Genomic DNA, 71,334 nt, shown 5'->3' with positions numbered 1-71,334 from the left:
TGACACACCATAGGAAGTGTGTAAGTATCTGATCAGCACGGCAACATGGAGACTGTCACCTGGTACTGTGGGTGATGAAATCATGATCCATGGGGAAAGATGGGCAAACTCTGTAGAGTATAAAGCTGATCGATCAGCCGTGCTCATGGTCAAGAGCGGCTTGGACTTCCTCTTGATTAGTTGGGAGTAGGGTTCTGGTATGGATGGGTAGCCTGGTAATGGGATTACCTGGTGAGTTTGGTAGCCAGATATGGAATATCTGGTGAGTTTGATAGTTGGATGGAATCCGATGAGCTGTTCCTCTTGTTTAAGTTGTGTCTCCATACTTAGTAAATATGATGCTTGTTTCTTGGAGCTATAAGTTAAGGTTGCTTAGTGCAGTAAATCAGTGTCTAACCTTTTCTTGACTTAAGCCCTTATGCCATACTTTCCTACACTTACGGAGTACGATATGTACTCACACTTGCTTTTTTCAATAATAAACTTTGCTCAGTTGGAGGAGACTACTTGGAGATCAAGGAAGCTGAAGGCTATAATGAAGATGGAGCGTCCTATGTTGCGTTGCCACCAGTCTATTGCATGTGGTGTGCCTAGAGAATCCATAGGAGTCCTATTGTATTCTTCCGCCGCTGTCTTGTAAACTCTAGTAATTATTTTAATAAAGTTGTTTTGTTCGATATAGAACTGTATATCACTGATTAATGCGCCGCATGTATGATGAAACTAATCCTGGCATACACGTGGAATGCACCTAGTTATTCTTTTGAAAAACCGAGTGTGACATTCGAGCAGCTGACACCCATCTTCACCTGGAAAGAAAAAAAGCAGCGTGAGTATGAATGTACTCGTAAGACTTAATCAATAGTGGGTACACATAATGACCTAACTCCAAGGAGAATGCATTTGTGGATGCGTAGCAAGGAATTGGCCATAAAGGTTAAATGAATTTGTAATGCAAAAGCGATTTCAACGCAAGTGTGAGCAACTACAACCTAGCAACTGTACCCTCCTATACTGAGATTATCATCATAACATGTCTATAACTTGGAACATCTCAACTCATCAACCACCATCTGTATCCACTTCCCATCATACCCTCACAACCACATTCGGAACTCTACGATTGATGCAAATTGATAGAAGCGTGCTCATGACCGAGAGCATGACAATTCAAATTGATTTTACACCTTGCAGGGAGTCCTTCATTACCCACATGACTTGAGGACTATACGACTTGCGTGACCATACAGGTCCACACAAGGGGTAGTCATGTCAACCTTTCCCAAATAAACCCCAACTGTTTGAACTTGTGCCTCAACAAGCAGCGGTCATCTAGAACTACTCCCAGAGTAAACTAGATACCTCTTCCAAGCATATTATGCCGACAACACCTGAGACTAGCATGCCAAAAGATCACAGCTACCTAAGGTATTCGGCTCATCTGTCCCATATACGGATACGTGGTAAGTAAAAACAAGTGCTAAAGATAACTACAATAACGGACGGTGCTTAATCGATTCAAGCGAGCTTATAGCATCCGAGACTCTTTTCTCGAGTCATCCCTGTTGCCTGCCCAAATCTTAGCTCATCCTCACTAACTTACACCGTCTTTCACCATCATTATCTTTATGATATAAAGTAAGCCCTAAGCTCGCGAACGATAGCCGAAGCACCGCTCGACTTCTACCGAGGACCTAAGCCATGCTAAGCATCACACATTCTTTTTAAGTTAGATCATTATATGATATGAACAACCCAGGTTATAAAGGATCAAACGATAAACAATATCAAGAAAGAGTAATGCAACAAATATGATCTAACCTAAAACCCGACATAAGACTCATTGACATGCAAACATACATAAAATATAACTTATCCATTGACATAATATATGATCCAAAGTAATAAGATGAAAATGCTTAGATGCTTGCCTTATTGATCAGCTTCACAAGCAAGGTAAACAACTTCTGCATCACCCTCGATCACGCCCGTATTACTCTCCGGTCCTTTGTTCACTAAGAAGAACGTATGCAATGATGAGTATGAAAGAGATGTTATAAAAATGCTACAAAATTCTAATAGGGATGCGGTACTGGGCAATGAACATAATGCAGCAAGAAACACTCGAATTGAAGCACATATGCTCATGGTATAAATAATTTATTTAAGGGCTATCCAAAAAGGACTGTGAATAAACTAGATATCAAGATTAAATGAACTTCAATAATTTAAACAACACTTCCAAACCAAAATATATTTTTTCTAGATAGCACTAATCAAAACATGAATTGTCCAAGTGGTTTCATAATTTTAGGACATGTAATTAATTAATTGTGATTTAATTAAGCTAAAATACAATTAATTAATTAATTATCAAAAAGTATTTTCTTGAGTTCTAACATTTTTAAAATCGATGGCGAACTCCACTTCTCGGTCAGGTGGCATTCCAGGCAACTCTTTTAGTAATATGTCCAGGTACTCACACATCATGGAACTGTTAGCAAGATCTATGGGGATGGCACCCTCCATTGCATAGAGACGTGGACCACTCTCGTCAAGACCTAGAGTAACCCGATCATTAGAGGAACTTGCAAGGGAGATAGACCTTGGTGCACACTTGATAACCGCATCGTTCTTGATTAACCAATTCATTCCTAAAATGACATCCAAGCATGTCGAGTCAATCACGATCAAGCTGGCTTGAAAAGTGACTCCATTCATGAGAATTCATGCATTCCTACAATATCCTTCAAGAATATCTTCCCACCAGGTGTTGTTATGAGATTGGGAGTGTACATGGCTTGAATGGCAAAGGCATGGGTCATGGCACAACTCCGCTTGATAAAGGAATGAGAAGCCCCAGAATTAAAGAGTACCATCACTGGGTGAGAGTTGACGGAAAGCCTGCTTAAGAGCACACCACTCTCCTCTTGAGCTTCCTTAACGGTGATGATATCGATATTTCCATGCTTCAAGGCTGAAATCTTTTGTTATCCTTGAGGTGGTAGTGGATTTGAGGTATTGCCCACACCATCTTGTTTTGGATAATGACAACACTTGGCAAGGTGCCCAACTTGACCGCAATTGAAGCATGGACGCCCTTTTTCATGATCTGAGCTGCTTCTCTGATGCTTCATAACTTCTTGGAATTGCTCTTGAAAAGGAGAAGAACAGGCCAAATATATGGATTATGGAGGCACCATAGTCAGCACATTAGACAGAAGCGATGGTTCTGAGCATGGGCATTGCTCACCGCTGTCTTCAAAAAACTATGTATCCCTCTTGTGTTTCTTCTCATCTTAATATTTCTTCATTTTGTAGTCCACCATGATCGACTTGCTCACCATCATGTTGAAATCATTGAATCTATGGGTGGATAGCTTCACTTGCATCTTTGTAGAATGCCTGTCCATATAGTACTCTTGTCTATGCGTGTCGGTGGAGACATATTCAGGTGCATATTAAGCCAAATAGTTGAATTCCTGCACATATCTATTACAGACTTATCCCCTTGCTTTATGTTAAGGAACTCCTGCTTCTTGATATCCCTCACACCCTTAGGGATGTAGAAAGCACAAAAAGCTAAGTGGAACTCCGCCCAAGTGATAAGGTGGTCAGGGGCTTGTATGGCGAGATAGCTTTTCTACCATGCCCTGGCTACACCTTGAAGTTGATGGGTGGCATATCAGACCTTGTCGTGGTCCTCACACTCCGTGAGAGCGAGCTTCTGTTCGATGGTGCGAAGCCAATCATCAGCGTCACTAAGATCCTCAGCACGAGTGAAGATAAGAGGCTGAGTGCAAAGAAACTCAAAGAAGCCTCCACGAAGGTCAGCTCCACTTCCAACGTGGTGAGCCGTGTTTTGAGAAATAACCTTGAGAATGTCCAACATCTCTATCATTTGTGATGGTGGGGGTGGCCCTCCATCACGGGTATTCAAACCCTTCAGATTGTCCTTATCAGCACCACTGCAGGTTCTCATCCTGTCGTCAATCCCAAAATTAGTGACGACAAGATCTTGACAAGGGAGATAATGAGTAGGAATTTAGGGTGACAAGGAACGAATATATCAACATGAATGTGGTCGGGCTCCTCAAAACCCATGATATGTAAATGCGTGCAATATGAGACATAGGGAAATGAATATACGATCTCTATCTACACGTTTCTTTCTTGAGTTCATCACTCCCCAACAAGCATCATGGTCACAATTATCACATGCATTCATATATATTGACCCACCAATCATAACCCTTCGCGCGAGAAAGAAAAAGTGTTTTGCATGAACGGTGCTTGTGCAACTCGCCGCACAAACGCTGTTTCATATGTTGAAACCAACAATACATTACACTTAGGGGCAATAATAGAGCTAGATACGTTATATATCTCATGAACAAAAAGCTACGCCCTAACCTTGCGTTACCTAAGCTCGAATAACTTTAGCTCACAAGCCCAATGCCTAAACAAGCACGTAGGAAAACTTCAGCGTAGAAGACCTGCTACTCACACATCTCCATCGCGTATCCTCTTTGTCGAAAGCTCCTGTCATTGCACCGTTAGCTTTCTCTCACATTCTTGCTTTATTTTGTGCGAAAAGCATCGGAACTACTAGTGTTTCCAATTCGCCTTTAACCCATGAGAGAATAAGGTGAGTTATAGAACAAATTGAGTCACATTAACAAGCATAAGACACGAGGGAGCTCTAAGAAAAGGTACAAAATAAAAGGATCACATCCTTAGAGCATGAAATTAAATGTTAATGAGTTTCATTAGTGAAGTTGGAATATTTTATTTAGAACCACCATACTACCCCATCCTACGATCAACCATGCTCTGATACCATGCTGTGAGAACCCGTTCAAATTAAATTCAAGATAATCATTAGGACAATCATTTTAATAAGATGAGAGCTAGCCCGCATTCGTCTCTTGATGCGCCACGTGCTAACCCACATCTCACCACAACGATCATAGCCACAAATGATTAAAGTGAATCTAACTCCGACCGTCCCGGTATATGTGCTCTGGTAACTCCTAGGAGAGCTATTACCCACACATACCTTTACAACATGAATATCATAACATCAAGTTAAATAAGATTACAAGTGATTACAAGTTAATTACAAGTTGAATGAAATAACAAGGATAAATGTTTTATAGCGTAAACATATATACATAAATTGTGGTGGAAGAAAAACATCTAGAAATAAAATGAAGGCTGGTGGCACTATTTGCACATAAGGCAACCGACTGGGGTTAGTAGTATAGCGACTACTCGCCACCACACCGCTCCTTATGGGATTCGAGCAGCCGGCACCCATCTTCACCTAGAAAGAAAATAAGTAGCGTCAGTATGAAGGTACTCGCAAGACTTAATCCATAGTGAGTACATATAATAACCTGACTTCAAGGAGAATGCATTTGTGGATGTGTAGCAAGGAATCAACCATAAAGGTTAAATGAATTTGTAATGCAAAAGCAATTTCAACTCAATTGTGAGCAACTACAACCTAGCAACTGTACCCTCCTATATTGAAATCATCAACATAACATGTCTGTAACTTGGAACATCTCAACTCATCAACCACCATCTCTATCCACTTCCCATCATACCATCACAACTACATTTGAAACTCTATGATTGATGCAAATAGACAGAAACATACTCATGATCGAGAGCGCGGCAATTCGAATTGAGTTTACACCCTGAAGGGGGTACTCCATTACCCACATGACTTGAGGACCATACGGCTTGCGTAACCATATAGGTCCACACAAGGGGATACTTATATCAACCTTTCCCAAATAAGTCCCAACCGTTTGAACAAGCGCCTCGGCATGCGAGGGTCATCTAGAACTACTCCCAGAGCAAAATAGATACCTCCAAACCTATTATGCCAATAACACCCAAGACTAGCATGCCAAAAGATCATAGCTACATAAGGTATTCGACTCATCCATCCCATATATGGATACATGATAAGTACGGAGAAGTGCTAAAGCTAACTACAACAACAGACGATGCTTAATTGATTCAAGTGGGCCTATAGCATCCGAGACTCACTTCTCGAGCCATCTCTATTGCCCGCTCTAATCTTGGCTCATACTCACTAACTTACACCAACCTCCATCATCATTATTTTTGTGATATAAAGTAAGTCCTAAGCTCGCAAACGATGATCGAACCACCACTCGACTTCTACCAAGGACCTAAGTCATGCTAAGCATAAAATATTCTTGTTAAGTTAGACCATTATATAACATGAACAACTCAGTTTACAAAGGATCAAATGATAAATAATGTCTATGGAGGGTAATGCAACAAATATGATCTAATCCAAAACCCGACATAAGACTTATTGACATGCAAACATACATAAAGCATAACTTATCAATTGACACAATATATGGTACAAAATAATGGGATAAAAATACTTAGATGCTTTCCTTGTTGATCAGCTTCACAAGCAAGGGAAACAACTTTTGGATCGCCCTCGATCACGCCCGCGTTACCCTCCGGTCCTTCGTTTACTAAGAAGAACGCATACAATGATGAGCATAAAAGAGATGCTATGAAAATGATACAAAATTTTAATATGAATGTAGTACTAGGTAATGAACATAATACAACAAGAAACACTCGAATTGAAGCATATACGCTCATGGTATAAATGATTTATTTAAGGGCTATCAAAAAGGACCGTGACTAAACTAGATATCAAGATTAAATGAACTTTAACAATTTAAATAGCACTTTCATACCAAAGTATATTTTTCCTAGATAGCGCTGATCAAAACATGAATTGTCCAAGTGGTTTCATAATTTTAGGACATGTAATTAATTAACCGTGATTTAATTAAGCTAAAATATAATTAATTAATTAATTATCAAAAAGTATTTTCTTGAGTTCTAACATTTTTAACATGTATTTATGCTCATACGAAGCTAACTCAATTGGTTTCATGATTTTTGGAGTTTGTATGAATTAATAACTCAATTGGTTTCATGATTTTTGGAGTTTGTATGAATTAATTATGAAATTTACAAGCTATTAGCAAAGTAAATAAAAAAGAAAAATACATGATAAACAGTATAATCCGGATGCTCTGGGTTGAACTCGAACCCTCTGGGTTCCGGAGTCTCCCGATGAACTTCCGAGTGGGGGTCCTCAGGTATTTTTTTGTTAGGATCACCCGGAACCTCTAGGTTGAACTCGGACCCTCTGGGTTTCGGAGTCTCTGGGTGAACCTCTGGGTGGGGGTCCTTGGGTTTTTTGTTTGTTTGTTAGGATCACCTGGAACCTTCAGGTTGTGACCCAAAATCTTTGAGTTCCTGCAGAATACATGTTTTACGATATTTTTTTGACCGATTCAACTTGCATGTCTATCTAAATTGAGGATAAGCATGTTTGGCACTAATGCATGGATTCTAGACATAATTTACTCACTCCACAAGCTCAAATCACTAGTTCTAACTACTTCAAAACTCCTCATACCAGCTCCATTTCATCAAGAACGAAATGGTGCTTCGTAACCTCGCAAGCACAACTCCAAGACCTATCCAAAAACAAACTAAAAGGTGCATCCTCACCAAGAGATCCTAGGAGACTTACTCCACATCCTTTTAGAGGTTGGTGACCTTCGGTTAGGGAAGAAATTGGAGGAAGAAGGGCTTGGAGAAGAGGTACAAGCTTGCTGAAAATTTCAGACCAAAGAGGGTGACAAAATTGGATTGCAAATCCTTCAAAACGTCAGGCTGCGATTGAATCTAGGATGGATGGGGAGCTAGGGATGAGGGGAAAATAATGGTAACACATGCACAACTTGCTTTTTGCTCCTTGGGTGGGATTTTGGGGAAGAAATGAGAGAGCTTGAGAGAGTGAGAGATGACTGTTGTTGTCTTTCTCCTTGGTTGGTTGAGAGAGCAAGAGAGTAATAGTGAGAGGCGTGGGGAGAGGGAGAAAGGAGTGGGGCTGCTGCAGCCAAAAGAGAGATAGTGAGGCAGTGGGATCGGCCAACTCATGTGGGCCCACTTGCTCGAGACAAGATGATTTTCAGCTGCAAAATATTTTCATTCTCTCCTCATTCCACTATCCCAAAATGAGGTGCTCTAGTGCTCCAAAATTTCTATGATTTTTTGTGCCGTGTTTACAAATGAGATGAACCAAATTAAAAAATGGATTCAATCACAACGCTTACGTGGAACTAAAACAAAAGAGTAAAATTCTAATGCCAGGTATTTTCAGAACACTTCGTAAAAGTTAAGCTGCTAAAAGTATTTAAAAAGCACTTAGCAAATAAATATAATGCTCATGTTGCATGATTATGCTTAATGACATGATTATAGTTTTTGGACGTGACAAATCGACAGTGATAAGGGGAATCACTGCTGATAGTGATACCTAGCCGCCTCATCACTGTCGACTTAAGCCACCGACTGAACAGTGATGCCCAGCCGCCTCATCACTATTAACTTAAGTCACCGACCGACTATGGCTGAACATCATTACCGGCTGTTGGGATGAGCCAACAGTGATATGTACAGTATAAAATAGTAGCCCTCCGCTAAGCCCAAGCACATCACCGTTCCCGATGACCTTCGTCGCACTCATAGACGCATCACCACTTCTGAGCCCTCTCCGTCCAATTGCATTGCTCAGTGAGCTTCGTAGTGCCATAGCAATTCTTTTGCGCATGCTAGTTCGATTGTAGCCCGTCGTTGACCCAGTGCTCCGCCGGTCGCCACCGTAAGCTCGCCTACCTCACCGACAAACTTCAGGTCGTGAGCTGCCTTTGTCCAAGCCAAACACACGGTGAGCTTCACTGTTGTCCAGAGAACCTTGCCGCACCCTTCCCTTCCACTCTCTCCCTCTATAGCGCGCCACCACCGTCGGCCTAGCTCCGTCGTCCTCCATGGTCATCATCGGCCGTGCTTGCCGCCGTCGACCCCTCAAACATGTTCACCACAGCGCGTTGAGTATTTTGGTACCCCTCCCTAGCCAAACTCCGCCACCGTTCACTGCCGGCAACCGGTCAAAGTTAGAAGATATAGAAAATGCCAAAAGGAATATTAGTTCTATTGATAAATCGACTGAAATAATCTATAATTTGTAGAAAAATATCTAGAGCTCAGAAAATATGAAAACCAAGTTTGTTAGTTTTGTTTTTTCATGATCTACATGATAAAAATATATTCAAGCATGAAATGTCCACTGAAATACCTCTATTTCATTAAATATGTTGTAACTTGTTATCCCTAATTAAATCTTCAGATATCCAAAATTGGTCAATCCAACTTTCTTAATATTATTTTGCCATGCTCTATATAGGAAAAATATATTTCAAGCATGAAATGCTTGTTTAGCACTAATTCTTTGTTAATCTTAATTAAGCCTTTTAAATTTGATTAATTTCTACATAAATTATAAAAATCATAAAATGTGAAACTAATTTTTTTAGTTTTCTCTATATATACCTTACACAGTAAAAATAACTTTGGTCATATTGAGTACTTTCCTCATGTGAGTTTGTTTGAACTACCTTATATAATTTTGGGTTTAAAAACAGCAAGCATATAATTTGGTTTATTAAGTGGGCAAATGAACTCCAATTCTTGTGATTATTCCTCTACTGCATTCATAATCTCATGCACTACATCTCTACCATATTTCATGTCATTTGGATCACATCTCATGACATTTCCTTCATTCTTATTTTTGATGCACTTTATCGCTCTTTAGAGAACGATGTCGCGGAGTGTCATGAGATTGATCCTAAGGGTGAATGTAGTGTTTAATTTTTATAAGTTATCGCTATATGTATATCATGCAAGTAAGAGTTGAATAATAAAGAAAACTTTTAGGGATGGCACCAACAAAAAACTCATCAGACTCGGCTAACAAGGAGTGCCGCATGATTCTTCAAGGAAAAATAAGGAAGAAGACTATAATCAATTTGATGTGTTACCTCCTTTCAGAGAGGACGTCGACCTAGGTCCCATGGAAGACACCGACGGACATTCATATGTACGCCGCGATCATAATGAAGGGTGAATTGTTAAGATAAAGTAGCTAAATTGTATTAATTACTATGTATGAATTTATTTTAGATGTAATTATACCTCACTTATGTTATGGAAACTTCAATTTATAATTTATGGTGGAAGATGTCTTTATTATTGAGCATATTGATTTTTGATTTTTAATGAATTAGCAATAGCACAAGCACTATTGCTCTGTCTTACTATTTTTTATTTTTAATGAAGTAGCAATAGCACTAGCATATTGCTATTTACATATTATATGATTTACATTAGCTATAGTTATTAGCGTATTTATTTTCAATTTTTAATGATTTAAAATATTTATTGCTGAAATTAAGATATATAGCAAGTTCCAATATAGAAACTTAGTTATGAACATATTTATTTTAATTTTTTATTAAATTAGAAAATTGAATAAATTTTTTCATTAGGATTTTATGTTAACGGAATGTTAATAAACATAGATAGTACAAACTAATTCGAAAATATTTGAGTAGCATAGTGGTTTATTTGTTCAATCTTACTTGGGGCGGGTCGTGGATTCGAGTCTCAGCGGGCTCGCACAGCTAAAATAATTTTTTTTCCAACCCGGACCTATAGTGAAAAGGGTTTCGCTACTGGTAAACATATTCGACTGGCAGTTAAAGTTGTTTCAATACCGGTGGACTTCTTAGGCTCAGTTGTCCTATTGAGTCGGCAGTGAAGATCCCCGTTCACTGTCGGTCTTCATCTTGAGTTCGCAGTGAAAGTCCTCCCGTATAAAAGTGCTCGATGGTTGCGCCCTCTGACACTTAGAATTTTTTTCCCCTTTCTAGTCTGTGCCCTCCACCAAATCGCCTCCCAACGACGAGGAGCCCGCGTTGCCGTGCCCTGCATCGTTGTCCACTGCCACCATCATCGAGGACCACCACCCTGACACTGAGGAGCTCGTCGCCTCCTCCTCGACGTTGAGAAGCTCGTGCTGCCACGCACTGTGCCCTCGTCCACCACCGCCGTCGCCGAAGACCACCACCCCGATGTCGAGGAGCCCACCGCCTCCACCCCGACGAGCACCCTGACATGGAGGAGCCCGCGATGCCATGCCTTGTGCTCTCGTCCATTGTCGCCATCGCCATGGACAACCACCCAAACGTTGAGATAGGCCTCTCGGTTCCCCCTCCGTCTCCTTCCCTTTGATTCCTAGGGTTTTGGGGCAAGTTCGTACTGATTCATGGCCAGGTGCTTGTGTGTTCAAATGATAAGAACAGATGCTTGTGTGCTATTCCTTTTGTGTGCTAAAATGATAAGAACAGATGTTTCTTGTGGTCTTTTTGTGTGTTTAAACGATAAGAACAAATATATTGCATAGGTCCTTTTGTGTGTTCAAATGATAAGAATAGATGATGCTTGTGGTCCTTTTGTGTGTTCAAATGATAAGAATATATGATGCTTGTGGTCCTTTTGTGTGTTCAAATGATAAGAATATATGCTTCTTGTGGTCCTTTTGTGTGTTCAAATGATAAGAATAGATGCTTCTTGTGGTCCTTTTGTGCGTTCAAATGATAAAAATGGATATGTTGCCTCAGTACTTTTGTGTGTTCAAATGATAAGAACATATGTTGCCTCGGTCCTTTTGTGTGTTCAAATGATGCTTGTGAGTATTTCTCCTTTTTGTTCTGGACAGTACTGGTGCATATTCCTTTTGCTCGATGATGAATTGATACATTGAGACTAGGCAATTTACTGAGTACAATAGTTTAGACATGTGATTCTATAGTTGTCTGATATTTGTTGTAGCCCCAAAGTGAGATTTGTTGATGATTCTTGCTGGTCTGTACTTGTATACTGAGACATATTTCTTGTGTTGTCTTTGCAGTGGGCTACCTATTATAATTTGATCTCTGGATGGTGTGCTACTATAAGTTCAAAGATTGGTTAGCATATCAGATTTTGGATAAGTTTTTGTTCTGTCATTACTTGTTTGAATCCTGCTGTTTAGTCTCTATTTCTGTCTCGACTAGAAATTACTTGTCCTTTTCAGAATTTGTGCTCTCTAATTTGGTACAACAACATTGTCCATGATGATATTGTGTGATTTTTTAGAATTCTGTTTAGGTTCTAATAACTAGATGAGAACTTAATAAATTGTCCACTCGTTGATGTACTCAATAGAATAATTAGGGGGCAGGACCTTGATTGTTCTAGGGCCAATTGTTATTCATTTCTTGAGAGCACTTTTATACACCTATTATCTAGTTCTTGCTATACACTAAGGTCGTATTTCTTTTTTACTCAGGTTATGTGTTGTATTAAAAATTGTATTATTTTCATACTTATTTCTCTTTTTGCAAATGATAAACCGATGACCATACATTTGAATGCAAAGCTCTACTGAGATGGTCATTACACAAGTCCAAACAGGAAGTTGTTGTGGCATACAACAGTCAAGACGTCTAGGCTAAGTTAAAATTGGCTACCTTTGAATAAGAAGAAATTTGATTTCACGTGTAAAGATGTCGTAATCCTAGTTCTTGTTGTAATTATTATTTTGCTATGTAAGATGATGTGATTTGTAAGATCAATGTGTCACTTATCAGTATCTTTGTGCATATTTGTGCCTATTTTGCTACGTAAGATGGGACTTCTTTTTGTTAAACGTGGTCATAATATACTCAATTACAATATTGTATGTGTATGCATTCTATCTATCGACTCTTTCATGGTTATCGCTCTTTCGACAACCTCTCTCTCTCTCTCTCTCTCTCTCTCTCTCTCTCTCTCTCTCTCTCTCTCCCGTCGGCTTTATCTCTATCTCCCTCCTTCATCAGCTCTTTATATGTAGAATACTCAACCGCTCATCGTCATCGTATGCAGAACTTCCAGAAAGGGATGGCACCACCAACTATCGATCCGACTCAGGTGCCAGAAGGAGTTGTAGTACCGCCGTCAAATATTAAAGAAGATAGCTCAAGCCAGTACCTCAATATGGACCAAACAGACGCCTGTGGAGGCAATGAGGTAATTCATAAGTAGAAGAATGCATATGTTTGATATATTATCATATACGTTCTTAATATTTTTTCGCTTATACACAGATGCCTGATGCTCCTGAGGGTCAAGACAATGAGCAATCCTAGGAGCGGCATCGTGCACGAGATCCCTCAAAGATACCTATGGGACGATTTGTGATCACTGAGGTCTCACCAGTAGAAGAGCCAACTGCACCAGAGAGAGTTCTAGGGCTATTCAAGTCAGATTGTGGGATAGTTATTAAGGATCACGTGCCCATCAACTACAGAATATGGACTGGCGAACGAGGTGATCTGCACGTGGTTCCTAATTCAATCAAGAACGATATCTTGTGGCCCAAGATATTAGAGAGGTTCGAGTTTCCTGCAGAGATGGATATGGACGTAGTTAAGCATAAGACGCTAATGATTACAGGCCTTTCATATAAGAATTGGAATGGCACACTAAACATAACCTATGCACATAGTACAAGTTGTCGGAAGAAGAACATAGGTTGAGTGAGTTGAACAAAGAAAACTCGAAGAAGAACCTCTACCCCTACAAAGTTGGCAGTTGTGGTTACGTGAGGAAAGAACGTTAGTGGCAGCAACATCTAGATGAACTGTGAGAGAGAGGTGTCATGCCTGGGATAGAGGGTTGTAACGAACGATCGGCACACTTCCTTCTTGGGAGGGGTGCTTCTTACTTATCTGATGAAGCTTATACTTTACGACCTCTAAAGACCTGGAAGTGACACAAAATCTTGCAAAAAAAAATTTTGAAAGCCCACGAGCAGTCTGCACAAGGCTCTTTCAAGCCAAATAGGGATAGGTACAAGCTCCTCTTAGCATTGGGAAACAAGGAGCACGGTGGTCACACACGAGGCATTAGGGTGATGGGTTGGAAATATGGATTCCCATGCGATGTCGATAGTTACAAGAGTCGAAAGAGATCCCAAATGGAGCGAGATGCAGAACAAGAGGCACAACAAGATAGGATGATGAAAATGCTTGAACAAGCGCTACAAAAGGAGAGTATACAGAAAAAGATAGCACAAGCAGTACAACAAGCACTCATGCGTCAACAGGGCACCATTGTGAGCGAACCAAAACGACCGATAACATCTCCTAATGTTGCGCGCTCTAGCCTCGATGGTCATCGGAGTAGCTATGCGTCCATGGGAGTTCCGGGAGCTAACCCCATCACTTATCCCATGGACCTCATCACAGCATGGACACCATGTGAACTACACTTTGGCGCTAGAAATATTACCATCAAGGTGGCTTCCGGCGTGACTTATACCCGTGGCTCCCATGAACATTTTCACGGGCGTCCGATACCGGAGGGCTACACCGTGATTGAAGTAGATGAGGCAATTGACCAGTACCATGATGTTGAGGTGGACTACTCTGTAGAAGAGGAGGCAAATACTATAGGAGAGAACGAGCACACATCCATCATGTGAGAGAAGGCCTACATAGTGTTTCCACCAGGGATAGATACCAAGAACCTTTACTCTCCATGACACCCCGGACTGTCGTCGCTTCGAAGATCTCCCTCTCCTCAGTCATCTCCTAGAAGAAGTCTGCCTCCCCAGCCATCGCCTCGAAGAAGCCGTGGTAGAGGTGCACCCGCTATCAGTGCACCTGGTCTGGAGGATCCTGTTGTGGCCTTCGGCCAGCTTTTGGAGTTGGTACCGTCGGACGACTCTTTGACAGAATTGCCTTCCAACGATGATACGAAGGAGAAGCAAGAAGCAACAGTTCGTAAGCGTGCCTAGGAGGAGGATGAGAGGCTGGCCCGTCAGCTGTGCGCTGCGGAGGAGCAAGAAACAGTGTCCCGTAAGCGTACCTAGGAGGAGGAGGACGAGAGGATTGCCCGTCAGTGTGCTGCGGATGAGCACGAGAGAGTGTCTCATCAGTGTGCTGCGGAGTAGGTTGAATGTTCAAACCCGTAGTGACGTTTAGGCGTCCGACTTCGACATCTTTGAAACGCCGACAATCCTGGAGCATAGGCGACGCTGCAGTCAATCAGGCGTGGTCGGGTCCTCCGCTCCACCACCACCGCACCCCCCCCCCCCGGCATCCCCAGACGTACACATGCCATCAGCCATACGTGCGGAGACGCGGTCCTCATCGCGGAAGAGGTAGAGGGATACTGGATTGACTCAACTCGACCGATTTTTCGGGGGTTGACCTGAGAGAACTATTATATATATGTGTGTGTTTATTGATGCCCAACACTTTCATTGTATGAAATAAATTACTATGTATTAATGAATGTGTCTTTATTATTGATTCACATTAAATATGTCTCATTATATGTATGTATTGAGAAGGAGAGAGATTGAGAGATCGAGGAGAGAGGGAGGACAGAGAGAGGGAGGATAGTGAGAAGAGGGGAGGGAGGCCGAAGAGACAAAACACTACCGGCTGAAGGCTCCAACCGGTAGTAAAAATATCTTTCACCGTCGGTCCTCCGTACCGACAGTGATAATCACTGTATGTTACCTACTGTCGGCTCTAAACCGACAGTGAAAGATGTTTTAGAGCCAATAGTAATAGAGTTCTGCAGTAGTGGTGTGACGTTCCTCGATAATCTAATTTTAGTGTCCCATGTCCGTTTTCTCATTATCGTTAGCTTAATTATGCCGCTTAATTACGTATGCATGCTGCATTCAGGAGTCCAGTTAAGTTTGCTTCGTAAATTGAAGAGTACGCAGGAGCTTGGTATCGATTTCCTGATTTTAAGAACGTAATGGAGCTTCAGAACCGTCAACACCCACAACCTCGCTCATCACTTCACCCGTCCACCACAGCCGTGAACTGCACATGCGCATGCGCATTCCTCGTCGCCAAAAGCCATTTTTGTACCTGCTTCGCTTGCCCCAGAGCGAATAGGAATTAGCCCGGAGGCCCTGATGAGTACATGAGCTAGCGAGGTGTCATGCATGACGACGCGCGGCTGCATGTTCCGGTCACTCCAACTTTTTGCTGCCGGCGGGCGCATATAGGCTGGACGGACGGTACACCGTACCATGGACCGCATGTACAGTTGATGGCTACGGCGCGACGGCATGCACGGATCGGACGGAATCATGCGTGGCACGCTAATGCATTTTCGATCTGCGTGGGCGATGCGAAAGACGAGGCGGTCCCATGGGCGCGACATGCCCTGTCGCCAGGGGTACGGCACGTCTGTCGCGTCGGGATCGTGCGCCGCTGTACGCTGGAACTCGACGAGGCCGGCATTGGCTGCAGGGGCGGCGTCCGTGGGCCGGCGCCCGGCCGGAGAATTATAGCTAGGCCTCGCGTCACGGGCGACGTGCGTACCATGCGCGCGCGCCGTGCACCTGTCGCCGGGGACGCGCGACCAGTCCTGCGTGCTGAGCTAGGTGGACGCGTACGGGCAGCGGACAAGGGCAAACCATGTGTGGAACCGGGTGATCGTACGCGCGCGGGGACCTGCCGAGCTGCATAGATCAAATAATTGCGGTGATCCGTGATTGCCACATGCGAAAACGCCAACTTGGCTCATAAACTTGCTAGCATAAGAACCAGGCCGGGTGGTGTGTTGATCTGGCATGAATCTTTCCATGTTGATGTCATATGTTTGCGACTGCCGATTCTGGGTCGCATGTGGAGGTTGATATGGACAATTTTAGATCTAAAGATTCATAATAGGTGACTTATGGCTCCTAAATGGCTAAACCTAACTTCTCTATAGTTTTTGCAAGATTTGTCACATTAGGATCTAGCGAAACTGAAGCACACAGCGCACATTTCTATTGTTCGGTTTATCCTTAGCTAATGAATGATCTGAATTGTACAAAGTATATATTTTTTCTAATAGAAGGGTTGTCCTATGGATCACCTAACTTCACTTTATTCTGAGGCGTTGGATTTCAGACGAGTGGATAGAATTTGATGTTATAGCGAACTATAAGCAGTAACATTATTACAGTGGATGATGCTACAGTACCTTTGTTGTATTGTTTGGTATTAGGCTACTATTTATCGTCTCACAAAATACTATCATATCTGATGTCACGAGTGAATTCAGAAGATTTGAATCCAAAGTGTTGAGGTATCTGAATGCAGATGCGAGATATCCAAATCCAATCGAAACCGAACCAGAGTGACAGGCCGCCGTGCCCCCGGCCTCCAGCATTTACTCGGAGAAATGACGAGGGATCAATGCTCTGCAGCCTTCTTGCCAGTCGCACGCAGAGGAGTCAGGAAGTAGCCAAGTCGGGTAGGCACTTCGGTAGCAGGAGTAGTCCAGTTTGTGTTGTGCGGGTTATTTCGAGTTCGTCTGGAGCCGCCGATTCGAAGATCAGGTGGCCCAGAGCGTAACTGGCGCCGGTGCCGCGTGCATAATGGGGAGGCCCGGGTGCTCCCCAAAGGCAGCAAACAGCGAGACGGGCACGGTGCACTGTACAACAGTACAAAGCCTGGGACAGTACTTATCACATTCTTGATGCCCCATTATCTGTTTCGGTACACGCGACGCGATAAGTTTTGCATATTCTTGGTTTATTTGAAGAAAGGCAACTTGGCATGCACTTACAAATATATAATTTATTTCGATCTTTCATCACTTCTGTATGATATGTTTCCGTCCATTAATTTTTTTATTTAATTATAATTTTTTTATCTATCTCTTGAATATAAATCTTAATACAAATAAACAGTTATGATAAACAGTGACAAATGGACCATTATGACGAGGTGTGGCAGGCGCCATACCTCGATTTTGACTCAGCCCATAAGTCCACCTCCTCGTATGGATATGACCTTCAGCGGTTCAGCAGTCCGGTACTGATTCGATGAGGATTGAGCTCGTTCGATGCTGGCTGCCCGCGAGTCCGTCATACCTCAAATTTAATACTGCCTCTACCACTGCTAATAAATTATATATTATATATATGTCGTAATAAAAAGTTTTCTTCTTTTTAAACACGATATCGCCGGCAGCACACGTGAGGCATCGAAGGTTAGCTTAATCTAGACCTAACCTGTGTAGTGCATAATTGCGGCAAATCTGTCGCGGTGCGATGCACGCAAGCGCACGTACGAACGTTCGTGCAGGCTTCACAAAAGCGTAGAACGTCGCAGGCAGGCAGGCAGCTTGCCAGACGCGGAATATTTATTTTCTGGATGAAGAAACGCAGACTAGTACTCCGTACTATTTTGTATTCGACGCATCACAGGTGAACGGGGAGTGATTGCGGCGCATGGTCGGTTGCTTTCCCTGTCCGTCGCAGAACCGATCAACGTACGTACCTGATGGAGATTGGAGATGATACCCTGACGATCGAGAGGATTAAATCACTCATTAACATTTGGTGTTAATCCGTACGTTAGAATTTCGTGAGGATGAGCGGAAGACTCCCATGAGTTGAGCAGTGGAAAACCGTCACACGTGCGGATGTCGAGGGACCGACAAGCAGCGGACAAGTAGTAGTTAGCACGATCTTAAGTTAGATATCCCGGCCCCACGTCCACGAAAGGTGTGGGCCCCGCTTACCCGTTCTACCACATCATGCGCTCACGTAATCGGGATCGATCGATCGGTGACTAGCTAAGTACTTGTACTGCTACTCCAACATGTCCGGTCGGATTAATTTTTTCATACGTGATGTTTTCATCTCAAAGGCATTACCAGTCCCGGTGCATTCTAGAGCTAAAGCGATTCACCCATGCATGTTGAACTCTGAACGAATACATGTTGAACTCTGGAGAATTTTTACCTCTACTAAAATCAATGCAGCTACGTTGTTTGCCCAGGATAGAAACGGGGTCGAGTTTTGCGAGGAACCATGCTCTATAGAGAAACTTTCTTATCTTCTTTTTATCTGGTCTTTCATACGCAAACACCGCATGCCGGTTCAGTTTTTGGACTTTTCATATGAGAGGTGATCAGATCGACACGTTTACTTCACTATGGCGAACGGAAAAATTTCAAGAAGGTGATTATTGCGAGCTCTTAGCGACCGGTTATCTAGAGTTTGGACTCCCTGGAAAAATTCGTACTAAAGTGTCCGTGGACATACAGTGCAACTCCGATTTGGAGACCAGGGGAACTCCTTTTGGAGGCCTCAAACCGCTGTCTGTGCTAGCGTGTCGGATCGTTCTATCATTTTCTTTGTCCTGATTCGTGACTCCTCTCGGCAATTTTCTCATTTGCTTCAACTTTTTTGGGGCCCGTGACACATTTGTTCCTAGCTTTAGACGTGCCTTGTTATTTGATATCTGCTTGATGCATCTGTTTAAACTACAAGCCGATATAAACACTTAATTTTGTGGTAGCTCAAACAATATTCGATAACAACGTATGCCATATCGGCGCCAGCAAAACAGGCAACACGATCGCTTTCGAAGATCCCGAACGTGGAAAAAACGAAGGCGCAACGGGGAGGCGGACAGGACCGGAGAAGAGGTTTCAGATGCTACTCATTGTGCAGGATGAGGCGGCCGCCGGAACGGCGAAATACGCATGCAGGACGGACGCTGCGCAGCATATGAGAATAGGCTAATGGCGAGCGATATCGTTGTGCATGCCCACGCGCTCTTTTCCACGGGCGACGCGTACGCATGCGCCGCGAATCAGCCGAAAGGCGTATCCTCCTCGCAACGCAAGTCGCCGTCTCCGGCGAAGAAAATAAAAAGATGGCGCACGTACGTGGGCGCCGCCTGGTCGGCGAGGGAGAGGGCCCGCGGGAAAAAGGGCAGCGTTTCAATGCGACGGGACGTGAGAGTACAAGAGGGGAAAGGAAAAGAGGGCGCTCAACAGTGCAATGCACTCGATTATCAATCAGTAGCAGAGCTGCTCGGCTGTTTCGATTGGCATCCATCCATGCATGCGCACAGCACCGGATCAAGGACCGATTACTCTTGATCCAGATCGAGTGCATTGACAAGATTCAGTTCGATTTTATTATGCCGAATTTCCGATCTCTGACTATATTTAAGTTCTAGTGGAATCAATCATGAATAGCTCTCGTCCACCTCCTCGCAAAAGAAATAAAGAAAAAGGCTCTCGTCCACCGCGATTGGATATGTATCGCCGCGATTTTTATTTTTGCTATTTTAATCGTGTGCTTGTGCGTTGAACGTTGGTTGCCCAGAAAGGGCAAATTGATGCGTGCATGCCTAAAGTTTTGCTTGTCGATTAATGGTCCACTTGGCGGGATCAGCTGAACGATTAGGTGGAACGTGTTTGCACGCACGTTGTGATCCTGATGCATGAATAATGGTGCTTGCTTTGACCAGTCATTGGGGACAATGGGCCAATTGAAAGTTTTAGCAGGTGGGCCTCAATTTCGATACTAATTAGTCGCTTCGATTTGTGAAGCGGAAATTGTCGAAATAGTACAAATGTTCGGCACTTGATTAAGAGCAGATCTACAGAACTAAGATTCCTTTTCTTTTGGAAATAAAGCGTATTCACATTTACAAGTTGGTTAGTCCGTATTGTTTCACATTTGTTCAGAAGGTATCTAGCTATTAGTTTTTACTAGTTACATATACGTACGTTATAACATGAGAAAAAAATCACATAGTAAAATAGTTAATGGGTAAAACACATGTATTACAATAAGGAGGAGGTGGTCAGTCCAGGCAGGAGGAGGGGCAGTGCCGGAGGCCACCATGGGAGGGGGTGGTGGCATGGTGGATGGTGGCCATGACCGAGGCAGAGATACAGTGGGAGCGGTGGGGCGTCAGTGGCAGTGGTAGTGAGAATTCTCACTTGTGTGAGAAAGAGAGTGGGAAGTATTTAAAGGGGATAGAGGAGGTGAAGTATTACGGTAGCTGATTCAACGATTTTTGTGTAGATCGGATAGTTGAAAATTTAAATGGTTTGAAACAAAATGTCAACTAGATGCTCCCTTTACATACCCTTTCAAACATTTAGAAAAAAAAACAACAAATGTATGAACAAAATAGAGGAATATTTCTAGGTACTTAGGTAAGGGGAACATGTACATTCATTACGATATAAAGTCATGTTTCTGATTCTTTAAATCATTCCTTCCATCAAAATAATTCCTACATTTTGATTCTGAAATGAAGAAAAGAAAAAGGGAAGCTGAGAAAAATAGACTTACTACTTATTTTAAGTACATGGCTTGATACCCTCGATGGCTCAATCATAGACCCCTTCAGTAATTTGTATTCATCCTTGAAAAGTGAAACAAAACTGCAAAAAAACAAGGTATAAATTTGATGTACATAGCTTATGATAACATTTGAATATATGATACAACAAAGCTAGAATAATAGCATTATTTTCCTATAGTGACACTGGCACACTTAAGTTATAAAGATGAGTATTTTAGGACTAAATTAATAGAGTGAAAGGTACTATCAGTTGTGGCGTGTGGGAATAGAAGTTCCTTAGTTTTTCAACCAGAATAAGGAATTCATGTCAGACTAAACTTAAAAAATTGACAAAAACTCTAGTTTTGATATCTAATAAGCTAAAATTCACATTAGGGGTTGTCAAGTATCAATACTAAAGGTTACAAAAAATGCTCACAACCCACATTATCCTGAATTCTATTACAAGCAACGTTAAAAGTACCATTGGCATGAAAAAAATCTAATAATCAGTGTTCCATCATCAATTAGCTCAAATATCAAACACAACAGAAGAAACACCACTAAGGATGAGTCAAGAAACTAATTAACAACCTTACACATGACATATCAATAAAAGGTAATGTTTGGATTGGATGAATGCGGTAGGAATTTTGAAGGAATTGTACCAATTCATACACAATTCATGTGCTCCAAACAACAAATGTAGCGTGTTGAACGGCCGTCGTTGAATTTACATTCTATTATGTACTATGTAATTATTGTGCATACCTTCAGCAAAATACCATCGTAGAACATTAATCGTAAGTTAAAGTTAGGAGTAGTAGCAAAGTACTGACATTATGAAAATCTCCTTGTGGTATATCAGTCTATGGTGGGGTTCTCATTTTCTACATGTATGATGATGTTAGGATAGACGCCCCACCCCTAGTCTAGTTATTTTTGTTACTTAAGTACTGCTCCTGCACACATATCAGTATACTGTGCCATGGTGACTCCACATCGGATGCATGTCCATGTTGAACAGCCATCGTTGAATTTACATTCTATTGTGTACTATGTAATGTGGATATGAAAACAACCCTATTAGTTAGGTAGCTAAAGAAAATATTGAGTATGACACCCTCCCAGGACGGGTGGTCCATCTGGCCAACCATAGTCGGTGAAATGGAACATTAATCACAAGTTAAAGTTAGAAAAAATATTGAGTATGATCCTATTACATTTTTTAAATCTAAAAATTGCAAATATATACGCTTGTTTAAAAAATTGCAATTGTCGCCCGTTGAAAGGGCGGCATATAGTGTTAGTGACCTTCCAACAGTCAACTAGGCCATGGTGACTCCACATCGGATGCATGTCCACGTTTGCAAGCCACGTCGATCTGTCACCCATTGAATGGTCCATGTTGCCCTTTTGAGTCTAGATTTTTAATTTTTTTAAAACATGCACATATATTTGTAATTTTTTATTTAAAAAGTATTTTAAAATTTCACGCGTTCACCTAGGGTGGCCGTCCACACACATCTGTTGGTCGGCCTTCCAGCATGTGTAAGCTTGTTCACCCGGTAGAGGATTTTTTATTTTAATTTTCAAATTTAGTAATCTTAGACGACCGTTTGAAAAATTGCAACTATAGGTACATGCCACTTCTAACGAGCGACAAGTTTAAAAAAATAAACATGTCACTCTTCCAACAGATGATATATTAAAAAATAAAAATACAGCATTTTATAGTCCTCAAAATTCAAATGTAAATGGTCATAAAAATTTATGAAAAACAAGTATAGTGTAGAGTATGCTACCATCTAGCTCTCATAAAAATTTTAGAGAACAGTGGAATGTTGCGTTTTTATTTTGGGCAACATGTTATTTTTTTTAAACATGCCCTTCCAATGGGTGATAAACATCTATTTGTGCTATTTTTCAAACAGACGCGTAAAACTTCTAAATTTGAAAAATTAACATAAAAAATCCCCGGTAGAGGCCCCCAGCCCAAAGGTTGGACAATCCGGCGCTCTAAGACTTTCCGGCCCAGTAATAGTTAGACTATCCAGAACAGTATCAGGCCCAATTTTCATTGTGGGCAGCTCGCCTGGAATGGCCCGCGGTGTGGAGATGAGACTTTCAGAGGCCTTTCCAGTTGCCAACTGTTACCAACAATTCAAGACCTTTTGCCTCATTTTGCCATGAAATTCCACTTCGCAGGAAACATGGAAGTGTCTTCCTCGAATGGCACAAAGTTATCCAGGGAGGATAGGGGACTACGGCGATCCAACATGCAGCCTTGCAGCGCGTGACAATCCTTCCCAAATCAGTACAGTAGCACACTGCATAGCCTATGTGTATCCATGGGGGCGACGCGATGTTAGCTACTGAACCCATCGTAATCAAGCTGTTCTCACATATACAACTATAACCTCGTACGATTCCTCTAAAATATTTTATGATATGGCAGCTACTGACAAAGCCCCGATCGAAGAACTTGCGAATTCAGAGGCGTCCGCGTCTAGAAGAATTCAAACAGTGGTACCAGGGGTGACTGAATGTCAGCTAGCTGCAGCAAAACTCGACGCTATAGCACGCCAAGCAATTCAACTTGCGACGTAACTGCCAAACCAACGGTCGCCGTTTATCTAGTTGAAAGGGAAAGGAAAGGGCAGGCTCTGGGAAATCGGAGACAATCGCCGCCGGGTCACTTTCCGACACGATTTGCAATCTAGAACCCCCAAGACCAAGTCCAATATAACTGCCTCTCAACCGTGGAGTGGGATCCTCTTCCGTGCGGCTTGATTCGACCTTTTGCACTGATCCAGCTCGTACGGTGCTCAGCGAATCCCACGCTATGCTACTCCGACGAGTGCGCATCAAGCTGCCCATCAAGCTTTTCAACAGACGTCGCCGTCGCAGAAGAAGAGCCCCAGGCGGCCAGGCCCCAGCGCGCAGCGGCAGCGAGAGGCCCAGGCTCCCAGCCGGCCCACCTGCGTCCCATGCCTGCGCGTTGCGCGCGTCCCCGTCCCCGACCCGGCGAGCTCCAGCTGGTTCCGACCCAAATAACCCCTCGAGCCCGAACCCACTCCCAGCCCCGACCCATCAAGTCGCACAACCTGGCTGGCGCCTCTCGTGCCGCACCGCGTCGGAACAGAGCACGCGGCCACGTCCCTCTCCACGCGCTAAACTATATAGCCCGCCACCTTTCCCTCCGGATTCAAATCGAATGCGTCGACTCATTCTTCCACCCCTCCGCTTGCTCACTACTGCAGTAGAGCAGCCATGGACGTCGGCGCGTTCAGCAGCGACTGCTCCTCGGGGACGCCGTCCCCGGTCGGCGGCGACGACGGCTCCTCCTCGTACATGACGGTGTCGTCGGCGCCGCCCAAGCGGCGCGCCGGGCGGACCAAGTTCAAGGAGACGCGGCACCCGGTGTACAAGGGCGTGCGCCGGAGGAACCCCGGCAGGTGGGTGTGCGAGGTGCGGGAGCCGCACGGCAAGCAGCGGATATGGCTCGGGACTTTCGAGACCGCCGAGATGGCGGCGCGCGCGCACGACGTGGCCGCTCTGGCGCTGCGCGGGCGCGCCGCATGCCTCAATTTCGCCGACTCGCCACGGCTGCTCAGGGTCCCGCCGGCGGGCTCCGGGCACGACGAGATACGGCGGGCGGCGGCCCAAGCTGCCGAGCAGTTCCGGCCAGCCCCCGACCAGGGCAATGTGGCCGCCGAGGAGGCGGCTGCTACACCAGGCGCCTTGTCTAGCGTGACGCAGACCGCGGATGATCACCCGTACTGCATGATTGACGATAGGCTCGACTTTGGGATGCAGGGGTACCTCGACATGGCTCAGGGGATGCTTATTGACCCGCCACCATTGGCAGGTTCGTCTGCGACTGGCGGCGACGAAGACGACGACGGTGAGGTCAATCTCTGGAGCTACTGATCGTGCGCGTTTGAAGCAAGCTAACTTGCTTTGGACGCAGAACTTCCAATGTACAGGCTATGGGAATCTAGTACGAGCCAAATATACCCCTGCTCTTCTGTTCTGATGAAGTGTGATCAGGAGAAGCATAAAATGCGGTTTATCTGCAGTTTGGTAGGCGGTTGAGCGTTGGTGCTAAAGATCAGTAGATCACTCTTTCTATGCATTATGCATAAGAACGGCGATCTTGAGAGTGTTATCATGAGCACTTGAGTAATAAGCAGCAATGTATGTGGCGTGATATATGAAATTGGGAATGGTCCAGTGGTATTGCTGCATTGACTTGACATGTTGCAGGGATCAGCAACCAGATATAAAAAGCTAGACCTTTAAATCCACTGCTCCAAGTCCATGTGATTCTTCTGTCTTGAAATCCTTACCACTACAAGGAATCGTAATGCGGTCGCTGTTGTCCGGAGTTCTGTTTCAAGTATTAGAGCCCTCCCGCCCCCCGCCCCAACCCCCAAGTAATAAGTATCCAGTGCTCCAGGTTCATGTGATTCTTCTGCCGTGAAATTCTTACCCCCACAAGTAATCATAATGCGGTCGCTGTAGTTTGGAGTTCTATTTTAAGTATTTAGATCCCTTTCCCCAAAAGGAAATTTTAAGTATCTAGAGCTACAGTACTTTAATTAAAGGGTTAGTTAGATCATGCCATTATAAATTCTCTGATTTCAAAATATACCGCTGCATAGTCGAAAATTGGATCCATGCCATTATAATTTTGTACGAATTTGAACCATGCCATTTTGTACGCATCCGGCTCGTTTGAGCCCGCTTGCAGGCTATTGTATTTCTGTATGGATAATTTGGCCCCGTCGCAGCTTATATGAGTCCTCGGTTCGACCTGACCAGCTCGCGTTGTCATTGCTCTCGTGCCTAATGAACCCTAACCCGCTGCTTTGGTGCCTGACGGCAACGGTGGAGGTGACTAGATGCTTGAAGCTCGTCACCGGTGATGGAGGTGGAGGGCACCTGAGGTCCGGGAAGACGCTCGTCATCGACCCCATCTGCAGCGACATGGTCTGCAGCGGCCAGTGGAAAGCAAGTAGCGGTGGCCTACGACAACGACCCTACAGCAAGGTACGTCGTCCCTTGGCTTTGGCCTTCAATCTGGTTTGCGAAGGAGCTAGCCATAATCCCAACAAGCCTGACGCAGGGCACCATGTCACGGCTTGCGCAACTGGCAGCAAGGGGAAAGACCTACCGCTTGTTGATTGCCTAGCCTGTGTGATTACTATGATTAAGATCAAGAGCAAGCAGTCTGATACTTATGACAAAATTTTCTATAAGAGAATGACATACCGGTGGGTTGGTTCGAATTTGTGCATTTTTGCAGATTGTCGATGTTGTTTGGAGTTGATGATTGTGTGGTTTTGCTGTTTCGCTGCATAACAATAAGACTTGTGAATTTTTCAAGTGGGAGAAGGAGTATGAGAAGTACATGCGGCAACTCGAACAGGATGAAGTGCCTGGTAGCTCTATCGATGGACAAGAAAATGCTGAAAGAGTTGAATTGGAGCAGTAGATTCTGGAGGTGAAGCAGCAGTTGTTGATGCCAAGGAACAAATATGGGAGCTGAAGCTTCAGATTAGCAGACTGAAGCAACAAATTGTATTGTGTGAGAGGAAGAAGGGGATTGTACTGAACAATGTGTGTGCAGCTGCTGTTTGTTTGGTGTTGTGTTAGGAATTCTTGTTGCAGCTATGTTCAAGTGAACAAAGCTGATGTTAGTGCAATGTAATGTGTATTCCTTGGAATGTAATTTTTGTTCATTTTACATTGAACTTTACATAGCGGCAACCATGTAATTCTTGTTCATGAATCCTTTGAACTTGTAACAGGATGAACTTTGCATTACAGATGCATTTCACAGATGGAATAACATGAAGATAACGTGTGCATTTCACTTTACATTGAACTTTACATAGCAGCAGCAATGTAATTCTCGTTCATGAATCCTTTGAAATTTGCATTGCAGAATCATTTCACAGATGGAATAACAAGATGATAACTTATGCATTTAAGCATAGATTAAGATATAACATGTCCATCACAAGCAAATATTACTTATCCACTAACAGAAAATAGAAATTACATAGAAGTTTGCATAGCAAGCCCAGCTGAGCATAGCACGTCCACTACAAGCAAATATTACTTGTCCACTAACAAAAACTAGAAATTATATAGAAGTTTGCCTACACAAGGGCTATCAGATGCCCAACCAATTAGAGAGCCTTCTAACAATTCTTATAGGTGGTGCACTGGAGGTAGCCTTTTCCTTCCTCTTCTTAGGTGTCTTCTTCTTTTTAGGAGTCCTCTTCTTCTTAAGTGTCCTCTTCTTGCTTGAGGTATTGTCTCCTTCTATATCTCTCTTCCTGCATATGGTCAAAATCAGGTGAGCAAAAATGGTAGATTTCTTTATAAAGGATGATTATGGACAATACCTCTTCATTGGTGTTGCTTGATTGGCATCATATCCATCCTCTGGTGCTTGTGCAAGCTTGCAAGTCTTCTCAAAGTGACTAAAACCTCCACATCTTTTGCATCTCACCCTTCTTGCACCAGGTTCAAGGACTCCCCCCCCCTCCTATCCTTTGAACTCTGAGCCACCTAGGTACTCTTTTTTGTGTTGGTGGGAATAATTTGAACCCAAGATCAACCATTGACCACTGTGACCTATATGTCATTGCTTCAATTCTCCCAGCATATGCTGTCCTAAACTTGCTCATTGAGTAATATTTATGAACAAAATCTTCAATTTTGATACCTCTATTGGAACAGATCCATCCTAGGGCATGGTTGCATGGCATTCCAGTGACTTGCCACTGCCTGCAAGAACATTTGTGATTTTTCAGATCCATTGTGTGTCTCCTTGTGATGTTGACTGCATCAACTAGTGTGACCTATGCAAAGTCTTCATCACTTCTGGCCACCTTCACTACTCTAAGGTTGTTGCTTGCTTTATTCAGTTCTTTCATAACACTTGGCAGTATACCATCCTGCATTTCTCTCCCAACCATCCTCCTCAGACATATCTTCTCCATAATCATCTCTCTCAAAGAATCCACCACCTCGTGAAGATACAGACCCTTGATTGGTTTGATCGACTTGTTGAAACTTTCAGCCACATTATTTGTCAGGTAGTCAAACTTGCTTTTTTATGAGAAACCACACCTATATCAAATCATATAGTGATGACTCTGTAGATATTCTATGGCATCTAGAGCAGCTTCATAAATCTATTGCATGTGCCACCTGAACCTATCCTCAATGTAACTCCTTGCAGCTGGATACAGGTGTTGGGTGAAGATAGGGCCATGGTATCTCTTCATGAAGTTCCCAAAGAGACGTCTCATACATTCTTTATACTCAGCTTCATGAAAGACATCATCCACAGCCTATTCCAACCATTTACAAGCATCAACAGATACAACCAAACATGTAGGAGCACCTATAGCTCTATGTAACTGTTGTATGAACCATAATCAGTTATCAACTGTCTCAGAGTCAAAAATAGCATAAGCCACATAAAACAACCAATTGTGTCCATCTACAAAAGTAGCTAAGGCCAGCTGTCCAGTATATTTGCCATACAAGCTAGTTGAATCTACTGCTATGTATGGTCTACAACCTACCAAGAATCCATCTACACATGGTTTTAGAGCAAAAAAAATATCCTCTTGAGACACACTTTACCAATGTTCTGTAGGTCAATTTCCACAAATGAACCTAGGGATTTCTTCTCAATCTCTGCTCTCCAATTGAATAGCAGCTGGAAGCTCTCTTCATACTTTCCATGAATCTTGTCAAGTGCAAGCCTCATCACTGCCCAAGACTTAGAATACTTCAACTTGATCATATAATGCTCCTACAGTTTCTCTTGTGCATCCTTTGGACCTTTCTATGAGTTGTTCTTGATCTAGTCCCCAAGTCTATCCGCAACCCACTCTTGAATGGCCATCTTCTCTTCCTTCAGCTTGGTGGTTGGACAATTGTGTTCAAATGGGAGAACCTTTATCCGCAGAAGCAGAGAAGGAATTATTATCACACAACCAATATTAGAGTGAAATAAACTACAATTAGACTGAAATAAACTGCAGCTACCTTTATTGTGCTGCTATCTTGGAGCCTAGAAGCATGAATGCACCATGGACACCCCTCATGCGAGCAACTAGGAATGAATCTAGTGGTATCTATTTTCAAATTAGCAAACTAAAATCCTCTTGTAATGGCATAGTGCCTAATTATTATTTTTGAATGTTATGATGTCAAGGAATAAAACACCCTCTGCAATGACAGGGTTATGTGGATCATGCAGGACATTAAGTTCCTATGGGTCTGCATCAGTGATCTCTGCCTCAGGAGGCACCCCTTTGGCACCAGATTGAGCAGGCTCAGAAGGTTGTGTATTGTATGTTGGCTTAGAGAGTTGTGTATTGTTTGTTGACTCAGAGGGTTCTGTATTGTCTGTTGACTTAGATGGTTGTGCAGGTGGTATATGAACATACAATTGCTCATCATCTACACCAACATACTCCTCTGTATTGTCAAAGAGATCAGGCGCTAAACCATATGCTTCTTTAGCTGCAGGTCCTCTAGAATTTGCCACTTTAGATGCAGATGCTCCCTAACCTGTCTGAGGTGGTGCGATGGGATGACATGTTTCACTAGGTACTACTTCAGATGGCAAAACACTCACAATAGGTACTTTAGGTGGCACACCACATAGAGGTTACAATACATTAAGCTCATGTACCTCAACCACTGCACTGTCAAGCACTCCTACAACAAGCTGACCACACATATCTGGTTTGTATATTTCAAAGAAATCTACCATCTGACTGACATCTACTAGCATGACGTCCTCACCCAACCTCTTGTCATGGAATCACAGACTCGTTGTCTGGTTCGTGTCCCATTTTAACTCGATGCATAAGCTATTCATCACTGAATCTAGTGAAAAAACCATCTACCTCCGGAACCCATTTCACAATCCGGTCCTCGTTATAAGCTTTCCTACCATCTGAGTCTCTAGTCACAAAACCTTGAACCTTGAGCTCTAGTGTGAATCAATTCCTACTGAGAAAGAGGATCAAATCGAATCAAACCTACTCGAATCCGGAACAACATCTAGTAAATCCAGCTAATCCAGAGGCATTTTGGGGTGGAGGGGAGGGGGATGGATGTTACCTCGGCTCAGAGTGGCCCTTCTCCTCCATTGGCACCGGAGGGGGCTGGAGACGGGGTCGTTGACAAGCGTCTTCCCGGACCTCAGGTGCCCTCTGCCTCCATCGCCAGTGACATCCAGTTGCCTCAGTCGCTGCCGTCAAGCACCAGAGCAGTGGGTTAGGGTTCGTCGGGCACGAGAGCAATGACAGTGTGAGCTGGTTGGATTGAACCGAGGACTCGTATAAGCTGTGACAAGGCCAAATCATCCATACGGAAATACAGTAGCCTGCAAGCAGGCCCAAACGAGCCAAGCGCGTACAAAATGGCATGGTTCGAATTCGTACAAAATTATAATTGCATGGATCTAATTTCCGACTATGCATTGGTATATTTTGAAACCAGAGAATTTATAATGGTACGAATCTAATTAACCCTTAATTAAAGGTTGTGGAGCTCAAACCAGTAAAAAATAGTACTTATTGTTCAAAAAGTTCTGTTTAAAAAGATTGATCGTATTGTTCAAAAAAAGTCGTAAATACAAAATTAGGCCTAAAAAATTCTATTTTAAAAACTTTTTGATAATTGAACAGCAGTGACTTTTTTGTTTTAGTTTTGTGGTTTGCTCGTATGTGTGTATATATATGTGTATATTCTCAATAAAAAAAATTACATAGTATTCTTCAGATAGCATGTGACAGTTCTTACAAAGACATTTGTTCTGATAGATTTTCGGTCCATGCATGACAAAGCCGAAATATAAGTTGAATCAGGATCTTATACAGCGATAATATACATACTACATCCGTTCTCTTTTACTTATTATTTAGGACATATCGACATGGTCTCCAATAAATACGTTTAATCATTACTTTTTGACAACTAGCTTTTAGTAAAATTTGATAAAAATTAGATGATATTAAACATTTTTCATGATAAATTCACTACTATCATTTTCATATATTAAATTCTAATAATTTTATGTATATTAGTGATTAAATTTTTTAAAGTTTAACTACGTATATTCTATTTAAAAATGGAGGTAGTAACTCGTAGACTCCCTCATGCCACTTGTTAAAAAAAAAAAGGGAAAACTGCAACCACCCCCCCCCCCCCCGCCGCCTCAAAAGTCACTTGGATTTTGACTTCCCCCCCCTCCCAAAATTATTTTGTTGCAAAAAACCCCCAAAAGTTTGACTTTGTTGCAAAAAACCTCCTAAAAATTCAAAAAATAAAAAAATTATAAAAAAATTCGAAAAAAACTAGAGACAATTCTAAGACCTTCTGTGAATTTTTTTTTCAAAAATAATATCCTTTGCGTCATATTTCATGGAGAGAAAGTTTGGAAAAAAAAGAAAAATGTGCAGCTCATTTATTAACTCATGTTATTTTAACTTTGTCATGTCTACCATTATTTTTCCTACATAAATAATTATTTAAGTAAACTAATAAAAGTGGTTTTACTAATTTTGGGGGTGTTATAGATTAGTTATGAATTAATCTATCTGCAACACATTTACTCAATCCTGCACGTTACAATAACTATTTCAAGATTTCATGTATTTTTACAAGATAGAGGATCATGTAAGAAGACTAAAAAATTTTGTTTCATGATTTTTGGATTAGTAAATAATTAACTATGCATTTAACTGGAATTAATAAATGAGTTGCACGTTTTTCTTTTTTTCAAACTTACTGTTCGTGAAATATGATGCAAAGGATATTATTTTTGAAAACAAATTTCACAAAATGTCTTATAATTTTCTCTAGTTTTTTTAGATTTTTTTGTGATTTTTTTTAAAATTGAATTTTTGGGGGTGTTTTTGCAACAAAATCAAACATTTGGGCGTTTTTTGCAACAAAATAATTTTTTTTGGGGAAAGTCAAAATCCAAGTGACTTTGGGGGGTTTGCATTTATCCCTAAAAAAAAAGACTGCCTGCCTGCCTGCCTGTTTTTGTTTTACAATTTTTTTTAGACGAACTGCTTTTGTTTTACAATTTTTTTAGACGAACTGCTTTTGTTTTACATTTTTTTTAGACGAACTGCTTTTGTTTTACAAATTGCCAATTCGTGGTTCGCATTCAGAGTTGATGACCAACATATTACTCAAAAGGCTTTTGACGATGTCAATGAAAGCCCCGTAGGCCTCAGCTGGCAAGCCGCGGGAAAAAAAGTTAGCGGTCTTGCGTCACTTCAGAGTTCGGAGTGGAGAAAGGCCACTCATTGCTGCGCTCTCTCGTCAGGCAACTCGGACCGCGAGTTGCCAACCCAACTAGGCTTTGCCAGCTCACGGCGTCTTCCTCCTTTTTTACCCAGTCCTCCCGCGGGTTCGCGCCGCCGCCGAAGAATGGAAGTTTCTGTCCACTCTGGAAACGTCGTCTTTACGGGTAGGGCTCGGCGTCGGCTCAGTTCGTGTAGAGGGGCAGCTGATGCTGTTCGTCCATACTGGATTACTGGTACGTTGGGTACAGATAGGTTGAGCAGTGACGGATCCGGAATTTCCTCGACTTATTTCTCTCCTCTTCTCTTTTTTTCTTCTTCCTCCTTCTCCTCCTACTCTTCTCCTCTCCTTACTCTTTCATGCCTAAAAATTAAAAGGGGCTTGGAGGCTGCTAAGTCTCCCAGGTAGGGGCTGAGGATGTGAGAGATCATCTGACCGCACTAGATACCCAGTTTGTTCAGTGCCCCTACGGCTTGATCATCTGCTGATTTACACTGGTGGTGCTGCAGCAACATGTCCAGCATTCTGCCACGTGCCGCCGCGTGAGGCTTGTGTGGTGCTTGGGTGGTAGCCCACCGAAAAAATATCAACCATTGGATAACAATTGCATGAACTGATAGTGAAATAAACCATGAAACTACGTTTAATTTCAGGCTAGTATGTGTTCTAAAAAATAGCCCGTCGTTGATGGGGAAAAATTCCCTTAGAAAACATGAAGGCCCTGTTTGAATCGCAGAAATTTCACATACATTTTATTGGAATTAGTACAAATCCTGTAGTAATCCATTGCTATTCCCGCTTCCCAAACAGGGCTAAGTCTAGTATAAAGTTCCCCCAGAGCAGTCTAGTACCAATTGTGATGAATCATCAGAAAAAGCTATAGGTGTTCAAAGTACATAAAAGAATTTAAGAGTACTCTCTTAAATACGAAAATAATTATATGAATCTGATAGTATCATTTTTTGGCGACGCAATATCATATGTTTCATGCATTTCATCATGCATGTATATATATACATCGGGAATGTGTCGAAAGCTTCGTGATGAGTCTATTTAACCCTGATGGGTTCAAATGCTATGACTGTCCGACGTGCCAAACTTCTTTTGTGATCTGCAGAACTCCTGCTAGTATTAGACACGAGGGAAAAGAAAATCATGCATACATCTGCAATCTAGATTGGCAACTGCCACATGATTATCTAGGTTCGGCGATGGAGATGGTGGCATTCAAGTAAGCGATGCACTCGGTCGGCAGACTGAGAAATGTGTTCATGAAGAGGTCATCAATCGGATCGACGACGGCCACCCCAACCAGCTTGCATCTGCCTTCACCGTCCATTCTTTCTCCAACCCCGGACCTTATGGTTCCCTTGGATTCCTCGGAGGTTAGTGTTGTGTCGACGAACAACGGCGGCGCTTTGTAGAAGCTCCCGACCGAGAAACAGAACCTCGACCTGAACTTGAGATCAACCTGCACGAAGATACGCACATTTCTGGTCAACGTCTGTTTTTTTTTTTTTTTTTGGGTGGAGAACATGAATTTTTTTGCGTGTCATTTCATTAAGCACAGGAAAAAGAAGTCCATAAATGACTTCTGATATTTTTCATCATATTTTCTGATTACTGGTACAACACAACGGGATTTCTCTTTGGTTGCGTTCAGTAATCAGGAGAGTCATCTGCAGTGTTTGATAGCTGAAAACTGCACATGGATGGGGAGAAATCTGGTGTCAGCTCTGTTACCTGACCAGTGCCTCGGTCGATGGTTCCGCCCAGAGCCTCGGGCAAGATGTCGATCTTGAGGAACGGCGGCAGCGGCAGCCCGAGGAACCTGGCCGTCACACCGGACATGGGCGGGATGTACAGGCACGCCACGTCGAAGTCGACCAGTACCGTGCCGTCCTCCCCGCCCTCCGCGCTGCGCCCGGCGCCCACGCCGCAGCCGCCCTGCGCGTTGTACTCAAAGTCCGGGTACCTGGAGATGCCGAGCAGGCAGCCGTCCCGCGTCCTGAACTCGACGCTGAGCACGTCGGTGCCGGGACGAGCCTGGGAAGCGACGGCGGGGGAAGATTGCTGTTCGCTTCCGCGGGTGCATGTAACCACCACGGCTCCGCGTCTGTTGGACGGGGGTCGCAGGGATTGCCGGGGTGCAGCGGCAGCGGGAGCGCGTGGTCTCGTCGGATTCCCGAGTTTTTGCCGGGTTGGTAGGTTTGGCGAGGAGGTTTTGATGCCGCCGGGTGGTGCCATGGGAGTGCACGCACCGTACTGAGCAGCACGGCAGCGGTGGTGAAAACCAGTCGATGCTGCTTCGGGTCCTGAGGTAGCTAGCAATGGCCTTCGATGGCCACGGCCTTATCGCTTCGATTTGTTGGCATCCGTTGTTGCCTTTCTTTTTTCCGAGGTATGTGAATTCCCGAATTTTTTATATTTGTTTAACATTGCAAAACTCTAACCTACCGTCACCAATTGACGACAATTCGTGGGGTTCATGGTCAAACGGTATTGAATAAAATAGCCGTGCTAACTTTGCCACGGTGATGTGTCGTCTGTTGGATGACAGAAGGTGTCACCCTTCCAATAGGGATAAGAGCATATATGCGCATCTAGACCTATTAGAAAAAATGTAACCTATTAGATATAGGTTATCTTTTCCTCTATAATAATGTATTGGCTTCATAGCTTGCTTATTTGTTCCATCTGCCAATAGAGAGAACAGAGGAAGAGAGATAAAAGAGGAGAAGGAGGAGTAGAGGAGAGTGGACCGGAGGGGAGGGAGTTGGAAACGGCAAAGCCTTGAAAAAAAATTCCTTTCTTTTTTTGACAAATCAGTTAGAGTAACCACTAAACCTAGATTTAGACATAGATTAGAACTTAGATCTAATTTTAGATAAAGTATAAAATACATATCTAGTTTTAGATTTAGCTATCCATATAAGTAATAATAGTAAAGTTTTTTGTCGATAATTGGCGAGCATGTTGGATAAGTGACTGTTTATGATTTTTACGGAGATAGTGATATTTTTATAGTTGGAAGGGGTAGTTGTCGGAGGGTGAACTCCTCAAACGGGGATCCGGAGGGACCCTTTTGAGATTCGGCCGGAGGATGATTCTGAACCCGCTTCGTAGGTGAAATAAATATGAGTAAATGAGATGCAGGTGGGGTGGAATGATCGAATGCAGGAGGAAGTAAATGCTAAGGGAATTTTTAGACAGGTTCGAGCCGCACTGAGTGAAACACCCTACTCCTGTGTGTATGCTATAAATGCTTTGAGAATGACTCTCGGAGGATCTGCTGTGTTACAAGAATATTTGTCTAAGTCTAGAACTCCATGCTCCTTGTTCTTCGGTTGATCCAAGCCTCTGTCTTTTGTGTCTTGTGTTCTTCGAGACTCGTCGATGTCTGTCCTCAAAAACTCTCCTTTTCTCCGAGGAGCCCGTCCTGCTTATATACTCACAGGGCGGTAGCGTGCCTAGAAAGGATAGCGCGAGTTCCAAGGCACCATAAATGGAAAGCAACCATCATAGACTGTTGCGCGAGGTGATGGGGAGGGTTGAAAATGCGCTCTCGTCCGGTCTTGTTCGTCATCATTCTGCCTTTCAGCGAGTGCTGCGGGGAGGACCCACTGGGCAGCCACCAAGCAGCCCCGCGTGCCCGTCCGGTCAGAGCAGGCCTGACACAGTAGGGTGGCAGGCGATGTGCATCGAGCTCTGCGACGTTATCCCGAGGCGCGCCGGATGACACGCGATGGGACCCATGCATTAAATGTCCCCACGCCTCCCCGCCAGACCGTGGTAGGGACTGACAGCAGGCGTGGAGGGAGTGGTTGGAAGTGACAGGCCACGCGCTCTCTTAAATGCAGCATCGAGCCTCTCACCAGTTGACACTTCACCGCTGAGCCCTTGTTGGGACCATTGGCGAAGGACTTCTCAGATCCTCGGGGAACTGTGAGTGCTCGGGGATTACTGTTCACAGCCCCAAGCACTCTCTCCCGGATATGCCCTCTCTTGGTTCTCGGGGAACCGAGTGCTCGGGGACCACTATTCACGACCCCGAGCACTCTCTCCCGGAATTTGACTGCTTGGGTCCTTGAGGAACCGAGTGCTTGGGGGGCCACTGTTCATGGTCCTGAGTACTCTCTCCCGGAACTTGACTTCTCTTGTCATCGAGGAACTCGGGTGCTCAGGGGTCACTGTTCATGACCCCGAGTACCCTCTCCCGAAACTCGGCCTTCTTGGGTCATCGGGGAACTCGGGTACTCAGGGACCACTGTTCATAGCCCCGAGCACCCTCTTTCCGGTACTTGATCTTCTCGGGTCATCGGGGAACTCAGGTACTCGGGAACCACTGTTCATGGCCCCGAGCACCATCTCCCGAAACTTAGTCTTCTCGGATCTTGGGGAGATAATCCCCAAGGGAGGGCGCCACGTGGCACTCTGCTGTTCTGCCCTCGGGACTCGGGGACCCCCGGTTCCTGTGTCACCGACAGTAGTGTTGTCGGTGTTTGAGTCAATGGACAAGAGTATATCCCAATCTATGTATAAGAGTATCAGACATTTGTACGACTGATTGATAAGGGCTTCAAAATAGACCTCAAGGTTCAAAAGATGACCATTAGTATTGTGGGCAACCATCCTTTTATGATAATTCCGCATATAAAAAATATCTCAAATAGCGATGGATTTTTAAATACTTCCAAAATACCAAATGACGATGCTAACTCTACCGCAAACCAAAACAAATATGGTGAAACTCTAAAATCAGCATTCAACAAATCCTAAAAAGATGTCACCCCTTGATTAGGCAACATCTTCCGCGCCACATCATGCGGTCACCATACTGACTTGACATGTCAAAGTGTCACACGGTAGGTGACACCTTGATGTCATCCATCCAACAGATGATGGTAGGTTAGAGTTGCTATTTTTTTTCAAATAGACGTGTAGTGTTGTAAATATTGAAAAAAAATATATAAAAAATCGGGAATTCCCCATGAGCCATGAAATGCAATTTGAAATAGTGGGCCGGAACACTTTGTTGGCATGCTAGACTGGGCCGCAGGAAATAGGCCTTGAAAAGCTACTGAAGCATAGGCTGATATGGCCCAATGCATTTCACAGGGACAACTGAACCAGGCCACATTGGAGTTGGTAATTCGCAAATTTCCTACCATTCAGAATTATTTTTTAACATTAAAAAGAGCATTTTAATGCTTATACATAGGTCGGCGGCGTCAGCTGCCACCTACGGGCTGACCGGTGGGCCGCGTCGGACCCCCGTTTCCGCCCGCAGCCGCGCGAGCTAAACCCGACCCAGCAATCGGACCACCGCCCCTTCCCTCTACGATCCGGATCTCCCCACCCGCTCCGGCGAGCCATCGCCGCGTCGCCTCCACGCGACCGACTCCCCACAACACATCTATCTATCCGACCTTCCCGCCGCTCGCCCGCCAAATACCCCGACCCAATTTGATTACACCCCCTTCTTCCCCGCGCCTCCTCCAAACCCTAGGCGCCGCCGCCCGATGGACATAGAGACGGACGGGCGATTCGGCAACAAGCGCGTGCACAACCGCCTGGGCCCGGGCTCCGGCGCTGGCGCCCCTTCGTCGACCACCGGGAAGGTCTGTAACTTCTGGCGCGCCGGGCGATGCAACCGCTTCCCCTGCCCCTACCTTCACAGCGAGCTCCCCGAGGCGGCGGCGCCACCCAAGCGCCCCGCTGGTCCCGGGGGGAACGTCTGGCGCAACCCAAACTCTGGAGGACGAGGCGGCGGCGGCGGGCAGAATAGATGGGGGAAGAACCCCGGCCGCAGCGGTGGCGCGAGCCACAAGCCGGCCGACAGGCCCTGCAAGTACTTCCTCGCCGGTGATTGCAGCTACGGTGAGAGGTGTCACTACCCCCACAGCTACTGCATAAGCGACAGCATCACGATGCTCACCCCGCTCATGGGCCACGAGAAGGTGTGCCTAAAATTTCCCTTCCCCTGCCAATTAGCCTGTCTGGATCCCTTCAGGTTATTACTGAAATGCTGTGGATTCCTTCAGGTTATTACGGGTATTGCACTGCCTGCTGGGTCGGGCAAGCTGTACTCTGGGAGTAAGGACGGAACGGTGCGGATGTGGGATTGCCAAACCGGGCAGGTAGCTGAGGCATCATTAGATTGAATCTTTGAAAGACTTGTTTGTTCCTTATGAAAAAAAAAATCAGTACTTCTTTGATGTTGGTGGTCTATTAGTGTGCTGGTGTCATCAATATGGGTCGTGAGGTCGGGTGTATGATCAGCGAGGGGCCGTGGTTGTTTGTTGGAATACCTGATGCCGTGAAGGTAAGTAATACTTCACATTTATCGATAAATCACTGTTTCAGAAGCCGCCTAGCCGGCCTATGCGCTAGGATGTAGGGACCACCATCTCGCCTGGCACTTAACTGCGTCTGTAGCCTGCCTAATCGGTGATTGGGAACTAGGCACCACCGCCGCTCACCTAGTGTTTTTTAAATTTCTGTGTGTGACTATTTGATCTATTCCTTCAGGTTTGGAATATGCAAACAGCAGCGGAAATGAACCTTACTGGACCAACTGGGCAAGTCTATGCGCTCGCTGTTGCCAATGAGCTACTCTTTGCAGCAACACAAGTAAACTTCCCATATTTTTGGCTCATCTTTGGTTTGTCTTGGACCTTCTGATTTTCTTCACTTACTCATTCTCTTTTGTTGTACTTGGTGCAGGATGGGAGGATATTGGCATGGAGATTTAGTGCCACATCGAACTGTTTTGAACCAGCTGCTTCTCTTGCTGGCCATAAGCTTGCTGTTGTTTCATTAGTAGTAGGAGGTGTGAGGCTTTATTCTTCTTCGATGGATAAAACCATTAGAGTATGTAAAACCTGTTCACACCCACTCACGCTCATTGTTAAGATAGATTCAATTGATGTAGGACTATATGTTGCATCATTATATCATAAATTCCCTCTAGTGTTTCATAATTTCATTGCTTTATGTCAACTTTCACTTGACACCATACTAATTTTATTATTTCTGTTACTCGTGATTGAACTTTACAGTGCAAGTTCAACTAATCCCTTGTACTGTGCATGGTTATAGATTTCTTTAATTGATTTAAGTGGCAGATATTGTTACTTGATGTCTATTAACAATCAGATGTACAATGGATGATGACTAAGGTCGATGCATGATCGTCTGCTAGTATTCAGTCAAAGCAAATGCAGGAAAAGCTGAAACTTACTGCTGGTCCAAATCTGCGTATGATAAGGCATATTACTCCCTCTGGCATAAATACATGTCATTTTGGAAAGGTTCAGTTAAAGTTTTAAAATTTTGACTAACAATAGCTTTCAAAATATTTAGTTTGGAAACCATTAAATTATATGTGTAGATTTGTCTTGAAAAAAAATCTTTCATAATATCACTAATTCAATGGATTTTATAAATATATTCTAATAGAAAATAGTGGTCAAAGCTATGCATTGGAGACAGTGTCTTATCCAAAACGACATGTATTTTTGACCGGAGGGAGTATTATATAGATGGTGCAAGCGTGCATCATATAGTATCTGGAGTTGGCAACGCCTTGTGGTAATTTACTACCAATTTGCACAAACTTTTTGTGGTGATATCTCAACTGGCTAGGGAACATTTACAATTACTGTTTTGCGAATGTTTCATCTATAGTAATGGAAAGTTCTAATGCGAAAGAAGCCACTGTGAGTTGCTGAGTCTGTGCACCAGAGATACTTGGTGGTACATCTGGAAGTCGAATTTATTCTCAGTGATACGAATGAATGCTACTCTAGTATTTTGATGTCTTCACTCTTTAAGAGAACATGGGGCATAACTTCTGTTGTAATGTGCATGACTTGTCAGTTCAACTTATTGCAAGTGATATCTATCAGATGTTATTCTACTGCATATTACGTCTTCCATCTAGAAAAAAATGGTATCCTAGTCTTTTTTTGTTTACTCTCATTCTACAAATGATAATCACAGCACAGTAAATGTTTCAGGTGTGGGATTTGGCAACATTGCAGTGCATACAGACTCTTTCTGATCATACAGATGTTGTTATGTCTGTGCTGTGCTGGGATCAGTTTCTGTTATCTTGTTCTTTAGATCAAACAATAAAAGTTAGTGACCATCCTTGCCTTCATTATATCGAGTAATTCTGTAAATCCGTCATCTGTATTCACCTTTTGCCCTTTTCCAATGCATTTCATACTTCTAATATTTGTTTTGCTGCAGGTCTGGGCAGCTACAGAGAGTGGAAACTTAGAAGTAACATACACACACAAAGAGGAGCAGGTACGAGACTACTCTAGTACAATAGATTCCGCTTGGTATGTGTCGTGTCATTGCAGTCTGTGTGTTACCTTCCTTTCTAGTTAACATCCAATCTGTCCTGCCTGGGGCTCAATTTTTTGTGGTTTTCTGTGTTGGTTGATAACAGGTTTTTTAGTGTTAACTATTGAGACATATTGTTTTGTTTAAACCGGACTGATGATTGAACTGGTCTAATCGTGGTCTGGCCAACAATCTGACGACTAGACCGCTAGTTCAATAATATTAACATTAACAATTGATTTTTTTATTTATTAATTTTATGAGCACTATTTGCTATCTAATGTATAAGCTATTACCCTTATGGCAGTAATAGCTGGAGGCCATCCGGCCAAGCCTATCCTAGCTGGTTTCCACCTTTTTATGGTAGGTAGTTCCTTCAGCTGGTTTTTGTTCAAAATAGTCCAGTGATAAAAGGACCACAACAGTCCTCTGTTCCAGTTCTATTAAGAATGGTCCGAAAAGTAACACCCCTAACAGTAGAAATGAACACCAACAGGCAAAGAGATTATAAAAAGGACCATAGAGAAGAAGATGCTTCAGTTAGCCAGCAGACAAATGGTTTGTTGAGGCTATCTTCCTCATAGCCTCCAGGCACCAGTGCTTAAAATGCCTTATTCTTCCTGAGGCAATTGAGAGTAGTATCTTCATCACCAACACCTTCTCTAACTCGTGTTGTCAAGAATTCCAGACTAACCTCTTTCCAGTGCCATATTGTTTCTTATTAGCTTATTAGCTCGTGTGCTGAACTTAAACTGAGAACAATTGCTATATCCGTACTAGTCTTGTGCTGAATGTTTGAATTCAGAACATTCAGCTCTGTTGGTACCCACTACTGTTTGCATGAGAATTTGTTCACTTGGCCAGCAGTTTAATATTTCCTTTCAGTAACAGTGCTCATGATCATCTTTATCAATGTTTTGGGAACATGCAACGCTGTGTTCTCCTTTCTTATGTTTCACTGTTTTTTTGCTAATGGTGTTGTTCCATCTTCAGGGTGCACTTGCTCTCAGTGGTGTGCCTGATGCACAGTCAAAACCTGTGCTACTATGTTCATTAAATGACAACACTGTCCGCCTATATGACCTGCCATCGTAAGCAAACTAATCATGCTAAGATATTTTCTGTATATTTTATTTCTAATGTTATCAGGAATGACTCTTGCTTATTTCACAGGTTCAGTGATAGGGGCAGAATTTTCTCTAAACAGGAAATTAGGGCAATACAAATGGGTCCTGGTTGTTTATTTTTTACCGGGGATGGAACTGGTGAGCTGAAGGTTTGGCAATGGGTAATAGATGGAGCCCAAACCTGATGGACATACTTTCTAGATTTGTTTTCTCATGTATTTTATGAGGGATTTATCACAAATATGCATAATGAGTTGAGGTGTGGCTGGTGGTCAGTTCTTTTTTGTGATATGCCCTACATTTATTCACAAAGGATATGAGATTCAGTCGATCTGGCTTGCAGTTGAAAGTACAAGCAGAGCCTATGTATTATGGACTGTAGTTTTGTCCTGGATCCTGCCCTGGAATGAATTTCACATCAAGAGAATAATTGCTTGTAATTTGCAAAGCACTGGAATCAGCAAGAATATGATCGTTGCTCGGAGGTGCTGGTAATATCAAAAGGATGTGCTAATATAAAGGCTGTTCAGCTGCATTTGTATACGGAGTTTCAGAACTGTCGAGCAATCATTTTTTCAAACGGATCAGCTTCAGACCTTCAGTGCTTGCAACCTTATCTGGCATGGGGGATGGCAGCATGAACAGCACCAGGTAGTGGGGGACTCCAGATTACTTTGTACCTATATTTATCTCGATTTCTGTTTGTATAGCAGCGGCCATTCCTCAAACCACCTTCCTCCCACTCACTTCGAACGCCCAAACGCGAGCTGAAGCTTCCAGCTTGGCTCAGAAAAACTTCCAAATTAATTTGTAAAAACTTAAAACTTGAAAACTTCCAAATCGATTTGCAAAAACTTTCAAATCGACCTGCAAAAACTTTCAAATTGGCCTGCAAAATCTTTCTAAATCAATCTGGAAAACATTCAAAATTGATCTACAAAACTTTGAAACTAGGTTTGGCCACCCACTAGGTGGCGTGACGCTGACCTCAGCTGGTTTTTTTGGAGACGACAATCTCCGGTGCCATGGATGTGGCCTCCAACAGCGGCGCTCTCTAACAGCTTCACTCGTATCTAGATAGAGAAGTGGGAGAGAGAGAAGAGGCCACCTGATCTAGAGAGAAGAGAAGGGGAAGGAGATGAAGAGGAGGCTGTCGGAGCGCTCGACGATTCTTCCATACTTGGCTTTATGCGTTAGTGACGATGTCACATGTGACGTTACATCTTCAGCCCTCCTAGGCTCAAATGTGAGAGAGTGATGGGAGAGGTTGTTTGGTTCGTCGGCTCGCCTTGCCGAGCGAGGCTGGCCTTTCCGGCGACGGAGAGCCATTTGGCTTGGACCCAAACGTCCCCAGAATCGCTATGGGGAGTAACGGACAGATGGAGGGGGTCACGCGGCATTTAGACCGTAGGCTGGCCCTCCACGTGCATCATTCAAACGCGCGCGCCCCCGTTAGCAAATTCAGCCCCCGGCGGCATGTCACTGGCACGCCCATCACGGGTGGCCGCCCGAATCCCACGCCCAGGTGAACATACCTGACGAGCTGATCGATACTGCCACCAGCACATCAAGCATTCAGCGGAGTCGCTGGAAGGTAGCCCCGGAAAGAAGTTGAAACTTTTTGTAGAGTGATTAGCTTATTAACGACAAAGATCATGACAAATTCTAGAGGCACCCTGGATCTGCTTCTCGCCGGTTCTTCCTCGCCATGTTCCCAAATCACAAGGTGGAAAGCTTGCAAGGGACAAGTCGGAAAGGAACGGCACTGACAAAACGCGGTGTCGATCATTGGGTAATGATGATACCCTCTATATATTAAGGTCTCTCCGATCGAGGGATCATTTGTGCCCCACTACAGAAATCAGCGGCCGTACGTGGCAAATTCCTTGCGGCTAAGACAGCGATACGCATCGTCAGCAACGACTGCTCAATGCCATGGTGGCTCTCACGAACTAGCATTTGACACAGCTCGATGCGTAGCGTGGCTGCAACAGTGACGGATGAGACTTCCATCAGTCCTTTCGTGTTGGAGCAACACGTCAATGGTGAAATGCTGCCATTAGCCCTCCCATCTTTTTGGGATACTCCAAAACACACACAGGCGTAACTCTGAGAATTGACAGAGAAATATGCATCGAGATTCCGATCTGAGGTGTGATTGGAACGAACGATGATGCTGATGAGTGTGCTACTCGCATTGGACTCCGTGCTGATTCTTCCGGCGGTTTCCCGATCCACGATGACGATCTTCTGAATAAGAGATGCCATTCTCTTTCTGGAAAGTGAACTGATAGAATATCATTTGTTACATTCCTTACAGTCGTACACTTGTACTGTACAGTACTAGCTAGGTGGCCACCCGTTTAGGTTTAGCTAGTGTTTGTCCCCATGTGCACTGATAACACGAGAACACCTATATGTGGCAACTCAAAACTCATCCAGCAGCCTCCTGTAGAGAAGAAGACGACATGAGGCGTTTGGTTAATCCTCCATCGGCAGCTGCATGAGCATATGTATTGATTCTACAGGTACTTGCTAGTTTTCCTGTAACGTTTCAGACCACTCGTATCTGAAATTCCAGTATTTGCATCTATCTAACACAGAAGATTTTTCGACGTGGTAGGATAAGCTTTCATCGACTAAAAATGTTTTAATTGTTTGCTAGTAGTGCAATGTGTTCCTTAACAAGCGTATGCATGTTGGAATGGCACCAATATATTGAATTAATTAATTTTGCTCAATAATCTGGCACAGATACGAGTCATGCTGAAAGACAAAGAACAAGATCGATGTGCCAAATCCAGCACATAGGGACAAATTAATGTCTTCTCCGGGACAAGAATGTGAAGAGAGGCGATGTCCACTTGTCTTGTATGCACAACTTGATTGAACAATATTTTAGTTATAGTGCTGAATTACTTTATGCCTTATTAATCTATTTATCGTTGAAGATAATTATAATTAAGTGTTTGTTTGGGGAAAGATGAGCAACGATCAAGGGTGGGAGTACCGGAGTCGTAGGTGTACGATTTCACCCTTATAAGGTTTGAATCGTTGATATCCGTAATTTGCGCAAACACCAGTGTTGATGCTTAGTGGGAAAGTTGTCCGTGTGTTATGTGATGTTTCTTCTTAGACATCCAAAATTGTGCCACGTTATAAGGGCACATTCATGCGTGTGCATGCATGTATCATGAGTTCTTGGTGTATATACATATGCACTTTTAACTGTTGTTGTTAGAGGCACCCAACATCCTTTGGTTCTGACAGTCTGGGCTCGAAGACCATCAGGCTCCGGTTTCCTTCGGGGCCCGGGGCGGTCCCGGAGGCTATGCCTTCGGACCCTCGGAGCCTTTAATCCTTCAGAAAGATCAACCAGGAGAGGGTCTGTAGACCGCCTTCCACGTGCAATGAGGTGACCAGCATTTAATGATGGCGCAGGTGATGGGCGCCTGACACAATGGTGCATGTGGTGGTCGTCTGATACGATGGAGCAAATGGTGGTCGCTTGACATGTTGGTATGGTGTGCCGCCGGAATAGACGACTCATCGCTAGAACAACCGTCTTACCAGTCGTATGGATAATTTACTGGGCTAGCCTGCTCTCTTGTTGCACAGTATAAGACATATATCTCTGTATGTCTCCTATGGGCACATTTGTATATTTACACTCTGAATATGAATATAAATACAGAACCTTAACCATCAAGACAAAGACAGGAAAAAAAAAATCCGCAGACAACCTTGGTATTCCCTCCTTCTTCATCTCTCCTTCAAGCTTGAGTCATTCTTGTGACTTGGCTCTTGCCCTTTGTGGAAGATAGTTTCTTTCACCAATAGTGGTGCTGTCCATGGGAAGAGAATAAGTGTAGAAGCATTAGGAGAGGTAGGATGCCACCAAAGAAGAAAACTGCTAGGGCGATGGCCCAGGTGGCCGATTCCCTGACCATGCTCGTGCGAAGGTCCACACGGCCGTCGCACCCAAACTCACGTTTCGCCGACGCCAGCCACTCCACAGGCCAAAACGAGGACCTCAGGGCCAGCGGCGGTCCGGACACGACCATGGCTGTGGTTGACACCAGGAACCCCGCCGGTCTGGGGGCCCTACGACAGCAACAAGGTGCAAACCTTGGGGTACCCTGGGGGTGCGGCTAAGGCCACGGCCGCATAAGCCTCCACTGCCGGCTAGCAGGCACACATAGTGGCTCTCCTGGCACAACTGGAGGAGTTGCAGATGGCCCTGCGGGGCACACAACCACCTATCCACACGGCTATTGTAGCGCCCATAATGGCCAACGCTGCGCTGGCCCGGGCTCCGGGGCCAACAAGGGTCTCATCGTCATCACGCATCATCCGCGATCGACCAATAAGCGGCGGAGGTTTGGGCCCGTTGACGCAAGGCTCCATTCGTCCACTCCGACTCTCCCCTTCGGGCGGACCTACAGGTCGTACCCTTCCCAGACGGGTTCTAGACCCCCAAGCTGCCTAAATCTAAAGGTGATTCGGACCTAGAGGAGTTCTCGCGCATATGTCCTCACCATCGAGGCCAATAGAGGCTGGCACGCCACCATGGCCAAGTGTTTTCCTTCACTCTGGAGGGGGTAGCCCTCCGGTGGTTCTAGGTACTAGAGCCCGGGTCCATCTATACCTCGGTCCAACTCAGAGACTCCTATTGCAACAACTTCTAGGGTACCTTCATCGAGCCAGTAACCTTGGGGAGCCTGTATACAACTAAGCAACAACCCGATGAGACCCTCCGGCAATAGTTCCGAAGGTTCACCCAAACCAAAGAACAGGTAAAGAGCATTTCAAAATCATCAGTCATCAACGCTGCAACCCAAGGCCTAACCTCTGGACCTCTCCGATTGACTACATCGACGCCTAGTGCGCACGATGATCACCCTCATGTGTAAATTCTAGGAATTTCCACGGGCAGGGGAAGAGCGGCTCCGTCGGGAGGTCATGCTTCTCGCTACAGCACCCAACAACAAGCATGAGAAGCTGACCTCGCAAGCAGGCTCCTCGCGTGTCACACCACCTCCATCGGCAAAAGGGGCTCCGGGGTACGAAGGCCTCATCAATGGCAATGATGTGATGTTCACAACATCGCTCAAGCCCAAGGGGCCCCGAACCCATCCCGTTCCAGGGGGTGCAGCCGAGGATGCTCCGAGGCCTTCCCAGAGTGACAGCATGCCTCAGGCCGATAGGCAGACGAGGGATACTGGTACACTCTACATGGGGAAGGACATTCCCACAACACCGAAGATTGCTGGACCCTCATCACCTTTCGAGAAAAATACCTCGAGAGGCAGGCAACACGCGCGACGGGGGACATGGCTGGCGATGAGCAACGCGGGGGGTCATAGGTTGGCAGCAAGCCACCAGATTGACCACTTGGCCTTGCCAAACCACCCCCCGCTGGTTCTACCTCTGTCGCCGTCGTTGCCCACGGTGAAGCACATCGACAAGGGGGATCATGCTAGGTAAGTAGTCCTCCCCATAATAGGAGGATCTTCTGGTGGCTCCTCAAAGCGGCAGCGGTGAGACTATGCATGGGGGGTCAACCACGTCGGTGCCACCAGCATCCACCGTCAATCCCCGGATGGGCTGACGCCTCGATGACTTTCACCCATGATGATGCTATGGGGGTAAACTTCCCCCATACCGACGCGCTGGTCATCACCACCAACATCGCTAAGGTCGAAGTCCGGAGGGTGCTGATCAATGGGGGAAGCTCTGTGGAATCCTCTTCGTACATACCTTTGACCAGCTCTGCATTCCGCGAAGCCGATTCTCCTCGGCTCAAAGGCCTCTTCAAGGATTTAATGGGGCTCCACTCGATGCCCTAGGTTGAATAGAACTATCAGTCACCTTCGACGAAGGCCCTGCTATATGGACTGAGATGATCACCTTCGACGTCATAGACACGCCTTACACCTACAATGTCATCCTAGGCCGGGGTACCCTTAACTAGTTAGAAGCAGTCCCAATCACAACTACCTCTATGTGAAGATGCCTGGGCCCTAGGGGTTTATCTCCATCCATGGTGATCAACACCTGGCTAGGTGCATCAAATACGGGCACCTGGCCTCTCTCAACAGCCGTCACATGCATAACGTGACTGAAGGCCCCTCGAAGGCCCCCCTCCAGCGTGCCCCGAGCATCGGGTCCCTTTGAAACCCCGACTGGAGGGGGACGTCATGCACATTCCATTGGGTATGAGGAACCTTGACCGAATGTTCCAAATCGTGCCATTCCTCGCTCCGGAGCAAGAAGCCCAGCTGGTAGCCCTTCTAAGGGACAACTCCGATGTATTCGTATGGTCTCCGTAGGACCTCCCAAGATTTGATCGCTGCATCATTGAGCATACTCTTTGGGTCGACCCATAGGCCAGGCCTGTACGATAGGGGCTTCGCAAGCTATCAATTAAACAAGCGAAGGCCGCGAAGGAGGAGGTTCAGAAGCTATTGAAGGCCGACGTCGTCCGGGAAGTTATCCATTCAGAGTGACTGTCAAATCTCGTCCTAGTTAAAAAGCCTAATGGGAAATGACACATGTGCATCGACTTCACGGTGCTCAACAAATCTTTCCCTCGAGACCCATACCCGCTCCATCGCATAAACCAGCTGGTGGACTCTACCGCTGGCTGCAAGTTACCGAGCTTCCTGAATGCGTATTCCAAGTACCACCGGGTGTGGATGGTCGCTGAAGATAAGGACAAGACCAGCTTCATCACCCCCTTAGGGGTGTATTGATATGTTCGGATGCTTTTCAGTCTCTGGAATGCCGGAGCCACCTTCTCATGCCTAGTGCAGAAAATCCTATAGCAACAGTTGGGTCGCAACATGGAGGCATACATCGACGATATAGTCATGAAGAGCAATCTTGAAGTAGACCACATTGTGGACCTTCAAGAAACCTTCAATAGCCTCCGGGTTGCCAGTGTACGGCTCAACCCAGAGAAATACACCTTCAACGCCAAAGCTGGAAGGTTGCTGGGGTACCTTTTCTCCAAGCGCGGCATCAAGACTAACCCCAGCAAAATCCGTGCCAATACTAAAATGTCACCCCCTACCAATCTGAAAGACATCCAACGCATGGCTGGTCGCCTGGAGGCCCTCAATCATTTCCTTGCTAGGTCCCCCGAACACAACATTCGATTCTTTAAAATGTTGAGGGGCTCCGAGCCATTCACATGGACGTCGGAGTGCCAGGATGCCTTCGAGGCCCTCAAAGCTCACCTCTCCAGCCTCCAGATGCATGCTATACCCCTAGAGGGCAAGGGGCTCCTCTTGTATGTATCCGCCTCTGCCTCCACCGTGAGCGACATACTCGTACGAGAGGAGAAGAATGAAGGCCGCTCTATTTAGAGAGCGGTTTACTACATTTTGGAGGCCCTAGCCGATGCTAAGATACGTTACATGTAGCTCAAAAAGGTGGCATATGCTCTCCCGTAAACTCTGGCACTACTTCCTCACTCACGACATCACCGTATCAACCTCATACTCCCTGGGCGACATGTTCCGGAATCAAGAGGCGACAGGACGCATAGGCAAGTGGGCGGTAGAACTGGCACCCTTCGCAGTGAGGTTCATGGCCCGCACGGCCATTAAGTCACAGGTCTTGGTGGACTTCATCATCTAGTGGACTCTTCGGTCTCAAGGATCCCTGGAGGCCCCTTCCCAAGACATATGGACAATATAAGCTGACAAAGCAAATGGACCCAATGGCGCAGGGACCGGAGCCGTCCACATATCCCCGACAGGCTAGCATGCGGCATTCGCATCCCACCTGGAGTTCAAGGCCACCAACAATATTGTCGAGTATGAGGCCGTCCTCCTCGGGCTCTGCAAGGCTCAGGCCTCATTGTCAAAACAGATTCGTAGGTTGTTGCCAGGCATGTTGATAAAAGCTTCCAGGTCCGGCGTCTGGAGCTGTTAAAGTACCTCGAGGCCATCCGTAAGGCCGAAGGGTTCTTCCAGGGCATATTAGTACAAAGCAGGTAGACGCCTTAGCAAAGGCTGTAGCTGGAAACTGGGGCCTTCTTCAAAGTCCTCAACAAGACAACAGTAGGTAGTTCTGACGAGGTCGTCACCGCTGTCCTACCCATTAGGCCTCTGGACTGGAGGGCTTCCCTCTTATCGCAGTTAAGCTCCGATGTATCCAACAACGCGCTAGGGGATACCTCCTACTGGACGGAGCCCTTTACAAAACCGGAGTTTGTAGCCCCCTCATTCGATGTGTCACTAAAGAGCAAGGGACCAACCTCCTAAGGGAGATCCACGAGGGGCTCTGGGACAACCACCTCGCACCCTGCGCCCTCGCAAGCAAAGCACTCCGTTAGAGGCTATATGGGCCCACTATCATGACTGACACCAAGGAACTCGTCCACACCTGCTAAGGGTGTCAATGGATGGGATGCTGAAGCCACTGTCCTTCAACCCCACTGCAGCCAATCGCTACCATCTGGCCCCTAGCGCATTGGGGGATGGACTTAATTGGGAAATTCCCTTGCGCCAAGGGAAACCTCCGGTATGCAGTTGTGGCCTTAGAGTACTTCTCCAAATGGATTGAGTCTGAGCCCCTCACAGCAATTACATCCAAGAATGTCCATAAGTTTTTCTGGAAAAGCGTCATATGCTGCTTCGGCGTCTCAGGACATCTCACTGTAGATAACGGGATGCAGTTTGACTTTGGCCCATTCCGGGAGTTCTGCACCGACCTCAGCATTGAGATGTGCTTCACCGTAGTTCATCATCCACAGTCCAACAGGGCGATCGAGCGCACCAACGGTAACATCCTCTCTAGACTAAACTGACACCTCATCAGCCTTGCTAAAGGCCTATGAGTCGAAGATATCCCAAAGGTGTTGTGGTCCCTCCGCACTACGGTCACCCATCCCATCGGGTTTACCCCTTTTCGTCTCTTGTTCGGCAATGAAACCATGACCCCAACATAAATCAAGGGATGCTCCCTCCGAGTCCACTTACCGGAGACCACCAGAGAAAGGGAAGTATCCCTTGACCTTACAAAGGGCACGATGCTTCATGTTGTTTAGAACCTCGACCGCTATATCGTTGAAACCAGGGCTTGGTATAATCCTAAAGTCGTGCCATGAGCCTTAAAGCCTGGAGATCTAGTCCTACGATGGGCGCTGGCTCCGAAAAAGTTGTGCAACAAATGGAAGGGCCCCAACCTCATCCTCACGTCTAACAGACCAAGCTCTTATCGCTTGGTGGATACGGATGAAGGACCCCTCGAGCACACCTGGAATGCGGAGGCACTCTGGAGGTACTGCGGGTAAAAACTGGGAGCTAGCGGGGCATCGCCAAGAGCACATATATATACTAATAGAAAATCTAAAGTTTCAATTCAAGATATTTAAATCAACGAATCATACATCCAATGGGGGCTGACAAACGGAGATCATCCATCTGGGAAGACAAAAAAAAACCATCAGAATCTAAGACCCTAAGGCCGACACAGGCGCTTCAGACGTGGTGACCCACCTCGAAGACTGATGCAATAGTGCCCACCATCAGAGGATGGCAACAAACTAGGGGACACCTCCTCGGACTTCTCCCTGGCCTCCTCCTCATCCTTCTCCTCTCACCGATCTCCTTCTCCACAAGATATCAGTCAACCTCCTCGTCATCATCAGATATGTTGACAACCTCGGCCGGGGCAACCGCCCAGGCCGGAGGTCGGGCTGGAGTAACCGAACGTGGCCCCTTTTGTAGGGATGGTAGCACAATGGTGGCTAGCTTCAGTCTGGCGAGCAGGGCCCAAAGATCGCCCTCCCTCAACGGTAGTGCGGCCGAGGTGACCGACGCCGGTGTTGGTGGCAGGTTGCCCTGGCTGTTTGCGCCTAGACTCAGAGGCAACGCCATAAGACCTACCAGATGAGTTGCAAAGAAGAAATATTGTCTTACTCAGGGCCAGGAGCGTCGCAAGGATGGGCATGGCTTATAAAGCCACTCGCAGCGAGTCCAATTCCATATCTGAAACAAACGGCCACATAAATGCCCCAGTTTTTTGCGCACGTGTCCCGTCACAGTTATTACCCAAGCTACCTTCAGCGCATGCAATGGCAGTAGGTGCAAAACCCTAGGAGTCAAACAAGGCGATTCCCCTACCACAACCTCACCCTATGGCAGGGTTTCTAATGTATAAGACCCACGATGATTTGACCTATGACTCCGATCAATTCTGATAAAGTCAGGCATGCTACCTTCATCATGCCCATTAGTTTCTTACTAAAAGTGAAGATACATCGCTACTCAGCAGTTCCACATATAGCATACCCCCGCATAAAAAAAACCCTTTGCACCTCGAAGGCATCAGCCTCGGTCACGTCAAGGTCCAAACTCTTCGCACCTCGAAGGCATCAGCCTTGATCGCGTCGTGGTCCAAACCCACTACACCTTGAAGGCATTAGCCTCGGTCGCGTCTTGGTCCAAACCCTCCACACCTCAAAGGCATTAGCCTCGGTCGCGTCGATGTCTAAACCCTCCGCACCTCAAAGGCATCAGCCTCGGTCGCGTCGAGGTCTACACCCTCCGCACCTTGAAGGTATCAACCTGAGTCACGTTGAGGTCTAAAACCTTCGCACCTTGAAGGCATCTACCTCGGTTGTGTTGAGGTCAAAACCCTCTGCACATCGAAGGCATCAGCCTCGGTCCCATCGAGGCCTACACCCTTCGCACCTCGAACGCATCAGCCTCGGTCGTATCGAGGTCTAAATCCTTCGCACCTCGAAGGCATCAGCCTCGGTCACATCAAGGTCTAAACCCTTCGCGCCTTGAAGGCTTCGGTCTCGGTTGCATCGAAATCCTAACCCTCTGCACCTCGAAGGCATCAACCTTGGTCGTGCAGTAGTGTTGTCAGCTTTCCCAAAGCAGAAATGTACTACGATAACTTCACCTTGAGAACATAAGAAGCTGATGAAATCTTCCCTCTTTCAAGCCTTCGAAAGAAGGGGTTGTACTTTTGATGCAAGGTCTAGAGGAAGGAACTCATATTCACACCCTCCGCACCGTGAAGGCCTACTATATCCTTGCGCACCTAACACACCTATAGGCACTCCTACTATCGCACCCTCTGCATGCCAGCAACCGCATAGTGTGAGGGGGCCAACGAAAGGGAGAACTCCCGGAGTACAGGAGTGAGCAAAAGGCGATGAGGAAAAAACAACACATTACTTTATTACTTTATTTATGCAATATGCCATAGTCAATCTAGGCCTAACAAGTGCACCAAACTGCCACGCCTCCCCAAAGTACGACGTGATGAAGATGGCTGGCCTTGGCCTCCGGAACCACCGACTCTGCTGGATGACCTGTAACGGCACACGGCATGATGAAGCGAGTACCCCAAGCACAAGGACCTCTTGAAAATAGAATCTCCCGAGCCTGAGTAGCCGAGGGTTTCGCCTGGAAGGCATACGAGTCGAAGGCTATAAAATCCAGCTCCTCTGATGCCTCTGCAGCTTCCTCAGCATCCTCCTCCTTGACTCGGGCCATTTCATCCACCAGGATGTCCGGTGGCACCAGTCTGTCGAAGCCGCGGGAGAGAACAAAACACCGGGAGTCCCGTAGGCCAGCAGCCTCGAATGCAAGCCACCACTCGTCTAGCCCTACAAAGCTCGAGCTGGCATCCAAAGAGGAAGTGAAGGGATCCCCTGGCTCGTCTTCCTCAAAACATTGGTGACCACCCCTAGGTCCACACATCCTCAGGAATCGTGAGGACGGATGAAGCACTCCTGTCGCGAGGCTGGTGGTATAGACCCGGAGGGTTTGAACGCTTGGGGCCCCTCCCCGAAGCAACGATCTAAGTACCTAGGATGCTTCCAGCTATCTCAAATTGCCTGGCATACACACGTAAGCCCTTTTCAAGGATTAGCGCCATGACATACGCACCCTGACATATCAACGGAATAAACAGGCAAGACAAAAGGGAGACATAGCCCCACTAAAAGATTAGCCGATAAAAGTTAGGATACATAAAGCAAGAGTGACGGGCCAACAAGATACGCCCTCGGACCCCACGAAAATATAAGAGAAGCAGAATATAACACACAAGAACCCTTCTAATAATTTCACCCCTCGCGGCAGATCTCGTGGGGTGTTGCTAGCGCGTGGGGGCAGGTGTTGCAAAGTGGCATCCGGCTAAGGAGGCAACCCAGAAACATCCTGTTGAGGCATCGGTCCACTTGAGGAGACAACGCGAAGCGGAGCCTAAGCCCCCGCTGGAGAATCCAAGCAAGGAGCTCTGCTTGCGCTTGACCCTAGGCGACATGCTTTGAATTGCAGCATCTGCTTTGAATTGCAGCATCGTGGACCTCCGCTGGGGGCACCTCAGACAGGATGGCTTCCATCGTGGAGTCAAGGATCGGCTGTGCCAGCACACCAAGATGGCTGCACTTGGAACTAGGCAGCAGCGCTAGTTGCATCATTAAGGCCATGTAGACGCTTGAGCTGGTCACTGCCCCTGCGGAAGACTGAAGCCAGCAGAGCGTTGGGGGCAGGCTGTTTGCCCCTGAGGGCAAAGTTGGGGCCTGCGCCCTGATGCCTTCCTGCGCCTTCCTGAGAACCTATGCCACCTCCATCGCAGCCAACCTTTGTACTCAAAACGTAGTGCGTCCTCCGTGGCCTGAGCAGCCCTCCCCTCACACTGACCTTCAACCACAACAATCTGAAGATCTCGGGCCTTGCTTCATGGAAATGCGGGCCACATTGATCGCGCCGATAGTTTCCTCCGCAACACGACAAACCTCAATAGCCGCCCAGGCCACCTCCTTCACATGTCCTGCCACATCACCTCCTCCTGCAGGCGGCCCTCTGTGGTCACCGCTCAGTTCTCGGATTCTGCCAATGCGCGATAGAGTCTATGTCAACATAAGCTGAGTCGTGAGCCACTGCAAGGGCCTGGCACTGGGAACGCTCTAGCGCCTCCACTAGGACCAATTGCTATCGGTTGCAGTGAAGGAGCATAAGGGCAGCTGCCAATAAATTATAGTCACAAAGGGTCTCTTACAAACAAACAAAAAATCTACCAAGCTGTCACTCAAAGACACGCTGCCACCTCTTCCGAATGCCTCTGAGCCAGAGATCGCCTTACCTCCCCACTTTTGAAGAGAGATGAGGTGGAGGCAAAGATGCTCAATGCCTCCAAACGAAGTGCAAAGTCACTCGGGGTCAGGGCCTTGAGGGTCAAGCCCCGCTCTAGAGGAACAGAGGTGGGCACCATAGAGGGTCCAGAGTCCCCATCCACAGTCGTGAAAACCAAGGCCGGTCTACGGCCACAGCCAATGGTGGTGAAGCCTTGGCCTCTAGCGTGCCACCTACGCCCCTTGGGGGAATCACCGGGACTCTATCGGGAGCCAATACCTCAGAGGAGGGGCCCTAGATGGGTTTGTACCAAAGACCCCTGCAAATAAGAAGGCAAATTCAATACTGTTGCCGTGAGTGCAACCCACAAAGAAAAAGAGAGAAGAAAGAGGGAGAATTGTAGGCTCACCCGCACCAACGATCGCAGCTACCCTAGGGTCCAAGGTCATCAAGGTAAACCTCGCACCCTCCTCCGCCTTAGCTGAGGACGGTCGGGTCCGTATAGACCGAAGCCTCCCCGAGGCCCTCACCTCTAGATCGGGTCTCATCTTTGGACACAACACCTCTAGCCCTGGAGTCCTGATCAAGCCTCCAGTGCTTTGACCCCTCCGGCTCTGTCCTGGATGACCCGGCCGCCAAACTAGTACACGAGCCCACCAAGATTATGGGAGTCTGGGCCAAGAGCGACGTCGTCACAACCGCGAAGCTCGTGATGCCGGTGGTAGAATGCCCACGCTTTCTGGCTCCTTGGGGCTCCATCGGATCGTGCCACGTCAAGGCCGCCAAACTGAGGTGCAAGCAGATCTGGTTATGATGCTCCCAACTCCCTACCAGTTCCATGCACTGCTCCCACTCAGCTAAGGAAGGCTGACCGAGGAACTTGTCCATGGCTTCGGCGGCTTCGTCCAACGTTAGGAACCACTCTAAAAGACAAAGGTGATCTCATGTCTGCGAGTTCAAAGTTGGATAGCAGAGAGGACTCACCAGAGTCAAGGGCGGGCCTGAAGTATGTGTTTGGCTCACCTTTGCCTTCCTCACCTTGCTTGAAGGCATAGTCCCAACCCACCTAGAGGGGTCTGATGCGCAGTATTGTGAACTCCTCTATGAGGTCACGCATGCTCATCCTTTGGGTCACCCATCGGAGGAGCTCCACCCTCGAAGTCTTCCGGGCCTCGGGTATCTCCACTACCAGGGTCTGGATGTACTTAATCTCCCACTTGGTAGAGTGAAGAGGGGACCCGAAGCCTACAACGTAGTAAAGCCACCTCTTCGACCACCCAGCGTACCACCTCTTATTGTTTCCTTCACCAGGAACACTCCATGGTACTCCAGTCGGAGCTGGAAGTTCACGCTGGCGAAGCTAAGGGCTTTTGTCACCCTGTCCTCCATCTGAAGCTTCGTTTGGCAGTTTGCCTCGTGAAGGGCGACAAAAACTCTGTGCGCCCCTTGCAGCCCTCCACCCGCATAACCCACTAAAAGATGGACAGGCGGGCGATGACGCTGGTCAAAAGCTGGGGGAGCTCCACAAAATAATGTCAAAGCACCCCATTGAGGAGCGGAGCCGCTGGGAGCTCTACACTCGATGGCGGGCTAGGCAACGGTGGAAGGTTTTCCATCGCTTGGGATTATGCTGGCCCAAGGGCCTCAGTGGTTCCGCTTGTGCCACCGCCAGCGACAGCGGCTGCCGACATGGCAGCATGATCTCTCAATGACGTGCGGCTCCTCGGTGGTGAGCCTACTCCATTGCGGGTGATGGAGTGAGCTATGGCTCTCTAAAAAAACAACGTGGAGAGCTTGTTTACCTAGGAGTCTGCAGAGGATGGGGCTAGTGGGTGCGTGCGCACAAACTCGAACAGTAAAAACAGAGGTGCCAGATGAGAATGATGCTCGTCCAAAACCCCTACCTTATAGATTTGGGAATGGGCCGTTACCTCCTCGCGACGGATGCACACATCATGTCTCCTCTCCCCACAATCATGGAGAGGTGGAACCGCCCTCCACGACGCTCCAATACCAAGGTGTCACATGTCCCACTACCGATCGGACAGACGCGATTACATCACCCAACGCAGGCTGCATTTAATGTTCTCCCCCGTAGGTAACATTAGGTATCCAGCCTGGATCCCTAACCGACACTTCCAAGTTCAGCATCATCGAGGGCTAAGGGCACATAACCGTGGGGCCAAGGATCGTTGGAGGCCCTGCTTTGGATACCGGGGCGATGGCCGCACTGCTGGCCATCCTCGCGAGGGGCTGCTGTTGGGGGGATCGCCATTAAGGACCCCCAACGTCCCTTGGCCCTGGCGGTTTAGGCCCAAAGACCACCAGGCTCTGGCCCCCTCCGGGGCCTGGGGCTCCGGAACAGTCCCAGAGGAATGAAACCCTCAGAGCCTTCAATCCTTCAGAAATATGAACTAGGAGGGGGCCCGCAGACTGCCCCCATGTGCAATGAGGTGATCGGCATTTAATGCTGGTGCAGGTGGTGGCCGCCTGCCACAATGGTGCAAGTGGTGACCGCCTGACACGATGGTACAAGTGGTGGTCGCCTGACACGCTGGTGCAGTACGACGCCAAAATAGATGATATGCCGCTAGAACAACCATCTTACTAGCCGAATGGATAATTTACTGGGCTAGCCCGCTCTCTGGCTGTACAATATAAGACATATATCTCTGTCTGCCTCATGTGAGCACATTTATATATTTACACTCTAAATATCAGTATAAATACAGACCTTTTGCCATCAAGCCAAAGGTAGAAAAAAATTGCTCAGACAACATTGGTGTTCTCTCCTTCTCCGCCTCTCCTTCAAGCTTAAGTCATTTTTGTGACTTGACTCCCATCATACTTTGTTCGTGAAAGATAGTTTCTTTTACCAATAGCTGTAATCTTTAGAGAAAGATCAGTGAGTGCTATCCGCTAGTGTTTCCATGAAGGAACAAAGTTCCAAGGGCGGAGCCAGCCGAAAGACCGCTAGGATCATTATCTTTACGCGACAGGATCAACAACATAAATGACCGATCGAGAACAGTAATCTTTTATAGAATTCATGAAATTTCGTCGGGGTCGCGTTACCTCGAAGGTAAAGGCTAGCTTGGTCACTGAAACAAACAACAGAGAAAACACGGACGAGAATATAACAAGGAAATTTTTCCTTCCACACGCTAATCTTTAGCGAAAACTATTTAACATACGAAATCAAAAGCGATATAGGAAGAATTTTATACAATTTGGCCCCAATTTGTCCGTTACTTTGTCCTTTGAATCTTTTTCTTAGTGCCATAGTGCCTGTCATACCAAAACACTACTTTGTACCAACCATTCAACAGTACATGTGCAGATAATTTTTCTTTCTTCTGAAACTTTATATTAATACAAAGCGGAAACCACATGTTTATGTTGATCGTGAATAAAGTTTACGCATAATTAATCGGCTGATCGAGATCATGCACAAGTATTGCATGTCACTAACGATCTACATCAAAATGCACTCCAGATATATTTCAGTTGTCCAGTATCAACCAGTACCAAACTGTAGCATTTTCACCACAACTTTAGATATTCTCTGACAAAATTCATCCACAAACTTTTGCTACATGAGCAGCAGCTAGTGACCGCGATAAAAGAAAGAAGGGGTCTATCTCTTGGGTATCGTTTCGATTCCCCATTGCCGGAAGCCGACGCGCCTGCCAGTAGGTATCGTGAATATTCTCGGGTTTATTCCGTGAGGAACTGACAGAGTGACGGTCTTCGTCTAAACTTTACATCGGGTTTCTATCAGAAAGTACATGGCACGAAAAGGTTAATTTCTGAGATTATTGGATTATACATGGAGGCAAAGAACAGGAAGTGGGGGAACAGGTGTTGTGACACCATTCGTCGAGGAGTCGGCAATTTATAAATTTGAAAACAGCGGATATCTGTTTTCAAATAACTGACACTTCTAACCAAATCTTTTATTTGCAAATATTTGTCACTTCACAATTCCCAAATCAAATCTCTCAAAATGCCCTATTCACTAACATATCTTCTCCACATTTTTACCTCTATATGTGCTCAAGATATTATTGAGGACTATTTTTTGTCAAGTTTTGATCGAAATATGGCTGGTAGGTGCACCGGACAGGCGTAAGACTCTGCACGTACAACGTGTTACCACTTAGGGACGTTAGAATTTGTTGTTTCTATGCAAAATAACCGAAGGGAGTAGAATAAAAAAATCTACATGTTTTGCTAAATACAAGTGGGTGTGTGCGGAGCGGTGGCGTGCCACACCTTCACACTCAAAGCAAAAGATCCATTTACATTCTTTCCTTTGTCTCGTCTCGTCTACATAAATATCTTAGTTGTTTGAAACATCATGTCTTATTCAAGGTATGTGTTACCGTGATGAACGATGCACCAAAATCGATTGCCTCCTATCCACCATGCCCTTGGTGCTACTTCATCTATCATCGACAGTGACCTGTCAGGCTGGCTCTGTCTTGTGGATTAACACCTAGCCTTTTTTAGGCCACTTTCCATACTAATATCTTAGACATTAATTAGATATTTATATAAGTAAAAAATGATGTGACAAGTAATTTAAAGATGAGAGATAATAATATTATTTATTATGAAAGAAATTAGCTCTTTGAGTAATCTTATATGATTGTTTGACAATAAATTACTTTGAAACACCTCAAGAAACTAGCAAGACACATGTATGCATATATTTAAAACTTATTTCTTAACATTAATTTCTTACTCCCTTTATCCTCTTAGATATCACCTAATAAACAAAGTATTGATCACTCCCAATACTCTATGGTGTACAATATCTTAGACATTAATTAGGTAACCACGTAGAACAAAAGAAGATGTGGTAAGGAATTAAATGAAGAAAGAGAATGAGCCTATGTCTTCCGTAAGATATTAGCTTAGCTCAAAATACAAGAGATGAACATAGCATAAACATGCACTGGAATAGCTTATGTCTTATATGATGAGAGGTGAGGAAAGAGAATGTGTATTAATTATGTGAATCTTATTTTAAATACAATATATTGAAATAATTTATATCTACTTTATGTCTATATGATATGTCCGCCTTTAAACATTAACTTGTGGTGCTACATTGGGAGTGGCCTTATAGCTTAGGGGAAGCCACTACGTCATCGACACATTCATGATCGTCAGGGATCGATGCGTAGATCAAATGACCTATCAGATTCATTGCCATAAATTGTGGCCTCGTCCATGGAAAAACTCCTTTACGACGTAGCTACACATGTCAATGGTTCCGATGGCATGCAGGTCTCGTTGTTGCCCATGATAGTCCACGGATAGATCTCGACACTTATGATCGGATCCGACCTGACAAATCTATAGTTATAATGCTGGGATTCTATGTTATATCGGGTGGGAGGCGAATCGAATCGCTAGATGCAAGCTTGGAGCTCATTGGCTGGATGCAAGGTTCCATAGCATATTTTGTGGAGTGGTTTACATGAAGTAGTGGTTTTCCACATGATATTTAGCAGCTCTAGATCGATTAGATATCTCAACGCTAAACCAAATAAAACCGGGTGAGCTCGACTCTGTCCCGAACCCACTAACCCTCATCTCGATCAATGGGGATAGGAATTGGTGGGAGATATAATGCTAATTTATCTTTCTCTTCTTTCAGTAGGAGCTACCGATTGTCTGCATATCTGCTCTAGCGACAACATACAATACTAGTTCCGCTCTGGCGACCACAAAGGTAATCGCGTGTGCCGTCGGCACCTCATCGATGGCCACTGAGCTTGCTAATCTTCTCAACGCCAATGCCCATCTCTTGTCATCCCTTTCACCAACCCCTTTCGCAGCCCTTCAAGACACCCATGATCCAAGCTCTTGCACAACACCCATGCATCCCAAAATTCCAGATATGGGTCTCTACCTGGATCTGACGTGCGATTTTGAATCTTGGAGCTCTGAAGATGAAGACGAGGAGGAAGAAATCCACAGGTGCCCATGCGACATGAGGTCTGCTGCAGTGCAGATCTACAGGGTAAGGCTCCTGAGGCAAATCCTGTTTTGAAATCCGTTGTGGTGAGCCCTGTCTTGCCTGAGGGATTTTGCGTCGGCAACTGCCGGTCGGTGAGATCCATGGTTAAGGAGGACTACACAAAACAACATGCCCACTCTATTGCGGCCATCCGGGAGGACAATCACCATACTGGTTGGACAGTTGCCACTCACCCAATGGACTCCTACCGGGATGTGTGGTCCCTGCTTGCGGTGTCGGCAACGCTTCAGTCGGACCACGAACACTTTGATGGGAAGCTAGGTGGCAGGCTATGAAGCAGCCACATTGGTGGTGTAGGAATCGCCCAGGATGGACTCCATAATTGCACCGTAGGGAGGGTGGGCCTGATGCCCCATCTTTGCGTGACGCCTACCTGAAGAAGCTCCAGGGCCGCTGCTATAATTGCTTGGCTCGTGACCACCTCTCTGCCCAGTGTCAACACCCTTCGAGATGTTGGGAGTGTCTCCGGCAGAGCCATCTGGCTGTGAAGTGCCTACGGCGCTCACTGGCGCAAGCTCTCAAGTGCCCAGCGGCCAAATCATTCGATCCAGCCTCCTTGGATCTGGCAGCCATAGCGTTCCCTGGTGACTCGTGACTTCATTAAAATCTAGAGGTTTTCATGCTTCTGATGTAGGAGGAGATCCAGGAGCGTGTCGTTTTCTTCGAGCATACAGCCCTGGTGGTGTGCAGTGGCGGATCCAGCATTTTAAGTAAGGGTGGTCCAATTTGATATAATTTTTTTTAACACCACATATGTAACATGCTAACATACAAATATAGAATTTATCAAAAACACAATACAAATCTACACACAATGATACTCAATTTTTCAATTCTCTATTCCATTCCCTACATTCCTACAAATTACAATTGCTAAAATCGAATGAAATGGAACCTCGCCCGGTCTAGTGGCCTGGGCCTGGTGCGCATGCGCCCGCCGGCCGCTGCTGCTCCTGCCGTGACCCTCTTGATAGTATACTAAGTATTTGTACAATTTTCATTGCCATTATCTTGATAGTTTAAGAGCCTTTTTTTCAGCATTACACTCTACTATCTAAGGTTTAATCAAGTCTGCAATTTTCATTGCAATTTTTTCAGCAAATATTTTTCCCTTTCCTGGGCTACAAGCCTACAAACATGTGCTTGCATAGCTGCATGAAGGACGGGCAAGCCATGACTGGCATGCAGGCAGTGCAGTAAACCAACAAGAGCACAAACAACGTAACGTAGCGCGCAGAGCCGACGACCAGGTTGCGTGAATGACCATGTTGCAAGTAGCAAAAGTCACGCAGAGCCATGCGCCAAAAAGAACAGAAAGAAAAATCCAGCATCGCGTGATTTCCGCGGGATCCATGCATGCAAACGCGCGCGTGGGGCGCCGCCGGGACAGGCGCATTTGTACATGCAGAGACACTTGGTCGCAGCGCAGGCTAGGCTACCTCTGCAGCTCTCCACCGGCTCCTCTCTCTGGTCACTCACGGCTACGTATATACAGGTTGCATACGGCTAAATCCTTAGGGTGGTCCACGGCCCACCCGTGCCACCCTTTGGATCCGCCACTGGTGGTGTGGATCGGCCATAACCGCCCTGCCACAGAGCCATATCACGTCATCCACGCGTTCATGACTGAGTTCGGCATCCACCTCATGGACACCCTGAAGACTTCATGGTCGTCCTCTCTGACCCATCAGCCTTCATGAGGGCTAGCTCTCGCCCTAGTTTCATCTTCGATGGGCGGGAGTTTTAGCTCCGATGTTGGTTCGTGCACAGTTAGTCTAACGGGCCTACCCTGGGGTTCCACATCACGCTTACCCTGAAGGGGCTGCCAGCGCACCCGTGGACTGCGGATATCGCGGCCACGATCGTTAGCCGCTCTTGTGCGCTGCGTTTATGCTGATGAGGCCTCACGACGTTGGAATCAGAGTGGCGCCTTCACTCTCTTTGCCTGGACGTCGGACCCAAGCGCCATTCCAAAGGCAGTTTGGGTAATTGTCACCAAACCAGAGCTGGAGGGTCATGTGCAACCTATGCACATCCCCCTGCCATAGGCCTACATCGAGTGGACTAAATCGCAGGTGCCGAAGAGGGGTCACTCATACAAAGTGTTGGTTCACTTGGTGCACCTCAAAGACCTGTGACCGGTGGGAATTGCCATCAACCCTAGGACGGAAACTTCATTTGCCGCCAGGGCATTTAGGACAAGCGGCGGGCCCATGGGATGTTCATGGAACGGGGGGGAGGGGAGGCAATGCTGCTTTGGCCATCTGCACTCACCGATCGGTGATAATCGCCAAGAATGGCATGCCTTACATCGCTCTCCCTGCAATCAAGGACCCCGGCTCAGGGTGCAATGATCACCACGGGTTCCCAGGTTCCACCCATGCCACCTGGGGCTGACCCGATGGTCCAGGAGGGCCACCTAGGCACGCCGGTTGTTTCTATGCAGTCACAAGGGGACATCCTGGAGGATGACCCTATGTCAGTCGAGGCTTCCCTTGCGTGCGGTGCGATGAGACGCATTACTCCACATCTCCCAAACGTGGTGACCAGGATGGCCACGCAAAGCCATCCGGTGACCTCCCTTACGCTTATGGCTCTTGCAGCAACCGACATTAATAGTTTCATCTTCTACAGCCCCAGCTGTGGGACTCCTCTCCACTCCCAAGAAAACCATGAGACAAGGCACGAGGATATCCAAGGAGGACATGGTGCACCGTAGTGGAAGGCTTGCTGACAAGAAGAAGTCCAAAGGGGTGAGGTCTACTGAGGAAATGACCATTGAAGTGCTTGCGAAGAAGTTAGTGCACTATCACCAGCAAAATGCATCAACACTTAGGCCAAAGAAAGGTTGATCAAGATGTTCGAGGGACCCTTTCGGCTGTGGTTCTTGATGCAATTAAGAGCCTAATCAAGGTGATGGACATTGACATGGCCAAGCTATAGAAGGGTGGACATAAGAAGAAGGTCGGGATGCGAGTGTGATGCATTCATGCTGGACATTCCTGTCGTATGATCAGAGGTTGTTGTGCACCATGTTTAGTGATGTTATGTCTTTCTTTAGGTCTAGTGCTTGCTTGCGGGGGGTCTTTGCTCTTAGGTTAATAAGTGTTGTTGGGCTAGGCATGGTTCCACTGTTTCTCCCGTGGGAAGGGAGGCCATCGGTTCTGTTGTGGCTCATAGCCTGGATCTCACCGCTTTGTTATGACAACGGTATTCTCGTCGTTTGGTCAGTGGTAGTTAGTGCGCAAGTCGCGGTCATGCCAGGGTTGACCACCCCCTTGTCATGTGTGTTCAAGTGTTCGCCCTGTATGGTTGTTATCTCTATGTCTCCTGCTTCCGCAGTGAGTGAAATAAGATCTATGTTAGTTAAGCTGATCTCTTCGAATGACAATCTATGATAATAAGTTGCTATGTTGGAATGTGTGCGGCCTGAACTCGTGCATAAGAAGAGATACATTCCATGGCATGGTCAGTGCTATGCACCCTACTGCTGTATGTCTGTAGGAGACTAAGATGGGTCATATTGACGACGCTTTTGTGACACAAACTTTGGGTACAAGGTTCACTACTCTTATGCTGCGACAGACGAGAGTAGAGGTGGGGTGCTGATCGCAATGGATGACACAAGACTGCAATTGCTCTCATCCATAAAGTCTGATAACATGTTGATAGTGACTCTAAGATTTATGGGCCATAGATCTGAGTGGAGTCTAACGACTGTGTATGGTCCGCAAGGGGATGCAGATAAGGTGAGGTTCACGGATGAACTCAAGGAAGTGAAGACCACACCGGGGGTGAAGTGGCTTATAGCTAGAGATTTCAATTTGATTTACAAGGCATCAGACAAGAATAACTCGAGGCTAAATAGAGGGTTGGTGAATAGGTTCAGAGACAGGAAATCAAACTGCATGGTCGCAAATACACATGGATGGACAGGCAAGAAAATCCTACAATGGCATGCATTGACATAATGTTTTGCTCTTCTGAGTGGGATCAGCTCTTCCCCATGGCCACTCTAACTACTGCCGCTTCAACTTTGTCAGATCATTACCCCTTGGTACTGCATTAAAACACAGGTTACATAAAATTCTGTGGTTTTAGGTTTGAGACTTTCTAGCTTGCCATGTCAGGTTTTTTCATAGGGTCGTGCAGGAAGCTTGGAGTAAGCCGGTTAGTTCTGTGGATGCCATGAGGTCTTTCCACATCAAGCTATCACGCACGGCAAAGACCCTACAAAATTGGGACAGGTTTAGCATTGGCAACATTTGGCTACAGATGGAGATGGCTAAATGGGTGCTACATAGGATTGATGTTGCTCAGGAATCTAGAAATCCCACTACCATGGAAATAGATTTCAAAGGATGAATCAAAAGCAATTTTTTGGGGCTTCTAGCAATCCAGAAGATCAAGGCACGATAAAGTGCAACAATGACTCATATTAGAATAGCAGACGCCAACACCAGATTGTTTCACCTGCATGCCAATGGAAGGAAAAGGAAAAACCACATCCGTCTGCTGAAAACAAGTCGTGGGATCGCGGTCACACATGAGGAAAAAGAGGCTAAAATCTATAGACATTTCAATGAAGTTCTTAGTACCTCTATCCGGCGTGACCATTCCGTCGATTGGAGTCGGCTAGGCTTGCAAAGACTGGACTTTTTTGGTTTAGATATAGACATCATTGAGGAAGAGATTAAGCAGACAATTACGGGCTTTCCAAAGGAGAAGGTGCCAAGGTCGGACGGGTTCGTGGTATGCTTCTACATGTCCTGCTGGAACATCATAGAAAATGAACTAGTACAGGCGATTAGGCAACTAGCCAACCTCAAAGGCAACCGGCTAATCTAAACTCGGCCAATATAATTCTACTGCCAAAAACTGAGCATTCGGAAGTGGTCTCAAACTTCAGGCCAATTAGCTTAATTCACAGCTTCGCAAAGGTGTTCTCAAAGATTTTATCCAAGTGGCTAGGACCCAACTTGCATAAATTGTTTCAAGATGCCAGAGCGGTTTTGTCCGCGGGAGAAGTATTCATGACAACTTCCTTCATATGCAGTGCCTAATAAAAGACCTGGATAAGAAATGGAAGCCAGCCTTGTTCCTCAAGATAGATATAAGTAAGGCTTTCGACTCAGTGCTTTGGCCTTACCTGATCAAGATCATGCAGCACATGGGCTTTGGGCCAAGGTGGAGGGAGTGGATCTGCCTAGACCTGGGTTCTAGCTCATCAAGGGTCCTTCTTAACGGTGTCCCAAGCAAGCCAATTTAGTATAGAAGAGGGCTTCGTCAGGGTGACCCGCTCTCACCAATGTTGTTTGCTATAGCTATGGAACCCCTGCTCAAAATCTTGAATTTAGCAAAAGATATGAATCTTCTCAGTTTGGTTCACCCCAAATCTAGGTCCTTTGAATGTGCGCTCTATGCTGATGAAACTTCCTTTGTGATTAACCCAAAAGCGCATGAGTTGAGGGCTATAAAGCATCTGCTAAAGATGTTTGGTGTCGCGTCGGGACTTCACACAAACCTTGAGAAGACTAAGCTTTACCCAATCAGGTGCAATGGTCTAAACCTTGAAGAAATGTTGCATGAGTTCCTGGTGAAAGTGAAGCACTTTTCGTGCAAATATTTGGGCCTGCCACTGCACTAGCGTAAACTTCGTAAGCTTGATTTCCAACCGCTAATTTACAAGCTATCATGAAGGTTATCGGGTTGGCAGGGTAGGCACCTAACAAAGGCGAGAAGGGTTGAACGGGCAAAAACGATGTTGACTTCTACCGTGACCTACCACGCCACAGTTTTCAAGATGTCTAAATGGCTTATAAAATTGATCGACAAGATACAAACGTGTTTCATTTGGTTAGAGGCTGCAACCTTGTGAACTGAAAAGTAATGTGCAGGCCAAAAAGACATGGTGGGGCGGGAGTTCTTGATCTTGAACGATTCTGTCGAGCACTTCATATGAGATGGCAGTGGTTCTCTTGGACTAATCAGGGCGAGCCATGGAACTCCTTCCCGGTACAGCTGGATGGGACTTGTTGGGGATGATCTCTCGCCCCCCCCCCCCCCTCCCCCCACTTCGAAGGGAACCACGAAATCTACTGGAGATGCTGCGTGATAGCCTTTGTGGTTTTGTTACAGGGAGTTCATCTGTTAGCGGCGAAGATTATAGAGCTACGTTGGTCGAAGGGTGTAGGTGCGCTCGCATCTTCGACTTCCCGGACCGGCGAAGACAAAGGAGTCCTTTGACTGAAGAGCGAAGCCCGGGTCCGCAGTCTGCATCTTTCGCAGCAGGCGAAGACGCAAGCTGACCCTCGTCGGGGGACGAAGGCTATCCGACGAGCATCCGAGCGAAGGAGGCTTGACGCCCTTCGAAGAGATGAATCACAGTGGGCCCAATTTCGGTCGCCCAGGGTACTGCTGTAATTATGCGATTATGCTTATTTGTACCATAATGCCCCCAGATATTCTGGGAATGTAGCAGGTAAGGGGGTAGGATTAGTAAACAACACCTGTGGTTGCCGGGTACGGGCTATAAATAGAGCCACAGTGCAACCGGAAGGGGTATCAAAAAACTATTCCGCCTCCAACATGTGTCGCTCTGAGTGCCCTTCGATATCTCCGTATCCGAAGACTCTCCTTGTCTGGGAACCTAGTCCCAACAGGACTAAAAAGGGGCTCTTTGCAGTGTCGACAATCATTCAAATTGGAGATGGAAACAAGGCAAGATTTTGGACAGACAGTTGGATGTGCCATTGCACATTAACTTGCCTTACGCCCAATCTATTCAGCATTACCAAATTGAAAAACCGATATGTGGTGTAGGAGGTCAGCAACTCACGGTGGATCTCTAACCTAAAGCGTATTCATACAGTGCAGCAACTACAGGAGTTCGTTGAGGTGTGGAATCTACTACAAGGAGTCGTCTTACAGTCGGGACAGGAGAACACGACCATCTGGAGATGGTCACCCTCCGAAACCTATTCGGCTAAGTCCGCGTATGAGATACGCTCTTCTGGAGGGCGAATGCATAACCCAAAGTGCGCTTCTTCGCATGGACGGCCATGCATGGCAAATTACTTATGGTTGACAACTTGGACTCTAGAGGCATGGACAACGGAGTCATTTGTACTTTGTGTCTCCAGCAGCCGGAAACGACTGATCACCTGCTCCTCCACTGCTCCTACGCCAAGTTGGTTACCTCCTAGGTAGGGCTTTGGTGCAGCCCTGCAGTAAGTTTTGCAGTGGTTGAGTTGGAGGACAATCTCTCATGGTGGTTGCATAAGGTTGCGGCGCCATGACCAAACAAGGAGCGGAACGCAAAGATTTGGGCAATCCTATGTGTCTGGTGGAACAATGGATAGAGCGAAATCGACGTGTTTTTGAAGGTTGTGAAGAAAATTACATGAAGGTGGCGTTCAGAGCTAAGAAGGATACAAACAATTGGCATATGGCACTGATGAGTGAGACACATGAAGCCTAGTGGTTTAGGACAAGCACATCTTCATGTTGTCAGTATTTCTTTTCTCTTTTTTTCTTTTATAATGCTCCCTCTGTAATTTCTGCTGGTGCTGCCAACATGGACTTGTTTCCTGTACTCATTACTACTGAAATGAAATGACAGAGCACCAGCCGTATTGCTAAAAAAATATAATGCTTATTTAATATCAATAAAGGTTCCACAATAACTTTTCCTTTAAAAAAGAATTACAAGCAGAGGTGGGGGTGGCGAGGCCGTTTTTTGCCACAGCCATTGCCCTTCCTTCCAAACGTGGCGTCCCGATCGAATCCGCCACGTCCGCTTCGGCGACATGACGGCGATGCGGACCGCAGCCATCAGCGCTGTCTCGGCCACAACCCCGGCGAGACCACCCTCCGTCCACACCCTCCCCGTCCTCTCCCCTCGCCCGCGCGTTGCCGCTATAAATACCTCCTCCTTCCCGCTCATAGTCACGTCGCCCAGGCCAAGCACATACCTAGCTACAGACCAAAAACACCCACGTTGAATTCGTGTATGTGCACGCGCACCATTGCAGTACGCTTCCGAATTCCGGCGGGACCCTGAATTCGGCCGGATCGCGATCCCGGTGCGTGCGAGGTCCATGGGCGTGCATGTGTTTGGTCTCCCCTCCCAATCTGATCTCCTCTAGGTCTTGCGTTCTCTCTGGTTTGATGATGCCCATCTGAAACGGGTAAAACGGCCGTCCGCGAGTCTGGTGCGCGCGCGACCGGGTTTTGTTGTTGGTCATCTAGCGAAGAGAGGAGATCTGAGGAAGGGAAGGAGAAGGCGGCCCGCCGAAGAACGCGCACGGTGAGATGGTGACCTACGTGTCCATTCTGTTGTCCCCTTGTTTAATTTCAAACCTGGTATAATTTGTTTTCCCTTCCTGCGACTTGTATGGGATTCGTGACATTTTTATCTGAATTCGTATCGTTTTGGCCTTTTTGTTTGTTTGTGCTTGAAATACAATCTTTTTCCCCCCTCCTTTTTGATTGGTGGTGCCAGTCTATTTATCATTTTCCCGCTCTCTGTCTCACCAAACAAGTGACGGCGAATTAACAAACAGAAGTTCCAAACCAGACAGATTACCTGCTTGTGGCAATCATTTCAAACGGACAGTTTCTTACTTTCTATACTGCAATTCGTTCCTCTGAGTCTTTTCCTGATCATTTAACCTGGTGGTTCACTTTCCTAGTACCAACTACATGTCAAGTCCACACAAGAGTGAGAACAATATGCACCTTCACTTTCCAGGCATAGTGCAAATTTAGTACTTGACATTCTCAATTCTTTGCGAGGGTAGCATGTGCAGAGACTGTGTAACCATGTCGTCATAAGATGCTTAGCTCTTGGGAGACCCATGAGCCGTTTATGTGTTACTGCATCCTAAATCCGACAATGTCACTAGATGATTCTGTGCCGCCTTTCTACGTGCCCTATCCTTTCGGATGTGTCTGAATTTTTGTAACCTGTAGCAAGATATGTTAATATTATCTTAGGTTCCCGACTGCAAAGTGTTTTGTCCATGTACTCACTGACATGTCGGGCTTTGAGAATTTTGCCTTCGTGCTTGGTGTGCCTTTATTCTGCACTTAGCACTTATCATGTATAATCTACTAAATTACTCCACGAGCCTGCTTAAGATCTATTGTTGAGAATGATATATCAGCGTTATGCTTTTTTTTTTCTGGTCTCAATGCATGAATCGCGACTGGAAACTGCAGGGGAATGATCAATTTTTTTAGGGGGGGGGGGGGGCTTCAGTAAGAACTAAGAACTTTAGATCAGCCGAATGGTGAACCGTGACTCAAAGCACTAGCTGGTATTTTGGTATGAATCATAAACATCATATTAATGAGTGATGATTGTCTGTAATGCCATGCTAACTTTTCATTTATGTTTCAGTTTCAGGTACTGAAACGCGAAGATGGTTAACTTCGGTAAGAGATTGATGGCGGACCAATTGGAAGAGTGGAAAGAGTATGTTTCTTTGGAAATCTGAAAGTTTCCTATCATTTTAAGTCAGGGTTCCATTAATTAATTAGATATGCATATATAGATATTTAGTCCAAATGGCTGTACTGTTCTTACTTTGATATTACAAATGAAACTGAAGGTTGAACTATCAAGATATAAGCTTCTTCTTTGTTGATCGTGGTATACTGAAAATAGAAGTGAAATAAGCGAAAAATGCAACTGTAACGCTTCTTTAAAGCCTATAATTCTGTATATTTAGAGTTCTTTTTGTTCCCTTTTTTCCCTGAAATGGAGAGATTTTTTCAGAACGTAAAACATTTTACCTTCACAAATCTTATGATTCTTTCTTTTACTTTTTCTATTGGTAGATACTATATTAATTACAAGATGATGAAGAAAAAGGTAAAACAGTATGTGCAGCAGACCGAAACTGGTGGAAAAAATCGTGAACAAGTTCTTAAGGAGTTCTCAAGGATGCTTGATGACCAGGTACAATATAGATGGTTTGCTGACTTCCTTTCAGTTTGAACCACCAATGCCCAAATGTCCATCTTCAATTGCACGTTACCGCCTTGCCAACAACATTCACGTGGCGGCGGTGCGGCGCTGTGGCGCCGTGAAGGTGTGGCGGCCCTGTGGTGCAGTGCGGGTGGGGGCTCGGCGTGGTGCGCGTATAGGCCTGATGACGCAGTGCAGTGGTGGTGCGGCGTTGTTGTGGCGC

At 45.8% G+C, this 71,334-nt stretch overlaps 5 protein-coding genes across 8 annotated transcripts in view; 4 read left to right on the top strand and 1 right to left on the bottom strand.

Annotated features, from left to right (window-relative positions):
- The first annotated feature begins 24,325 nt into the window (after positions 1–24,325).
- On the top strand, positions 24,326–25,441 carry LOC133921548 (dehydration-responsive element-binding protein 1G-like). The gene has a single exon (XM_062366470.1). The coding sequence runs from the start codon at positions 24,405–24,407 to the stop codon at positions 25,062–25,064; it is 660 nt and encodes a 219-aa protein (XP_062222454.1). The 5' UTR covers positions 24,326–24,404; the 3' UTR covers positions 25,065–25,441.
- Positions 25,442–33,420: 7,979 nt separating this feature from the next.
- LOC133921547 (uncharacterized) lies at positions 33,421–34,863 on the bottom strand. Its single transcript, XM_062366469.1, has 2 exons — positions 34,239–34,863; positions 33,421–33,966 (listed from the first exon to the last, which is right to left on the bottom strand). Exons 1-2 carry the CDS (start codon positions 34,740–34,742, stop codon positions 33,691–33,693), a joined length of 780 nt encoding a protein of 259 aa, XP_062222453.1. The 5' UTR covers positions 34,743–34,863; the 3' UTR covers positions 33,421–33,690.
- Positions 34,864–37,717: 2,854 nt separating this feature from the next.
- On the top strand, positions 37,718–42,518 carry LOC133921545 (zinc finger CCCH domain-containing protein 17-like). 3 transcript variants are annotated; one of them, XR_009910292.1, is made up of 9 exons: positions 37,718–38,455; positions 38,540–38,635; positions 38,731–38,820; positions 39,027–39,128; positions 39,222–39,368; positions 40,517–40,668; positions 40,752–40,811; positions 41,844–41,941; positions 42,024–42,125. XR_009910292.1 is itself a non-coding variant. In XM_062366467.1 (9 exons), exons 1-9 carry the CDS (start codon positions 38,018–38,020, stop codon positions 42,160–42,162), a joined length of 1,290 nt encoding a protein of 429 aa, XP_062222451.1. In that variant the 5' UTR covers positions 37,719–38,017; the 3' UTR covers positions 42,163–42,518. The 3 variants fall into 3 exon arrangements, 2 of the variants coding, with proteins under 2 accessions (XP_062222452.1, XP_062222451.1); XM_062366467.1 differs by having other exon boundaries at positions 37,719–38,455; positions 40,517–40,636; positions 42,024–42,518; XM_062366468.1 differs by lacking the exon at positions 38,731–38,820 and having other exon boundaries at positions 40,517–40,636; positions 42,024–42,518.
- A 7,947-nt stretch (positions 42,519–50,465) lies between these two features.
- LOC133922920 (uncharacterized) lies at positions 50,466–54,422 on the top strand. The gene is made up of 2 exons (XM_062368439.1): positions 50,466–50,769; positions 54,289–54,422. Exons 1-2 carry the CDS (start codon positions 50,466–50,468, stop codon positions 54,420–54,422), a joined length of 438 nt encoding a protein of 145 aa, XP_062224423.1.
- A 14,645-nt stretch (positions 54,423–69,067) lies between these two features.
- Positions 69,068–71,334, top strand: part of LOC133921543 (SPX domain-containing membrane protein OsI_08463-like) — a 6,541-nt gene continuing 4,274 nt past the window's right edge. The window contains exons 1-3 of one of the 2 annotated variants that reach the window (XM_062366464.1): positions 69,068–69,446; positions 70,542–70,616; positions 70,982–71,102. In XM_062366464.1, coding sequence (XP_062222448.1) covers positions 70,564–70,616; positions 70,982–71,102 — 174 coding nt within the window. In that variant the 5' untranslated portion in view covers positions 69,068–69,446; positions 70,542–70,563. Of the gene's footprint in view, positions 69,447–70,383; positions 70,467–70,541; positions 70,617–70,981; positions 71,103–71,334 lie in introns of those variants that run through there. The other variant, XM_062366465.1, reaches the window with a different exon arrangement.

This window comes from Phragmites australis, chromosome 6 (assembly GCF_958298935.1).
Source record: "Phragmites australis chromosome 6, lpPhrAust1.1, whole genome shotgun sequence".
NCBI classification, from domain to species: domain Eukaryota; kingdom Viridiplantae; phylum Streptophyta; class Magnoliopsida; order Poales; family Poaceae; genus Phragmites; species Phragmites australis.
The sequence above is the reverse complement of the archived record's forward strand: the minus strand, read 5'-3'. Positions and strand labels throughout refer to the sequence as shown.

What these genes read in the sequence shown, in the direction of transcription:
- LOC133921548 (XM_062366470.1), top strand. Translation starts at nt 24,405, where the DNA reads ATGGACGTCGGCGCGTTCAGCAGCGACTGCTCCTCGGGGACGCCGTCC.
- LOC133921545 (XM_062366467.1), top strand. Translation starts at nt 38,018, where the DNA reads ATGGACATAGAGACGGACGGGCGATTCGGCAACAAGCGCGTGCACAAC. An exon ending in GGGATTGCCAAACCGGGCAG is followed by an intron (nt 38,636 to 38,730) that starts GTAGCTGAGGCA and finishes GTGGTCTATTAG; the next exon opens with TGTGCTGGTGTCATCAATAT. An exon ending in TACTCTTTGCAGCAACACAA is followed by an intron (nt 39,129 to 39,221) that starts GTAAACTTCCCA and finishes TACTTGGTGCAG; the next exon opens with GATGGGAGGATATTGGCATG.
- LOC133922920 (XM_062368439.1), top strand. Translation starts at nt 50,466, where the DNA reads ATGGACTTAATTGGGAAATTCCCTTGCGCCAAGGGAAACCTCCGGTAT. An exon ending in GGCGATCGAGCGCACCAACG is followed by an intron (nt 50,770 to 54,288) that starts GTAACATCCTCT and finishes TTTGAATTGCAG; the next exon opens with CATCTGCTTTGAATTGCAGC.
- LOC133921547 (XM_062366469.1), bottom strand. Translation starts at nt 34,742, where the DNA reads ATGGCACCACCCGGCGGCATCAAAACCTCCTCGCCAAACCTACCAACC. An exon ending in TCGACCGAGGCACTGGTCAG is followed by an intron (nt 33,967 to 34,238) that starts GTAACAGAGCTG and finishes ATCTTCGTGCAG; the next exon opens with GTTGATCTCAAGTTCAGGTC.